Below are 70,186 nucleotides of genomic sequence, written 5' to 3' on the forward strand. Positions count from 1 at the left end.
TGCGTGTGCTGCGTGTGTGTGTGCTGCGTGTGTGTGTGTGCTGCGTGTGCGCTCAGGGTGGGGGTCAGGGAGGGGGGAGTCGCGGCGCTTGCGGAGTTTCTCCGCGGCCGTGGCACACCACCGCCTCGCCGACAGCGTCGCAGGTCGTCGTCGTCGTCGTCGTTGCTGCTGCTGCTACTTGACCATACTTGACGCTGGTCTGTGCCTGTTGGCGAAGGCGGGGGACAGTCCGACTATGGATGTTGCTGCACTGCTGCTCTCTGCTGTCCGTCACGTAAGCCCAAGCCTATATCACCTGTTACGCATGCTGGGCGCACATCCGAAGCGCTATCCAGGCTCAAGCTATACTCAAAACTGCTCTAGAGGAGTTGTACACCCCTAGCTGCCAGTGCTATTCAGTGGCCTAAAATAAAATGTTTCGCTCCGGATGATCGCTGCAAAGTATGACCTGTGTTTTGATTTAGTGTGCTGATCTTTAAGGTGCATTTAAAAATGTTGATACTCCGACTGATGTTCCTGCTGTTGTGGAGTGACTCATGCAGCCAGCTATGGTCGAAGGGTTTGGTGGTACATGGTGTTTATGTCGTTTATTGTGAAAATTCGGTCACAGTCCCTATGATCACTGTTACATTGCTTTTATGGCCTTATTTTGGTGATTTAGAAAAGTGTTTTGGTTTGGGATTTTTGCACACAGCGTTGGTGTACGGTGCTTTTTCTGCAATATTTTGCTGTCTTTCCTTGGATTTATGTTTGCACTCAGTCACATATTCACTTTAAGATGTTTTCTTGTTCATGTTTTAGTTTTTTGTTTGTTGCGGTTGCACCCGATTCAAGAGCCGAATGGCTCACAGGGCTCTATACCTAATCAATGAACTTGAACTTGGCTTCTAGAACGAGCGCGTTCCGGGGTGGTCAGATACTAAAACGAAAAACAAACTCTAAGCAATTTAAAACTTCTATTCAAATTATAGCGCCAGTATCAAGTTAATACTTGTAACGCTGAACCAATTAGGATTAAATAGTGTTCGTAACCGAGGCTTTAATGCTATTGAAAGCTGCAGTTGATCGATCCATCAATCGATTCATGTTCGTAGATTACTAATCGTCCATAGCATAACATGGGGAATCGATTCTCTGTGAAAATAACGATTCCTCTTGATACGCTGCATGGAGCCCGTCCAATGGTTGGGATCGGAATCGTTTCAATGTTTGTGTTGAATCGAAGGCGGAAAATGTTGTTCATGGCAAGTGGGCGTTGTTGAGGGCATCGATTCCAATGCAGTGGTGGAATCGCGAGGCGATTCGATTAGTTGGTCGCTGCCCGGCAGACGGAGATGTCTGCGACTCACAGAGCCAGGTGAGGGGACCTCGGGGACCAGGGGATAGGGACCAGGGGATAGGGACCAGGGGTTGGGGACCACGGGGACCAGTACTGAGGGATAGACTGTGGGATAGAGACCACAGGGATCAGGACTTGGGGGATAGAAGATGAGGACCCACAGAGCCTGGAACCGGGACTTGGAGTAACATGGACCAGGCACTGGAGGGAGAGATCGGGAACGAGAGGAAGGGAGCAAGGCTCAGCCGCTTTAGTGTTAGGGACCAGGGGATAGGGACCATAGACCAGCGAGTGGGACCAGGTGTTGTGGGCAGTGGCGGGTGTGCCAGGGTCACGTGCTGAAGGGGCCAGGATCCCTGGGCGAGAGCGCCCTGGCGGGGTGGCTTTGGAGAGGATCAGCGGGGACGAGGAACCCCGCGGACGGGGTCGGGGCACGCCAGGGGTCTCGGACCCAGGCGGTTTCGTGAACTCTTTCACGGGACCTCAGCGGTAGAGCTTGCGCCTCGCAATTGCGAGGTTGCGAGTTGAGAACATCGTTGGGGGTGAGTCAGCCCATCGGCCCTCCGAGGTCAATAAAATAGGTACCGCTTGTCCAAGATGTCCCAGACCCACGCCCATCACGAGAATCTGAGTTACCCCCCTGATTGAGGGCTGATGAGAGGAGATGGGTACTGCGTCATTGCTCATTTGATGAGGAAATTACTTCGGCTCATCTGGACCTTGGCTAAGGCTCCACGTGTCATGTCCCGTGATTCGTTTTGCTTGTTAATGTGTGATTGTGTCTGTTAATTGTTACAACTGATTTTGTGGGGAGTGCAGGTGGTGTATTTACCAGTCGTCGTGTCGGGTTTTATTTTATATTACACCGCTTCATCAGTCCGACATTACATATCGTTAGGGGCCATCCGTATAGTGCGCATGTAGCGGAGTAACGCGCAAGCGGTGTGAGTTGTGGAGAGAGACGTCAGGGCACTCAGGTGCGGAGAGCGGCAGCGACCAGAGGAAGTGACCAATTAAGATGATTGGCTGGCTGCACATGCAGACGCGGCGTCGGCGTCTCGGGGTCTGGAGATTGAGGCATAGTAAATAGAGGGGTAGAAAAAGCTTAATAATACTACTTGCACTGCTGGTGGAAAGCCGACTCATGCTGTATTGGTTATGGGGATTGCTTATCCATACTTCACCAGGTGGTCAGTGTATGTTGGTAAAGCGGGCTGCCCAGGCCAAGTTCAGATATGAAAGTTTAAATAAATGTATTTGTTTAACCGGGCGAGAGCTCAAGAGACTCAAGAGAGCAGGTCTCACATGCAATAGTGACCTGGGTCAGCAAACTTAAAGAAGCAAAACAAATAAAATACAGCAATGAAGTACAGCAATATTACCTGCCGCTGATGTCACTCCTGGCTGGGTTCACTCACAGCACAGTGTGCGGCCACTATGCTACTGCCCATTTAACCCATAACACCTGGGTCTGAGCTACCAGCGAGAAACAGACAACTATGGAGGCATGTAAACACATGGGTCGTTTGATAGGTTGGTTTGAAGGTCAGGGTAAGCATTCAACCTTCGTTGAATGGAGATTAACCAATGATTTATGTGGTTTAATTGATGCAATACCAACTGTGCTCTGTGGCACATGCTACGTATAAATCATGTCTTTATCCAGCAATAGATCGTGAATGATCGGGACTCATCTGGGTCATCATCCACATGAGATTATTAAGTTAAAACTGTCGCGTTCTTTGCTCAAGTTATTAAATTATGTTTTATTTTTTTGCTTTTTCACTAAATATTTCGTTTTATTGCGTGCAGTGTCTTGATATGTTTAAGTATATAATTGTAGGGTATTGTGTACTGATGTTGCATGAAACATTTCGTAAATATTTCAAATAATTTGCCATCGCAAAGCAATCTGGAATGTTTTATGGGCCAATTGCCAAAGAGCCAATCTTTGTCTTACTGGATCTCACTGTGTTATATATAGTTATGTCTTATTAGTAATACTGAAAGCAATTAACGGGAACATGTGAGTCACCGCTCGCTCGGTGCCTCTTGAAGTACATAACCACTCATTGTAGATTTCCTTCGTGCATTTGTACTCGGATAGTGCAATTTGTGGATGTTCTTCACTGATGCATCAAAGGTCCCTCCACATTGAGCTTTGAGACCTCACTATTTGGATCCTTGACCCTATACTTCTCCCAAACATTGATATTCAATGCAATATAGCATATTTGACCGTTAAATACCTCGTTTGTTAATTGTGCAACATTCATTAAGAATCATATACACCTCTGCAGTATTGATGTTTTTGTATTTTAATGTTATTGCTACTGTAATCAAGCACAGCAGATCCCCCATGTAAAATATCCTGGCAACTGGCTAAAAGGCACCATCTGTGTGACAAATTAAATAAATTCAACCTTAAACATAGCCACTCTGACCAATTAACCGCCAACACCCAGTGTAGTATTTCTTCATGGTGTAACTGTTCTTTTATATATAAATTCTCACATATCTGATATATTCAAATATCCACCTATACCTCAGTCCCCTGTGAGGTATACCACCTATTTATTATATTTGGATTGGTGCTGGTCTGTGAACTACGTGGTGGCACACACCTGAAATCCAGAGTTTTGGAAGCAAGGGTTAGCGGCTCACGTACATTTGTGAACTCAAATCTGGTGGCATGTGCCTTTACCAATAAGTGGCAGTACAGCAAGTGGAGGCCCTTCTGTCAGGAAGCAGTTGCAAGGCTGTGTTGTATCATTGGCAAAGCTGGCATATGTGGGTCTGCTTGGTGCTCATTGAGCCTCACCCTGGTTTGTCACCATCAGGATTGCTGAGTTCGAGGATCTCCTGGCTGAGGACCACATCAGCCTGGAGGAGCTGCGGAAACTCTGCTTCAATGGTAATTGTGGGCATGTGCCATAGACTTACGTGCATGTGTGCGTGCCTATCTGCCTTCGCATGTGTACATGTGTGTGTGTGTGCTTAACAAGGTCAAGATTTTTTGTACCAGTCTTGGGACTCCCCTAGGTCGACTCGGCTTCAAATGAGTGCCTGGTGTGGTGTGTAAATATCGCCACGTGGGTAACAGGTGTGGTGCTGGCGATCCACCTCCTCGTGTGCCATGCCGGCTTTCATAGGTGCTCGCTAACAGCACTTGCCCCAAAAATATAATAATGAACACATTTGGTAATAATCATTTACTTATTTATCCAGGAAAGCCATATTGGACATAGGACTTTTTCAGGAGGGTCCTGCATTGGGTTTTTGATTTTCAGATATTTTCAATCAATTAATGAGTGTTCAAATAAGTTGGAGGAAAACGGAGCACCTGGAAAAATAATCCATGCATGAGAGGGGGCAACACTCCATTCCCGTATAGATGGAAACAGGTGGCAATTAGACCACTTGCTGAACTGCCTTCTGGAAAGCCAGGGTATGGCACCTCGATACCCATGGAAAAGGAATTTCTCAACATATGTGCGATCCACCAAACCTCGCCTCCACAGTGCAGGATTACAGGCATGTGTCACCACCAGGAGGCTATAACAAAGACGCTGTGTTTCACAGATGGAGCGTGCAGTAGTTTCATAGTAGGGGGTGATGTTGCAGGTATTTTTTCAAATTTGGACCATGACGGCAGCACACAATGGCATACACTTTTTGAATTCACACTGTAAAGCCGATGGTGTATTCTCTAAGGGGACTACACCTGCAGTATTAACCAGGGCGCCCTGCCGGAATGGAACTGTAAACCTCTGCAACATGTGGCGAATGCACTACCGCTGGGCCATGTCACTACCCCATAATCATTAAAGCTATAAAGATGGAGGTAATCATTCGTGTAATACTGCTAAGTAGGTTTTCATGGATCTGATATACAGCTCTCTGATGTGCTTTAGGGTTGTACCGCGTGTTGTTTGGCGCGATGTCCAAGTGTCAAGCACACTCAGGTCAAACAACTCTTCCATGCTGAGATAGTGATGATGCATTCAGACCAAATCACCCAGAATGTGTCCAGTCTCGTCACATCTCAGAAGCTAAACAGTTTGAGCCCGTTTAGTATTTGGATCGGTGACCAGCATGCACACCACGTTGTCATCGGCAAGCGGGGCTGTGGATCGCGGTGGTCCGCCAAGCTTTGTGTAGAAGAATCCATTGTTGTACTGTAATTTCTATGCTCTCCGCCTTCAATCCACACTGACCAGCATGGTGGAAGTACAGTCCACAACCCCCACTACCTTCATTCATTCAATATATGTTTTCGTGTAAAAACTTGGCCCCACGAAAGAGGGCATCGCAAATACTTTATTACAGTATACATTTAACGAAGGTAGTCCTACCTATAAAATCAAGACACGTATACAAATATTAAATGAGGAGACATACTCAAAGAAAAGATAAAAGGAAAAACATAGTCTTGAAGAGTTTCCTGAACTGTTGGTGCTCGGAGCCAATCTGAGGGGCCGGCGGCAGGGAGTTCCAGATCTTAGACGCCACACTCGAGAAGGCCCCTGCTACCGCCCAGCGTAGAATGGAAGATTCTAGGTTGAGCTAGCAGGGCCTGGCCTGAGGAGCGCAAGGTATATCTACCTGACATCTGGGTTGCCATACGGGGCTGCAGGTACTGAGGACCAATGACGTTTTGAGCTTTGTAAGTCATTTCAACAAACTTGAATTGTATGTGATACCTGACTGGTCGCCGGTGCAGATCACGGAGGATTGGTTGTATGTGCTCAAAACGGCTAGCACATCTAAGCATGCGGGCAGCCGCATTCTGCACCGGCTGCAGTTTCCGAACCAGTCCACGGGGCAGCTGATCCTACAAAGCATTTCCATAATCCAGACGCGTTGACACAAAGGCGTGAACCAGTGTTTCGGTGTTCCGAGGTCACGAGCGGATAAGAGGGGTCACAGCCCTCGGAGCACACTTAGATGATAAAACTCCGCTTTGGCCACAGCTGTAAGCTGAGGGTGCATGGTAAACCTACGATTGAACAGCAGCACACCGAAGTTGTGCCCCACTGTTACAGTGAGAGGGTGTACTCCATTAATTAATGGAGGCTCAAGCTCCCCCTGTCCCATCGTCAGCCGACTCTATGGCACGGTGATACCTTTATCCAGCAGTGGATTGACATGTAAATTATGTAGTGATGTTGAATCTGAGCAGCTCTTGTTTTTGCTTTGACAGGTGTTCCTTATGAGTCGGGCATACGGCCACTCTGCTGGAAGGTGAGTTTGCGTGAGGTAATTTAGTTATAAAAATTAATGAAATTCCGCAACTAAAATAAACTACTGTAATCTTGCATTTAGATAATAATAATAAAAAAACACATTTGTCGATAAACCGTGGCCTAAATAATTTATATGAAATACACAACGTTTTGAGCAATGTGTTGTCCTTCCCCCGCACCTCCGATTAGCACGGTTGGCTGCATACGGTGTGAAAGAAGTTCAACGTACATGCATACAATGGCCCTCCTTCATGGCACATACATAGAGAGGCCAGGGAGAGTGGATAATAAGAGTTGGAATTGTACTTCACATCATGGGGCCTGATGAGAATTACATTTTGAAAATATTTTATGACGACCAGTTTTTAAATTGACATATGAATAGTAACACTCAAATTAGCTATTGAGTAACAGACAAACCATTCAATATTGAAGTGTTACAAGTTCATTGTCTTCAGGTCCCATGATGTAAAGTCCAGGCTTAAATTAATCTGAACATTTTTTAAATAAGTTGCTCATTACATTACATTGTTCCAAAACATCCCTAGATCAACGACAGAGAGAGCCTTAATACATGACGAAAACAACTGGATTGAGTTCCTACTGATGTTAGTGGACTATGCTAGTTTTGCGCTCACTACTGCTATGGGTAAACTATCCTCACATTAGGAACGTGGATCTCTCACCGCTGGTTCGTGGCCACCATTGAACATGAGTGCTGTTTCATTGATCGCTTGAGCACGGTCAAGATCAACTTCAGGTCAACATCACATTTTCTTTCTCTTGACAGATCCTGTTGAATTACCTGCCCTGCAAACGGTTAGAATGGCCTGTGTTCCTGCAGAAACAAAGGTAAGAATGTGCTCAATAATTGGGTAATTTGCACAAATTTTGTGATTTCCCCGTGACCAAATCACTTGGAATGTGTGTTGTCCTTTCAATTCTAAGCTAAGCAGTTGTTAGCCTGGCTAGTGCTTGGATGGGTGACCAGCTAGCACAAACAGACCTGGACAGCTGCGGGGCTACGTGATCAGCAATAGATGGCAGTGCCGCAAACTCCATTGTTGTTCTGTACCTCTATGCTTCCACATCTGTGCTCACCTCCATCAGCTACACTGAAAAGCGTGGTGAGGTATGTAAAATTTTCTCATAACGCCGCAAGGCATGGGAAGGCCCTCACCCAGCAGTGGATTGACAAAAGGGTTGTACATGGCATTGGAGAGCTGTGTGTTGAGATGTATAGGTTGTTGCTTTGCCCTCACTGTTTTACAAGAGCTTGCATGTTTGTTAATGATAAATGAAACTTAAAAGTAGTCAGGCGTATCTCTATGACACTCCATCAATGTTTCATGTAAATTTAAACTGGCTTAGTGGAGAATGTTTCGGCGTCCAAGTCGGTCATAACATTCTTTAGTGTTAAGATTCTCCTTAAGTCCTGAAGCATTACCAATAGCCAAGATCAATCGACTGCTGGAAGAGAGATTTTCTAAACTATCGCCATATCTCAAACTCTCGATGCAACAATCCATCTAGCGCCAAAACACGAGCGGATTTCATCCCTCCATCCCCGCAGTGTGTGTCCTTACGTGCGCATTCCCTCCTTTGGCTGCCGTTCTGTCATTAGTCTTGAGAAGCAGTCAAATGTCCTGCACAAGCCCACTTACTTTTATTAAGAGTCAACATGGCTTGTGTATGTTCTCTCATTCATGTGTTCCTCTTCTTGTCGCTCAGTGTAAATCCAAGCATGCACATTTCCATTTTGTCAGTCATCCACGTTTCTGTTCTGTATGCCATAATTGATAATTATATACACTAATTAATAGTCCTGAATAAGTTAATATTTTTTTCACCATTTGTATGTGCTTTTGTGTGTGTCCGTACATATTAGTATACAGCTCAATCACAAAACAGAATAGAGTTTCGCTTCATAGACTGGTTTGCCTGCTTGTTTTCTTTATGCGGCTCCTTACAGGCACACTGGGAGGAAACCAGGAGATTAAAACGAGAGGCTTTCACTCAACATCTTTCAAGGGTCTGTCATGCTGCAGCCAGTGTGCATTTACTATTAACTTTTGGCCTGCTGACGTGCGTGTATTTGGCAGAAATTTGTACCGGCAATTTTTGCGGGAAATGATTCTACAACCTGGAGCAGCCAAAGTGAAGCATGGAATCATTCGGGAAGACGTCACGTTCGAGGATCACGTACGTTGTCTCCAAATATCTGCCAAGAATAACTCATTCACTCTGATGGTGGTGGCAACACATGCCTGTAATCCAGCACTGTGGAGGCGAGAGTTGGTGGCTCGCACAAATGTTGTGAAACTCTCTTCCCATAAGCGTTGAGGTGCCATACCCTTGGCTTGCCAGGAGAATGCAGTGCAGCACAAACGTGGACTCCATCTGTTCCGTCTGTATTAGAAAGTGTTTACCGCTCCACACGCATGGGTTTTCTCTGGGTGCTGTCGTTTCCTCCCACATGTAAACATAACACCTTAATATATAGAGGTCCGCAGAGTGTGGGAAATTGTTGGTGCTGACTCATCGTGCGACTGCCTTCCAGTTTGTCTGTGGGTCCTCCACACGCCTCTAAATCGTTTTGTGTACGATAATGAGTGAATACTGAGCGGCAAGTTGGAATGTATGATATTAGTCATATGTATGTATGTTCAGTTCATGTTTTTGTCTACAGCTTTGACCTCTAGAATTGCTTTTATTCTTCACTTTATCTGCTATTTGCTTAAGAGGCTTATCTTGCCAAACAAACAGAATGGCACCATTGTTTTTATTTGTTTTGCAACTTGTTATTTGAGGTACACTTTTTGGTTGGTAAAATGTGGGACTGCAAGACAACTTCTCCTTGCGAATGACATTCCCCGGGTGCTCAGCACAAACTGTACTCAGTTCCTGTTATGCCTTTTAAAATAGAGAGCTTGTGACTATGGAAACAAGTTCCCAGCTGTTATCTACAAAGGAATACAGTTTTCTGATGGATGTGTGAAGCGCACAGTGACTGTACTGATGTTTATCAGTCATATGTTCATGTTGTAGTACCAGAGTAATGTTTAAAAATTTCTAATTATTTTTTAAATAATGTTTCTTTACGGAATCAACTACAGCGTGTCTTCTCAAAGTTACATCTCACCACACATGCATCACGGGTCAGACATTCTTGATGACAGCAAAACATACTTTTACATGTGTGATACATAACGCCTTGTTCAGAAACTTGAAAAGACCAGTAAACCTGCTGGCTACGCATGCATCTAATCCAGCACTGTGGAGGCGAGGGTTGATGGACCACATGAATGCTGTGAAACGTCCTTCCTGTGCATGGAAAGGTGCCTTACCCTAGTTTGCCAAAACAGCAAGATGTGAATCCACCTTTTCCATCTCTGTGGGATAGAGTGTTGCCCTTTCGCACAAGTCGATTTTCTCTGGGCGCCCTGGTTTCCATCCACATGTAAACACAAATTAATTGGGCGATAACTTAATATGTAGAGGACCGCAGAGCTTGTGGAGGGGGAATTGGCGGCGGTTCACTGCTTGGCTGCCTTCCCGCTCATCTGGGGTTTCTCACGATTCCGAGTCGTTCTCCGTCTTTGAGAGCGAGCGAATACTGTGCGGCGCATTAAAATGTGCAGCCAACCGGTTAGTTATGTACGGTGCGAAAGAAAGTCATCACACATACGTTACTAAAAGGTGGATTGTGATGCGAGGCATGCGTACTGGAGTGTAACATCAAATTGTACCTGCTTCGATGTCCTCTCATCTCCATGATCTAACTGGTGTATCTCTGCCATTACAGCCGCTGAACCCGAACCCGGACAGCCAATGGGCAAGCTACTTCAGAGACAATGAGGTTCTGCTGCAGATTGACAAAGACGTCAGGTAACGCCGCCTTCCCACTGGTGAAACATGCGGGCGTGGAGTTCACGGTTAGCGCACTGCAATGCAGAGGTGACCGGTTCAATTTGATCCTCTGGCACAGCATTTAAAACAATGGTGCAAATTACTTAAATCTCCCCCACCCCCCTCTTCAATCTCAGTACTCGACTATAAATGGGTTCATCACAGTTTATCGGCTTGGTGGGGTGAAGTTAGGGTATTCCTACCTCTTCCAAGGTGTCTAGTCAGCATGGAAGAGTAGGCCAAATACCTTATACAGGGTTCTATAGAACTATCTCTAGTGAAGGCCCGACTGTCAGCAGTGGTGGCGTTAGCAGGAAATTGCAGGGCTGCACTTGTTTCTTTACCTTGGGCCCATAGTTGTGCCTAATTATATCTCCCTTCACCTGTACGTGTGCAGGCGGCTATACCCGGACATGGCGTTCTTCCAGCGCGCCACGGACTTCCCGTGCCAGCTGCTGCGTGATCCGCAGCACAAGTCGGAGACGCTGCGCAAGCGCGTGGAGCAGACAACGCTGCAGGCGCTCAGCGTGGGACGCACGCGCATTGGCGTCACCAACGTGAGCGGGCGCGGCGCCACAACCGCCACCACTTCGAGATGCTGCAAAGAAAGCGCGCACCCACAGGGCAATGGAAACCAGCAGCATTGTTGTATCATGCTCCCGCAGAGATGCCAGTACCCGTACCATTATCGTAGCGTGCACCGCTAGAGCTGCCAGCACTAGCTACGGTATCATCATAGTGTGCACCGACAGGAACGAGACACGCCAGCAACAACAGCTGCCATTCGTCATTAAGTGGTGGTGACGTCACCATGGTGCTTCTGCCAGGCCAGGTGCACTTTGAGGCCACGTGAAGTGTCGTAGGCTCACTGGCAGGAGTTCACAGGACAGACCCCAGTGATGGGTTGATGGACTGAGATGACTGGCAGATGTACCAGCTGTGCCCACCTACCGTGTCAACTGTGACACGCCAGCACCACCACCATTACCAGCACCAACGTTACAGATCCCATCAGCACCATCATCAGCACCATCATCAGCAGAAGTATCGTCGACAACATCATTACCTCCATTATTATCAGCGCTAACACCAGAAGCAGTACAACTATTACCGCTGCTAGCACCACCATCACAGGCAGCATCACCGGCAACAGCAGTGCAATTGCCACCACTGCTGTCACTAGAAGCAGTAGTCCCGCCAGCAGCAGCAGCACCACCTCAGTTCACTGCCATGCTCAGGCACTCAGGCATAGACTGTAAATACCAGCATTTGGTTTCACTGGTGTCAGTGTTGTTGGCACGACCAGGTGAATCGGCTGAAGAAAGCGGCACGCTCATCAGTGGAGTAGCACGCCAGGTGATTTCATCGTAGGATTTCGATTGCCGTCTGAGCATGCTAATTGTGTTTGCGAACAACTGAAGCAGTCTCATGGTAACTGAGCATGGTGGTGCACGCTTCCAATCCAGATATTTTGAGGCCGGAGGTTAGTGATTCACACGCAGATCTGTTAAATTGCCAAACCCACTGCTCGGCTGTAAGTGCGGCCAGGTTATTGGCATTCAGCCATGTTGTGGTGTGCCAAACACTGTCTAAGGCATAGCATGCACACACGACCGCCTATTTCCTTCCCCCACACCTCTGATTAGCACTGTTGGCTACATATGGTGCGAAATAAATTCAACATATGTACATAAGCGCTGCGGTGGCTAGATGTTATCTACCTCACCTGGTGTACAGGAGGTTGTGGGTTTGATCCCGACCCTGACGCCTGTATATTTGGAGTTTTCGTGTCTCTCTCCCCGTAGTCGCAGGGATTTTTCTCTGGATCCTCCGGTTTTTCCCTCCACATTTAGGATCAAAATGCATTTAGAGCATTTGTCTGCTATAAATTTCCACGTGATAAGCCAGTTTGTTGAGCTATCACTTGTGATAGCTAGATCGCTTCTGAAAGAGCTGTAGACCTCAGTGGTCCTTACCTGTTAAAATTAAAGTGTCAGTTATTATAGTAGTTTACATATGTACATCTGATGCCACGTGGTGTTTGTCGGCGGCACTGCCAGGTGATGCGGCCCTAAGAAGGTGGTGCGCTCGTCGATGGAGGAGTATGCCGTACTGCCCGATGGGCAGGAGGCGCACTGGGAGGTGGTGGAGCGCATCCTGTTCATCTTTGCCAAGCTCAACCCGGGCATCGCCTACGTGCAGGGCATGAACGAGATCGTGGGGCCCATCTACTACTCATTCGCCACGGACAGCAGCCCCGAGTGGAGGGGTGAGGGAGGACACATTCTTTCGGCGAAACTCGGCGCGCACAGAGCAACGCCAGCACAAGCGGTTCTTTTTATCTGTACATTTGCAAAAGTATTTTGCTCCGACAGCTACCCTTTGGCTTCTGTACCGAATTTAAATACTTTTGGCGACATGTGCATGTTAGAAAGCATTACAGAATCCATTTCATTCGTGCAATTTTTCGTAACTTTTTTATTTTGCCATTGGCTGCGCTGGCGTTGGCGGCGGTCACGCGCGTGAATGAATGCAGAGCACGCCGAGGCCGACACGTTCTTCTGCTTCACGAACCTCATGTCGGAGATCCGCGACAACTTCATCAAGAGCCTAGATGATTCACAGTGTGGGATCGGGCACAACATGCAGCTCGTGTACAGCACGCTCAAAGAGCGAGACCTGGAGCTCTACATGCGTCTGGTCGGGACACCCACCCGCTCACGCACGCACGCGCACCGTGTCACTCGCGCACGTGCATTCAATCGCGCACGCATTAATGCAATATAAGTAATTGAGCGCTCAAAAAAATGGTTGGAAGCTGTTATAAAAACGCATCTACTGGGGGGGCGGCTTACCCCTTGAGTGAGCCCAGTATTTTGCGGACGCACTGCAATTGACGCGCGTGCGGCACGTGACCCTGCAGCAGGAGCAGAACATCAAGCCGCAGTTCTTCGCGTTCCGCTGGCTCACGCTGCTGCTGTCGCAGGAGTTTCTGCTGCCCGACGTGCTGCGCATCTGGGACTCGCTCTTCTCCGACACACGCCGCTTCGACTTCCTCATCCTCGTCTGCTCCGCCATGCTGATGTGAGAACATGAAAGAAGATCAAAAAACATACATACATACGTACATATAGAACGCTTCGCCGCAGCAGTGTCTCCTGCACCGTTCACATCGGCAGGACAGCGCCAAGGCTGTCTGCAATGCCGAAGACTAATTATTAAGTTTAACATGTAGGCTTTCGTGACCAATATCCATAATACAGGTTTCTTTGGGTTAGATTGCGTAAATTGAAATGTGTCGTTAAACCCGCCACCACCAGATGCAGCCAATTAGTAAGGTTTGCCACGTCAACAAAACATGCCAATTCGTTACTAGAGAGTAAATCCACAATATTTACAATCTTAAGTACGACGTTTTGCCAGTAATTACAACCGGCATCATCAGGCGGACAGCCAGATTTGTGGAAAAATCCTCTTGTTTCATTCCTTAAATAGAGGGATAGATGTGATGACGTCGCTTGGGAGCCTTTCACGTGCGAAGGGGAGGGATGAATGAATGCATATAAAAGGCTCATTTTTTCATTTTAGCTTTTCCTTGAGTATGTCCTCTCATTTTGATATTTTTTATATGTGTCTTGATTTTATAGGTTGGACTACCTTCGTTTAATGTATACTGTAAAGTATTGTGATACCCTCTTCAGTGGGGAAGAGTTACTACTAAAACTAAATTGAATTAATAAATGAACACTACATCGCTCGCTTTCAGATGCACTTCTGCGGCCGTCTGGAACACTCTTCCTTTCTGATATTAGGAAGCCACTGGAGCTATGCACTTATAAATCTGGATTAACAACTAATTTCTTCATAACTGCTTTTTGTGTTTAGTTTGTTATCCTTCCCCCGCACCTCCGATTCGCTTGGTTGACCATATACGGTGCGAAAGAAATTCAATATACATTCATGCAGATGTAAGAAGTTGTTGTGAGATACAGAAGGCGAGGCCGGTGATCTCCATGCATCCTACCCCCTCACCAGTGAGGAAGCCTCCAGCGGACAGGAGTGAGCTGTTCACTTGTGGAGCGGAAACATGGAGACTGACAAATACAATTGAAAGAAAACTGAAGAGTGTGCAAAGATGCTTGTTTAGAATTAATCTGAGAGAGAAAGAGGAACACGTTGATTAGAGAGCAAACACAAGACACGTCACTCAAAGGAATAGTGGCCGGAGGTTTAGACTAATGATGGAGTGGCAGCCAAATGACCTGGATGGATTGCTGCTTTGAAAAATCGTGAGAAGTGGTTCCTGTTTGGGAAAGCCTACATACAGCAGTGATGTGATCATGACTGCTGTCGCTGCTGCTGATGAATGGATCGGTGAGTGATTATTCGTGCTGTACCGTGAGCAGGCTCATTCGAGACCGGATGCTGCAGGGCGACTTTGCTGTGAACATGAGGCTTCTGCAGGTAAAGTACACAATTGTTTAGACAAACTCACACAGCTGCTTGTTCGGCAAGTATCCATTCATGAGTCGTAGAAATACAGGATCGCAGTTTTTTATTGTTTTTGTCTCATTTATTACCTTACTCTCATTTTTGTGCGTTTCATCTTGATTAGCATATCATTGGCCTACAATTTACATACATTATAAATAGACGATTCTCGCATGCGTGATTCGCTGCGTGTATCTTGAGCGTAATAATGTTGATTGATAAGTCGAAGCATCGCATGCCTATACGATAATATCTTGAGAGGCAGCACCATTTACATTCTATATGTGTAGTAAAGGCTACAGAAGCCGGACTCAACTAAGCTGGAATTCGGGGTAAGCCTGAAGGCAAACTCCAATGACTTCATCAATATTAAAACAATAAAACTCGACCATGCCAATAATGACTTGTTAGCAGGTGACGTATATATATGAAGATTCTGAGGCCTCGCCAGGCAGTGCTCGTCTTAATCAACGTTAGTGGAATGATGACGATGATGAGTAAAAGTTGACCCTGCCCAGCGTTTTGACTTGCAAACTTCATATTTGGAGAGCCCTTAAAATCTATGAGCGGAGCAACTGGAAATGTTTGTGCTGAAAACCATGGTGCAAGTGACAGTGCTGTTGGTTTGTTGGTGGTCAGCTGTTTTGTGGTGTGATATTAACGTGGGCGGGCAGGTGCATGCATGAGGACGTGTGAACCGTGATTGGTTTGCCAACGTCGCCATCGTGGAGCAACCCTTCAGCAGTGACCTGTGCTCTGCACCAAACTCGAACATCATGTTGCTATGCTCCACTTGCAGGACTACCCCATTCCAGATGTCCAGCCCATCCTGAAGAAGGCAACAGAGCTAAGGGAGTCCTCTTGACAGCCGCTCCTTTTGCCACGCGCTCCTAACGTTCGACGCCCAAAGGACTGCCGCTCCTACCCTGACGCAACAGCGCTGGGGGCGCTACTGAGAAAGCGGCCGGTGATTTCTCCCCATCACAAGCTGAGCGGAGCGTGCCATCGGACGGCCCATCCTAGTTTAAATTATGGCGTTATTTCTGGAGTCCATGTGCATTACTTTGTTTTCTTTTTCCATCTCTTTCCAAAAATCCGAATTGAATTTGATATCAGCATCGTGGCGTGATATGAAAAATACTTTCAGATATCTCATAACAGTGCAAACCTTTGTGTTAGAGAACAGATCATGAAAGCAGATATCACAGAGCTACATCTAAGATCCCTTCAAGTGACCTCCGTTCGACAAAGTAGGCGGCAGCATTTTTCCACCTGCTCTTACATCCTGAGAAAGATATTCATTGTGTGACAGTCAAACCGATTGACAGTCAAACCGATATTTTAAATTTCTCAGCACAAATTGAATGTGATGTTCTATTTGTGCAGTCATTTGTGACGGTGCAAAGACTTATCAACTCACCGCACTGGAAAACTTGGTTTGTTTAATCACAGGCAGTTGTCTGAATTGGAACCCGGGGTCTTGGCAGGTAAGCTCTGATCCACTCAGTCATCTCATCCTTGTGCATTACTTTCCTTATCGTTAATTAATTGTATTTGTTCGAAGAGAAATATGTTAAGTCATTTAATATTCCCGTCTCCGGAAATAATTCATATTGATAGATGGCGTCACTGATGTAGCTTTTATTCAAATTGCAGATGAGAAGTTTAAGCAATGGTTTTACGGTGCTTTTAATGTGACGACGTTGCATTGAGCGGCCACTAATTAAGCCTCATCGATCTATTGCTGGAAACTGGAAGAGAGTGTAGTGCAATTGAAGTGTATAACCACTGCTGGATAATAATCCAGCTTTAATTATTTTGATACAAAACAAAAAGCATAGAATTCATTTTCTCCTTTGGAGAGCTGATGTTAAGTCATGGATGTGAGTACCATCGGGACATGATTATGAAAATGAAACTCTCAATGAAGTGCTTATCCACTCGTCATAAATGCACTCCATCTCATCCAATCTACAGAGCTGAGCAGGCTTGAGTGGTTAGCACTCGTCCGGGTGACCACCAGGGCTTTCCAGGTGTTGTAGGTGTGTGGCTGCCACGTGGCCAGGGGATAGGAGCGCTAAGTGTTACTCCCTCGTGTGCGTGGGTATTCCACGCGTTCTCCTTGTTCCTCCCAAATGAAGCCAAACACTTAGTAATGGCATTGGCCCAACATACCAATGCACGGCCCTCCTGAAAAATAGTCTTGAGGCTCACATTGAAAACTTATTTCTGAAGAACTAATTTTCGTGTTTAGTTTGTTGTCCTTCCCTGCACCTCTGATTAGCACAATTGGCTACGTACGGTGCAAAAAAAGTTCAACATACATACATACATTGAAGCTTCACTGAGTTAATTCATTTAAATCTCAGCAAATCAGTACTAGAGTTCTGCATAAGCTCTAATGCATTACAATTGTACAGTGATTGTTTATTACAGAGGTAGCACTCCTGGTTCTTGGCAACTTAATATAGTTTGTAATCACCAAATTTCTCCTACGTCATGGAAATCAATTCGGATGTCTCGCAGAGCAGTAAGTCCCTTAATGTTAGAGAATAGCCACAGAAGTGGATACAACAGAACTACCTCTGAGACCCCCTAAGGTGACCTCTGGTTTATACAGTTGGGGTAGTACTTTTCCACCCACTGCCACTGAGAGTAATGTTCATCATAACAGTCAAAAGAAAAGTTAAAGTGCTGCCAAGTGGAGCCAGGAGTTGGCCAATAACAGCATCGTTGATCATGTGGGCCTTTTCCACCAATCAGAAGTATGGCTCGGCTGTCCTGCTTTTCGGTTTTAGTTGTAATTCAGCAAAGGACGTCCCCCGGATGATGAACACTTGCACGTGATTGGTGGCTGATGCGCCGTTGCACTTTGACAATTCCTCTTGACAGTCTTAGAGTCTCTGCCTTTATGGAGAGCTTATTTTGCTGCGTGGTATTTCACAATTAGGGCAAATGCATAAAAGGCAAAAGTATCTGGGATTGGGGTACATTGAACCACGCCCTCAGAATCTAAGACTTAAGCTGCTTTTAGAAATGTGAACCTACATTGAAGCCACTTATTTGAGACTGATTATTTGGTAGATTAATTAAATGTTATTATTTTATTACTGATACCTGGAATAGTTAACTGAACATCTGTTGCACCTCTCTGTAAGTGAGAATTGATTACATAGTTAATTACAAATGTGAAAACTACAAAACATATTAACGTGTTGGCAAATCTGCTCCTTTTGCATCTGATTTTGTGTAAAAATGTGATCCTCTGTCAGTTACCAACGAAAGGGCAGATCAACAAGATTCGTTTTGTAAAATTGTGAATTAGTCTCAAGATGCCGTGTCTGGAGTCGGAACATAACATGTCTCTTGTGTTCCCTATGTATACTGCAACCCGTCTCTTGAAAATTGTGTTGAAAGACAACAATCAACTGTATATCTGCACACGTGGTGTATAGTTTGTATCCAATGTTACATTTACAGGATTTCCAGTCTCATCTGCTACATCTTTATTTGTTGATAATTCCTGAGTCTGCGATAGACAAATGTTAACTAAGGAGCTGGTGTTAACATGTTTACCCATTCTAAATGCACTCCGAAATATTAATAAGGGAAATAATTTCCTTGCCAATTTGCTGCATAGCACAGTAGCCATAGATTATCATTCATAGGCAGTGATAGAATGAGTTCGTATCCCACCCAGGGTGTAGCGATTAGCGAGTTTACTGCTGAGCCGATTGTTCTGTGTCAACACTTTGGTTCCCCTGCGGATGCCCAGTCGTTTATGCGTGGAACTACTTGCCTAGGTTAAGCTTTGAGGTCGACATTGACGACCGTTTGTCATAATTCACCCGTAACCTCTTTTCCACTGGCACATCCGGGCCTAGCCAGCACCCTCAAGGTACGGGTGGTTTTTCACTGGCTTGCCATGCCGAGCTGAGACCAAACCTTGTACATACGTATGTATGTTGAACTTCTGCACCGTACCTAGCCAACCGCGCTAATCGGACGTGCGGGGGAAGGACGAGGAAACCTTGATATGCGAGCCTCAAAAGAAAGTCGAACGAGGCTCGGGCCAAGCAGGGCCAGTGTCGGAGTGTGTTCGTTGCATGCAACGCATCGGGTTAGGACGTACACCAGGAGGATACAGCGCAACCGTACGTGTGCATCTTGCGCTAGCGGCATGGCTCGGTTTCTGCAGTGGAAAAATAAACTGACGGGAGCTGAGCCGTGCCGGGCTGGCTTAACACGACTTGTTTGTGCAGTGGAAATGAGGTATATAGTCGGTCACCGTGTGCTATTGATGATGGTCGTGATTCTGAATAGCCTCGAATAGAATCGCACAAAATGTCTACATTTTGCGTGGTGTTTGTGTACGCACTGCTTGGCGACGGTTCGCACCGAGGTAAACGGAACGATCGCACACAGGTGTCAATGCTCTCATCTTGACTTGGTGGCGAGATGTTATATCCCTCGCCTGGTATGCAGGAGGTCGTGGGTTCGATCCCGGCCCTGACGCCTGCTGTATAGTTGGAGTTTGCATGTTCTCCCTGTAATTGCGTGAATTTTTCTCTAGGTCCTCCAGTTTTTCCCTCCACATTTAGAAACATGTGTTTAGAGTATTTGACTGCTATAGGTTTCCACATGATAAGCCACTTCGTTGAGCTATCATTTGTGGCCAGGTCGCTTCTGAAAAGAGCTATCTAGCCCAGTGGGCCTTACCTGGTAAAATAAGAAATAGTTTAAGTTTTATAGTTTGTTCACTCAGCAGCAATTTGTATGAAAAATGGAAAGTATTTTTGTTCTGAGTTAATAATTTACAGGAGAGTATAAACCTGGGATTACCTGCTGCTTCTGAGAGATTGTGTTATTTTATAGCACATTTTGTTACTTTTGTAAACGTTTTTCTACGTTTGTGAAGTACCAAGTGATCTGTCAGTATATATAGATGGACGCACACAGACGGTTACTGCTCCCGACTTGAAATCGATTTTATCTTCACGTTTTTTTTGTTTGAAATGCAATCTCGACTTTTTTTCAATCTGTTACTGATTAAAAATAACTGACGTGAAATATTACACTCGTTATTAATGTTAGCATGCCAAATGATGTGCAAGTCTTGCCTTTTGCTATTGTGACGCAAGTTGTCGATTCGCCGACCTCAGCATCATGCCCAATGTGACTACCTAGGCGTCCGTGGATCTCATCCGCTTTGAAACGAATGAGATTAGGGAAAAGGTCGCATATACATTACAAACTAGGCATGTACCAATTTTTATTTAACATGCTAAAACATTCTTAAGCTCATGGTCATCATGATCATCATGAGCCCTACTCTTGCATTGCTGAATGGAGACCTCCCCCCAAGCTGTCGTAAATTTTCACGATCCTGCAATGCAACAATCCATGAAGCACTTGTACACGAGCTGGTTTCATCGCTCCATCTCCACGGTGAACGCCCTCTCGGGCGTGTTCCCTCACTTTTGAGGCCATATTGTTGTATTCTGGATTATCGAACATTGTTCGTTCTAGAAGTTTGTTCTTTCCAAGTTTACATGTGTTAACAGTCGATATGATGTCTCACATGTGATGTCTAACATGTGTTAACAGTTGATATGTCTAACATGTGCAGATTGTGTGTGCCATCTGTTCTCGCTCGGTGCAATTCATAGCATGAACCTCTTCATGCTTTTTCATGCACTTTTTATTTCCATTCTCTTTGTCAACGTCGGTGTTTCTGATCCATGTCATAGTCGCTAATATCTACTGATGTATCAAAGCTGACCATGATGAAGAGACGAGGTATGTGTCTGAAAGACATCATTTTTGGGGGGTTGTAGCCTCCTATGAGTCAGTCAATTTATCAAGAGTGTCTGTATGGGGAGCGTGCAAAGCATGCATGTGGGTGACGTATCAGCGACCGAGAACCAATTTGAACGCTATTAGTAAATGATGATAAACTCATCGGACAGAAGCGTGCACGCTGTAAACAATAACACTAACGCAAGTCAAAGGAGATCACTCAACGGCAAAAGATGCAATTTTAACCATATGATCAGTCCTTCCATCATACCTTGCATGTATGTTACGTTATGATCATGCCATGTGGACAAGGATAAGGGTTCGCATTGGGCACTTAAATGCCCCACTAATTTGCGAGTGTTTTTCAAGTTTGAACCATCACACCAGCACACATGACGAGCTTTTTTTCGAATAATGTGGGTGGTTCGTATTTTGTGGATCTTCTTTCGTACGGCTGATGTAGATGAAGAGTGACGATTACATTTTGTGATAATCTACGTGGCAGTATTAGCCAAGGTGGCTGAGGCCTTGCTTTGCAAACCTATGCTGCAAATGGTAAACGTTCTACAGACCGCTCAGCAATGTACACCGCAAGGCATCGTGTGGTCACAATTTACACTTTTCCATCTACAGATCGATCACCCTTTGATTATTGGAGAGGCAGAGGTATGAGTGGCTACACAAATGCCATTCCCCTCTAGACATCGCCACGGGTGTCGCTGTATCAGTGAACATACATTGCTGTCATGATGTCCATCCTAACAAGAGGTTGTTGTTTCCAGAATTGGTGAAATGGGGTCAACACGCTGACATTGCTGAATTACCACTCGTGGACGTTGTTGACTGACAAGACGAGTGTTGATCCCTCGTGTGTTCGATTCCAGGATTGCAGGTGCCCTAACCGAGGTGTTTAGGCCCGTCCACATCTGACTGATCAGTTGCGAAACATGTTGATTTCAGTAGAGAGTCCACATTTGGGAATTATGTTACTATCCTGACGTGGTGGGGGGTTGAGTTAGCCAGGAAAGGAGTGAAGCTGTGCTGTAATGCGCGTGGCCTTATGCTTTAGTCAACATCCTCGTTGCGCAACCACTCGCCGAGGCGTGGACAAAGCAGTTGTCGGCAACTAAGTGACGCGATTTGGTTGCGTAACAGATCGCTGACGTGTGGACTCGGCGTTAGGTGGACTATTCCACAAGGTCGAGTCTAAGGCTGACATCGTCTAGCACTGTCTGTGTAGCGGGCAGCCTGGATCCTGACACAATCATGCGAGGCGCACATTCATATTTTGCCTATCGCGGTTGAGCCCTACATTGGCTGCGTTGGCATTGAACCCTAGGATGCAACTCTGGGTCCCAGAGACCTGGCATGGTGTCTTTGGTATGCACTCAACTCTCGTTTATCCGGGGTAATGGGGGGAAAGGATAAACCCGCAGACTCGACCATTAGAACTGGATAGTATTCCAGAACTCCATTCTATTGATACAATAACATCTCTCTCTGCTGCTGGTGTAAAGGGAATGTAATACATTATCAGAAATAACACTCGGCTAAATTTCTATTTAAAGCTTTCGTGACTGCAGGGATTCATATTCTTCGTTCTTTCGGTAAAGTCACGTAGAAGGGGGAAAAAAGTGCCAGTTCCAGTATACTCACAGACATGTTTATAATCGCTATGCTGCACCGTACAGCGATATTTTATTATGTTTTAATTGTATTATTTTATTATTTCCCTTCTACGTGACTACCGAAAGAACCAAGAATATGAACACCCGGCTAGGTTAAAATTGTTGCATCAAATTGCGTTACGTCATAGCATTCCAAGCCTGCAGTGGTTCTAAGTATAGTTGGCATGCACCCTGGTGGAAGGATACAATGCCCCAACACCATCCTATGTCGCCCCTCTTTGTAGCTCAGCGCCTGGGCTCAACAGTGCCACTGCGACTTCATTCGTTTGCTCACCTTGACGTTAAATTAGTACACGGGATAAAGGCAATGCTTGGGACTTTGCGTGGCTAAACATTTCAACTGGTTGAAGCCATTCACCTTGTGCAATGGAGATCCAGTGGCTAACAAAATAATATCCGTTGCAAGGCATCAAGTCTGCATTAAGCATAAGTACTTGTGGCAAAACACACACATGTTGTGATCAAACAGTCTTTAAAGTTGATTGTCTCATAACAGATACAGGCTGCTCTGTGGCATTGTCTCACCAGTGTTAGACCAGAGAACGCCAACAGGCGAACAGTAGTACAATAGCAATACAAGTATGGACTTACTGATAGCTGGGGTTGAGCAGTTATTTGAATAGCTATTTTTTTGCCAGAAAGGGCCAAAGCCTCTTATTTTTCCATCATTTTGAAACTGGCAAAAAGGTCCCAGAGACAACAAAAACAAGACCCGCTTCACTTGTATCGCGATGGACTCGGGAAACTGCGTGCAGCTCATTGTCTCTCCGCGTGTCGCCGCCCACAGCGGGACGTTCGGATGTCACGCAATGAGCTTGGCAGTGTGCGGCGTTCGGATGCAAATGAATGGTTACTGCTGCGTAGTTTCTTTTTGTCGGCTGCCTTGTTGCTGTTCGTTAAACAAAGGCACACATAGAGGAGGTCAAAATAAAGTGGAGTCTGAGTAAGTCCGTCTGCCGCGTGCATTGTTTACTTCAGCCGCAGAGAGGCGGTGGCAGTTTCGGTGATGTCGGTTTGCCACCTGTCCGGGTTTGACTGAAGCCAAGATGCTAAATACGTGGATTGGCGTTATCAGCATGACACCTTTCAGTACTGGTCTTCGCATAGCACACCCGGTACAGTATTCGTTTAAGGCCGAGTTGCCCTAGGCGAGCCCATGACCATTCAGATTCCTCATGCCACACCACGCTGTGCCCACGAGATGGCATCAGCTGCTCGCATTCACGCGCGCGTGCGTGTTCCTGGGATGTTCTCGCGAACAGCGCTTACCTCATTTCGCAGGGGGCGGGGGGCAATCTTTGTTCTGGTGATCATCTTAACCGGTCCTGGGGCTCCCTTAGATCGACTCCGCATTAAATGAGTACCGTGTGCGATGTGTAAACAGCACACTGGGACCACCCACCGCCGCGTGTGCTGTGCCTGCCTTCTTCATAGGCGCCCGCGAACAGCACTTGCCCCAGCAGCCTATGTGGACCACACAGGGGGAACCTTTGTCTTTGTGAGCAGTGGGGAGCGGTGGTGCACTGGTGTGGCGCACTCCACTTCGACCTGGCGGCTTGTGTTGTTTGTCCGCCAGGGCTGACACCAGTGGCAAGTGGAATCTGAATCTGTTCTGGGGTTCGCCAAGGTGAACTCAGCCTTAAATGAGTACCGTATCTGGTGAGCTGTGCGAACCTCCGTACTGAAGACAAAGGGGGCCGGGCGTCTTGCTGATAACACCAACCCACTTACAGTGTTTACCGTGGTGGCTTCAACTGGTGCTCACTGACAGTGAATGGTCGTACGGGGGATCTTTGTTTTGGTGTTGTGTGTGTGCACATCTGCTGAATGTGGGTTTCAACCCCGGTTAATGTCTGCAGGACCATTCCTGAAAGTCTCCAGACTTGGTGTGGCTCTTCTGGTAAAATAATACATTATTTAAAAAAAAATCATGACCGTGTCAAAGGTTGTGCTTTGTGCACAGAAAACACGAATTACTCCTCCCGCATGGAGTAAAGAGAGGAAAGGACCTGGCTACATCTGACAAACCAACAGAGTCTATCAAAACAAATTTCGTTTGATGCTGCTGCTGCTGCGTTGGCATTGATCCAGAAGTACAACTAAAAAAAACTCGACACTCGCCAACAACACTGGTGCCTTAAAATAAATATATATGTTATTGATGACGTTTCAAGCACCAGCCCTTATATGCTACGACGAAGGGACATTGCCCAAAACGTCGCAGGTTATCTACGTGTTGTTTTAAGGCCGTGTTATGGATGAGTATGATGAGTCTGGACAGTCAATTGTCAATTGCAATGGGGAAATCGATTTGCAATAATGAATTGCCTGTAGATGTTTGCTGATACAGACAAAACATTGGTTGAAGAATGTAGCATCCTATTTGATTGTTAAAATAATTTGTATTCCCCAAATGGGAAAGAGCCTGTGCCAGAATTTGGAGAAAGAGCAAACAAATCCATACAGATGCAGTATTGAATTGATGGCAGTAAACAAGTATAACCCGTAAAAACAAAGTTTTTCACTATAAATCCTTTATATGCGTGGCGGCTAGAGTCCTCTCGTCCTCTGGCTTGAGATAGCTGCCACCTATGGGTCAGATGATTGTCTGCCAGTATTAAGCAATTGGTAATTAAATATTTAATTTGTTTTCCCTAAACAGCGTAAAATTTTGGAAAAAATTTTTCACGAACATTAATTGTCTCGCACAACGAGTCTGTGTGCAAAATGTCAGCTCGATTGGATCACGGGAAGTGGGTTAAAAAACGACCGAAAGATTTGCACGGTCGTAAGCAAGCACGCAAGCAAGCAAGTGAACTTAATATAAAGAATTTTAAAAATGCATGGTCCTCTTGGGTAATTTCTGGGCCGTGTGTAACTGTGGCCTGTTCAATAATCATTCCATGTTCATAGCCATAGGCTAATATCTATAAACCTGCGCATTAAACAAATATAAGTAAATTACCTCACTGATTACCAGAGCCCATATTTCAGCGGTGGCTGTGCTTCACTTCGAGCAGTGGTCCGCACACCGCATTGTGAACTTCGTGACTCGAGTTTGATTCCCGCCCATGGGTAACATCAGTGGTAGTTGATATCTAAAAGGGCCTTGGGGCACCCCTTCACCAACTTGCAGTGACCAGTGTGGTGAAGTGTCGTTAATAACCGTCACGAACGACTTGACTGTGGGGAGGACTTCATCCAGCAGAGGATTGATCATGGAAGTAATTGTTTATTATTTATCATTATTAGAGTTGATTATAATCGGCAATGGGCTCTTGAAGACTTCAGGCCTACAGCAATCTTAGATCCAGCTGAATGGCTAATACAAAAAAAGTTTATCTTTTTAAATGTTTTGATGAATATTGCGAAACACCAATGCAACAATGGAAACAAGATGATTTTACTGTGCCCGTGGGCTGTTTAATTTCACGAATATTAAAAACGTTCACAATTCTTCCTTCTTTAAATCATCCGTTTTGTTTGAAGGTTCTTCCATCTTCCCATCCTGAAAAATAAAACAAGAGCTCCAACCGATGATTATACGCAACGCAATCTCCCTTGAAGATGATAATGAGCTGACAAGTGTCGTCTCACAAAGGCACGTGGTTATTGATTCTCAGTAGGCTGGCTTTGCATTATTCAATGTAACTGACATTGATCCAGCCGTTGTCCCTAAAACAGATACTTTATCGTGTAATTAAAAGTTGTATTGATATATCACAAGAGGCGAGATTAAATTGCTTTGATTAACAAAAAACTCGCACTAACTGTAAAATTGGCTCAAATTTAAGCCTCATGTTTTAGGACAGTTCATGAACGAAGTGCACTAATGAAAGAGTGATTGTATAGACCACAATATTAATGGTTCTTTTATAGCCCATGTTATATACACTGTCCATTATGTGATATATGTAACCGAGTTTAAGGGTTGAGGTTCGAATCAGGTTTAGAACAAAATGTAGAATTCAGGAATACCCGGGTCAGGGCTGGGGATGGGTTTAATATCAGGGGTTAGAGTTAAGGTCATAGTTAAGGTTAGGGCTAAAGTTTGGTCACATATTTACGGTTAGGGTCAGGGTTAAGGGTTGAAGTGAAAGTTAGGCTGACTGTGTTAAGTTTATAATTAGGGTTAGTGTACAGGTTAGAGTGACAGGGTGATTTTAAGTCCTAAGTTTCATGTAAAGGTTAATATCCAGGTGAAAATAAGGGTTATGGTCAGGGTTATTGTCAAGGTTAGTGCTAAGCTTATGATTCCGCTTGGCGTAGTAAGGGCTTTGGCTAGGGTCAGCATTAGCATTAAGCTAAGAGGGCTCGGTCCAGGGTTCGGGTGGGGTCAGGTCCAGGCTGTCGCAGCGCGTTAGTGCTCACCGTGTCACCGCTGCTCTGGACTTGGCCTCCACTCTCCAGGAAGCTCGTGAAAGCCTCCAGAGTCCTCGCCCCCGTGTAGTTGATTATCTACACCCAAGCGCAGCAGCAGCAGAAGAGGAGGAGGAGGCACACACGAGTGGCTGGGCACGAGGCTGAGAAGCATGAACCGGGATCTGCTGTAGGTGTTGGTGCCGCTGTTTTTATTTTGACTGCATTGTATGTCTGTTTAACTTCTTTCGCACCATACGTAGCCAATCGTGCTAATCGGAGGTGCGGGGAAGGGCAACAAACTAAACACATTTCATTTATCCTAAGATAAAATCACCTGGAATGCACCCAATCTCATCAGATCGCGGAAGCTAAGCAGAGCTGCGCTTGGACTGTGCTTGGGGCCACCATGACAGGTTGCCACAGAGTTTGCAGGGCTTCATGGTTGGCAGCAGAGGGCAGTGCAGCAGCTTGCATCGTCCTGTACTTCTATGCTACCTACCATCAGCAACCCTCACTGACCAGCATGGTGAAGTATGGTAAAATAACCCCCACAACCCTCAGGGTAAATATGATCTTCAGATAAAATTGTAACTGCCACTGGCCAAAAAATTCCAATACAGAAAAATGACCTGCAAATTACGCTGTTAGGATGACACATTGCAAGCATTGCCCCCTACTGAGAAAACGTGGCAAGACCCTCCCAAAAATGAGTCGTGAGACTTGTGAGGCTTTCCTGGGTAAACAAGCAAAGCCATAATAATAATAATAGCGTATACACGTCTCAAATAAAGTGGGCAAAAAGGAGAGTAGTCTCGAGCACAGTTTAGCTTTTCAATTTTGTTACTCTCATTTGTTGTAGATATAGAACAAAGTAAAGGTGCAGCCCTGCAATTGCTTGCTCATGCCACTGCTGACAGGATACCCTCAACTCGTTGGAGCTCTATAGAGCCCCTCCAGAAGGTGTGGTTGTACTACTTTTTCAGGTTCGCCATATGTCTTGGAAGAGGTGGGAGACCCACACTTTACCCCACCGCACTCGACTTGCCAATTAACTGCGGCGCATCGATTTCGAATGTTGGGTGGCCAGTGATGGGGGGATTTCAGAAACTTGTCCCAGGTGATCGAATCGGTGACCTCTGGATTGCAACTTAAGTATGCTTACCAACAGACCACGACCACATCCCTCCTTACTAAGTAATTCATCTTGGCGACAGTGGTGCACACCTGTAATCTTGCAATGTGGAGGCAACGGTTAATGTATCACATACGTTGTTGCAAAGCGCCCTTCCCATGGGTGTCGAGGTACCCTACCCTCTGGCTTTCCAGGAGGTGCAGCAAAATGTAGACTAATCTCCAACTATGCCATCTATGTGGGGTAGAGTTGCCCCCTCGCACATGTCGGTTGCCTCTGGGTGGTCCAGTGCCCTCCCACAAGTATAAACTCTCATTGCTTGGAAGAACTTGAGCATAGATTAAGAACCGCAGACTTTGGATAATTGTTGGGCACCTGTCTGCTTGCTGCCTTCCCGCTCGTCTGCAATCCTTTATTATCTCTTCAAAAGTGTGCGCGGTTAAAGCTGACTGTCACATTTCAAATACCGCTTTGCGTTGGCACCTCGGGATGTAATGCCTGATCACTGTTACATTGTTTTTATAGCTTTATTTTGGTGATTTTGAAAAGTTTTGGTTTAGCCATGTTTGTTTGTTGTAGTACAGAGTTAGCCTGATAACTTTTATCTAAATTGTCTTATGGTTGTTATTGTTTGACTTGCATCCCACTGGGATTTTTGCACACAGCGTTGAAATACGGTGCTTTTTCTGGAAGACTTTGCAGTTTTTTCCTGGATTTTTCTGTTGCGTGTAGTCACTTTAAGATGTTTCTTGTTCATGTTTTTGTTTGTTGCAGTTGCACCCGAGTCAAGAGCCGCATGGCTCACAGGGCTATACCTAATAAATGAAATGAAAAAAAATAATAGAGACGAGGATGATCTCACCTTCTTGCCGGGCCCAGCAGGGAAGTATTTGATTTTCGGGTAGCCCGGGATGTGCACGGCCGCCACTTCGTTTTTCTCGGCGTCCATCTTGGCGATGACGATGTTGTCGTGGTCCTTGTACTGGACTCCGAGCTGCTCCCACACGGGCGCCAGCTTCTTGCAGTGGTCGCACCACGAGGCGTCTACGGCACGGGCAGCACCAGCGCCGTGGCGGCGTGACGTGAACTCCCTCGCTTCGAATGAGGGCATGGGTTCGAACCCGACCCCAACACCTGCTTTATATTTGGAGTTTGCGTGTCTCTCTCCCCGTGCGTTTTGAGTATTTGGCTGCTATAACTTTCTACGTGATAAGCCACTTCGTTGAGCTATCACTTATAGTCAGGTAACCGCTGAAAAAGCGCTATATAACTCAGTGAGCCTTACCTGATAAAAATAAAAAAGAGTTCAGTTTTGGTGAGAGCCGGCCCCACAACTCCGAGGTCAACATCTCTCTCGAGTAAACATTGTTGCCAATTTATTTTAGACAGCAGCAGTACAATGAGACGACTGTGTTATACTGGTTGCATCGTTGTTAGGTATCATCAGCACGGTATAGCCATGTTCTATAGCTGCTGCTTTGTCCATGTGAACAAGCCCTCCATGGTCACTGTGGGGACAGTTTGGCACTGCCAAACTATATGGACACCCTTACAAACAAAAATGTATATATCAAGGAATTTTCCAGGTGAAATGTTTTAAGGAGATAAATAAAACAAAAGCAACTTTTGCTATAAATAGGCTTTTTGTGCAAATAATTATTCCTATTTTTTTTCCAGCCTCCATGCACTTTATTCTGCCCGATGAGTTTCTTATCATTTACAGAAAGGATTGGAATTGATTGAAACAGTAGGGCGTTATGATCCGAGATGCCCATGTAGCTTAAGTGCTGATGCTGGTGTTTCCACCTATGATGTTATAAATACATAAATATATTGATTAATTTAATATAGTGACGTTCATGCAAATTTTATCTAACAGTTCCTGAGGAACCACAGACAAGCTGGAAGGCTTGTCCGATCATCTTTGCAGCAGCAGCTTTAGCTAACCATTGAACAAAGACGTTCACTGCATCGCGTGCTTTCAGATGCACTTCTGCGGCCGTCTGGAAAGCTCTTCCTTACAATATTAGAAAGCTACTGGAGATAGGCACTTTTAAAGCATATAAATTGGAAACTCAATTCTGCTGCTCAGCACGGCTTTGGGAGGTCTTCATTCATCAGTGGATAGTCATACGGCTGTACATTGTACAACTTTTTGCATATTAAAAAGAGTAACTTTTATTGCCCATGAAGCTGCTGGTACTGTGCACTATTTTCCTTCTTTATTGGCATACACAATCTATTTTGTTCAAGCAGCCATAATAAATGATATCATTAAGTTATTACTTAATCCAAAAGTGCCATTTCTTGTGACTTAGAAAATGTGTATATAGACATCACGTGTAAAAGCAGTTGATGAGGTGAATGCGCTTTGGACTCACAGAATTCAACAAACACGTTTTTCGTTTCGTCAAACACCAATTCGTCGAAGTTTTTCCCAACCAGCACCTTGACCGGCCGCTTGTCCCAGTCCTTGGGGATTTCCTGCGATTTCGAGAAGGGCTGCACGACGGCAGCAACACAACAGACGCACGCCGAGCACGTTCCGAGGTTCGTTTGGGCGATCGCTACACCGCCACACCGTTCCCACAGCCCGTAAGCCTGCCTTAGAGGCTCTTCCCGCGCCTGCCATCAGTGATTGACAATATCCCAGTGGCAGGCCTAGAACACCTCGGCCCAATTACTTAGGGCGGACGCGTGAGCGAGCCAACGCGCGACCGGAACGCGCTTCTGTGTAGGTCACCTATGACGCGTTCGGTGTGTCAGCTGTCGGGGGATAAAAATACGGGGATGAGCGGGAGCCCCTGGTGAGATGTAAACGTGGGGAAAAGGTCGACAGTCTCCAAAGCACCAGAGCTAGACGGCTTAAATCGATCATCTTCAGACCTTTGAACTCTTTGTGCTCGGTTTGGTCAAATATTTCTGAAAGTCCTCAGCTGGCAATCATGATGAATGGCATCTGAAATGTTGAGAAGAAAAGGTGCAGCCCTGCAAGTGCTTACTCACGCCACTCTTTCAAGTATCTTAAATCCCTCCTCCCTCCGATTCTCTCCACCCAGCGGTCTAAACGGGTGCACCGCCGTTAGTCGATCGGCAGGTCGTGTACATTACGATAAGCCACTTCGTTGAGCTATCATTTGTGGCCAGGTCGCTTCTGAAAGAGACACTAATAGCTCAGTGGGTTTTGCCTGTTGTTGTAACTTTCTGACCCGCCCCTCCCGACATCTGTGAAAAAGAGCTTTATAGCTCATCGGATTCCTCCAGTATAAATAAAGATTCTGATTCTGAAAGTGTGAGTACTGCCACCTCTTCACGACGTCTGACCAACGTGAAACATTTGACCAAACACCCTCTGGAAGGAGCCTCTCGATAACCGACTCTAATGGAGGCCCGTCTGCCAGCACTACAGTGAACGAGCAATTGCAGGGCTTCGCCTTTACCCTTGTGAATACACTCCAAGTCAGTGGTTCCCAACCTTTTTTGTTGACTGTACCCCCTTGTTGAATTTAGTTTCAACCGAGTACCCCCCTGCCTGACCCAACATGGTTCTGAGAAATAAAAGTATGATTAATGTACATAAATATTTTATCCAATTGTTCATTTTGTGAGGTATCCTAACTAGCTCGTAACTGCTAGTAACTGCTAGTAACTGCAAGTGAATACAACAAAATTCAATGGATGCTCTGCACACATGACGTCATTTGTTCGCGCTCGCTGGTTACTCTTGGAAACCACATTGTGTACGTTCAATGAGTTTATAAAGGTATTTGATATCGTCCTAGGTCACTATATGGATTTAAATCGCCTCACGTACCCCATGAGACATTGCCACGTATCCCCAGGGGTCCACGTACTCCCAGCGGTACGCAGACACCCCAGGGCTGTCCGCCTACTCCCAGCGGTCCGCCTCGTAACGCCCGAGAGGCTGGGCGGCACCGGCGCGGACTCACCTTGCTGTGCTCGTCCAAGTAGTCCTGGCAGAACGAGGTGATGTTGGCGGTGGTGAAGTCGCTGAAGGACGGCACGCGCTTCACCATGTCCTTGTTCACCTTGAGCAGGCGGATCGCAGGCAGCTGCGCCCCGTCCGTCAGCTCGAACAGATCCAGCACGTTGTCGTTCTCCGGCACCGCGCTGTTCAGCAGCACAAACAGGATCTGTCCACAACACAAACCGGGAGGGGACTCTTAGAGCCGGCTGGGGACATCCACATAGGTAAAGCAGGGGGGGGGGCGGGGATATCTAATTATTCACAAAATCGATTAGTCCTACCAATTATCGGTTCCATTACAAGACTAATGATGAAAATAAACAATTAGCATTTATTTGGCATCTAAATGCATTACAAGATGATGTATAGAACGATGGGATGTGGATATCCTGGGGAGAGGAGGCATATCTAATGAATAGAGGGAACGCGACAGACAGGTGAAATAGAGGAAGTCCTTGAGGCTGGACTTGGACAGGAGCAGGGAGTCGAAAGCACGGGTCGCTGCGGGGTGCAGTGTCTTAGAAGACGTGGCTGTCCAGGCACGGGCGTGCTTGCTGCTTCTCAACCAAATTAAAACTAAACTTTTTGTTTGTATTTTACCAGGTAAGGCCCCACTGAGCTCTAAAGTTATTTTTCAGAAGCGACCTGGCCACAAATGATAGCCCAACGAAGTGGTTTATCACGTGAAAATTTGTTGCAGCCAAATACTCTAAAGGCACGTTTCTAAATGTGGAGGGAAAAACTGGAGGACCCGGAGAAAAATCCACGCGACCACGGGGAGACATGTAAACTCTAAATATACAGACCTCAGGGTCGGTATCAAACCAGGCAAGGTAGTTAACATCTCACCACCGTGGCACCAAGGTGGAGAGATGGGTTTCACGTTTCTTCACTTTGAATACCCTCACGTGTATCCGGTGCGTGTGACACAGCAATGCAGTTGTTTTTTGCTGACTTTTGAGTCCGTGCCTGGCAGTATTTCAATCAATCTGTCGATCTTGATTTTACGTGCCAACATCGCCCTCAATAAAGTAGGCATCAAGTGCCTACTTTATTGTATTCGGTGGCTCTGTTGAGAAAGAGCGAACTGACGAGGAGCGGAGGCTGACGTGCCACGCTTCCACGCGGCTATGGACTTGCCTTGCCTCTGAAGGGAGGAGCAGCCGCCTTGAACTCCTCAAAGAGCTCAGGGAATCCGTCTGAGGAAGCGTTGGCGAACAGCAGGATGTGCACATCCACCAGCCCGCTGAAGAGCAGCGGGAACGCCTGCACCGTGCACCCACACAAGCCGACTGGTGAGCATTCACACCCATGGACTATTCTAGATTTGGAGTTTTCGTGACTGCAAGGATCCATACTCTTTGGTTCTTTTGGTAAAGTCACGTAGGTGAGAAAATAAAAAAATAAAAAAATAGAAATAACTAAATTAAATTAAATCACGACGTTTCGATTGCAACACAAGCAATTATCATCAGGTGTGGAGTTTATATAAACTCCTTAGCCCCGGCATTTCTCCCACTTTAGCAAAAATGTTCTGGCTGTGATTTCCACACCTGATGACGATTGCTTGTGTTGCAATCGAAACGTCGTGATTTAATTTAGTTATTTCTATTATTTTTTACATTTTATTCTTATTTTTTTATTTTTTGCTTTCTCACCTAAGTGACTTTACCGAAAGAACCAAAGAGTACCCATGGACTACTGCAGTATGGGACTTAAACATAGATAAGGGTGCAGCTCTGAAATGTCTTGCTCGTGCCACTGCTGGCAGAAGGACCTCCGCTAGCGAGTGTCTACCACGCACGGTGGCCAGATGTCTTGGAAGAGGTACCCACACTTTACCTCACCACACGCGACCGATTGGTCGACTAACTGGTGTACCCATCTCTACTGTACTGCTGGGTGGACATTGGGCAGAGATTGGTGGGGGGGGGGGGGGGGCTAGGCAAGACAGCGGATTTAATAATCCTGCTTTTTGTTTCAACTGCCACGACGGTTACCTCTGGATTGCAAGTGCAGTGTGCGAACCGTTGTACCACAGCAGCATCCATCCCATGTAAAACTGTTTTTGTCTATTTCTCAAGATTGGAATTTATCCTAATGAAGCGCAGAGCCAAATTTGATAGGATGAGTTGTCGTGTAGTTATTGGTGCCTGGACTGAGACCATTAACTTCCTATACCTGAGCACCCAGTTTCATCATAGGTAGCTGCCCGAATTCCAACTTGTGATATCAGCAGTACTGGCTCAGTGCTATGACCCCTGAGTCACCAGGCCTTCTTGGATAATATCATTAATTTGTGGTAAAATAAAGAAAAAACATCTTCAGTAAAGTGAAATTAACAAAATAATTATCCCCCCCCCCCCCCCTTAGCAAAGAAACACAGTGGGCCCACGCCTGTGAGGGACATGTTTGTATTCTTTTTTCTTGGCGCCAACCGACGAAACTCAAGTGCTTGTGACGCGACGGACGCGGATGCCGGGCAGTCACGGCACCTCGTCCGAGTAGGTGACGACGGACGGGAGCTCCTGCAGCTGAACAAAGCGCAACAGCTTCTCCCGCTCCACCTGATCCGTGAAGACCACCTGGCCCTCGTCAAACTGTCGGCAAACCGACCACGGGGGGCGGGGGGTCAGGGAGTCGCTCAACAACAACAACAACAGCAACAACAACAACAACAGCAACAACAGGAAACAACAGTCGTGGGGAGCGGGAGGGGGGCACCACGGCTACCCACAACGCATTGCGCTGTCACCAGAGCAGCCGGAAAGCGAGACGCGAACGGGCGGTGAGGGTTAAACCGCGGAGGAGAAGATGCGGTTCACACCTCACCGAGGGCCGAACATCATCATCATCATGACCTCACCGAGGGCCGAACATCATCATCATCATGACCTCACCGAGGGCCGAACATCATCATCATCATGACCTCACCGAGGGCCGAACATCATCATCATCATGACCTCACTGAGGGCCGAACATCATCATCATCATGACCTCACCGAGGGCCGAACAGCGCTTTCAAATACCCAGTGCTGAATTTCGGAGCGGGAAGGTCCGGAACGCTGACCTGGGCATTATTTTGGCACGCCACATCCATCTCGCCTAAGTCCGTGCATCTAGTTTGTATCATTCTGTTCATAGGATGATAGGTAACTATGGATAGGCGCACATTGTACTGGAGTGGTATTACCTTATGACAATAATCGCTGCTCACAGCAGTGTTCCAGAAAGTATCGAGTGAGATATATTCTTAGGTTTTTTCGGTAAAGTCACGTAGGTAAAACATCAAAAATTAATAAAAAATAAAATAAAACAAAAATCACGACGTTTCGGAGGCAACACAAGTCTCCGTCATCAGGTGGGACCGTCACAGCCGGGTTAGCTGCATCAAGTGAGGCAATGATTCAAGATGTAATCCCTTAAAAAGGCAAGTTGAGGGGGAGGAGAGGGGGGGGGGCTCATCAGAATGTGGTAGCCAATGAATGGAACGCATTGGGAGGGGGAGGGGGGGGCGGGGCCAAAAGAATGCGCGTCGGCGTGGACGCTGTTGGTGTTGCACAACGCCAACGCAAATCTATAATTATCGAGTGAGACATTAAGCCCTGCAAATACCTTTTGGCGTGCAACCACAAATTCATACTCACCTCATGCTGAGCATCCCTTCCTTCCAAGTCTTCGCCATGCACTACTAGAGGCATCGTGAGGAGAAGATGCCTACTGCTCGACTGTTACTGGCTTCTGCCTTGCCCTATGTATGTATGTATCACTTATTCTTTGGGTCTTTCGGTAAAGTCTCGTAGATAGTAAAATAATAAAAATAAAACATAATAAAATAATTCTCACGACGTTTCGGCCACAACGCAAGCAGCCGTCCTCAGGTGGAGAACAGGTCTGTCGAGGAGACAGTCTGAATGACACGCCCCAGGCTTGGAGCGTCTATTTAAGCTGGGATGGAGGGGGGAAGAGCGCCTTGACAAAATAATTTGCATATCAAGAGGAATTTAGCATATTTATGGGAAGTGCAGATATGCGATTAGTACTACTTGTGAAATGCGTAGGAGGTTTTGCGAGGGGCTTAAAGTCATTATGCCCGTGCATTATGCAGGATTAGCAGCATCAAAGGGAGGGGAAAGGGGTAACATTAATAATGGGAAAGAATGTTAATAGTATGTATCTACAGTAACTAAACCACCACGTAAACAACTAAAGTATAAACTACACCTAATAAATGAAACTTGAAACTACATCGAAACTAGCGAGCAAATCACCTGGAGATAGTGAGATGTCCTTAATTGACGATACCAAGTGAGCTGAGTAAAGTACAGCTGATGTGGTCTTACCAATGAATGGTTGTAAGGTCTCAGACAGAAATCGGGCCAGTTTGTAGGTGGGTGAGTCAATGGGTGGTCTAGCAGCAGAGGGTTTTAAGGAAAACCGCTTGGTTGGTTCGATTAAAGATGTCGAATCGGTGATGATATTGTTGGTTTTCGTAGCGAGGCTGTTGGTGGAATCTATTTTAATTTTTGTATAGCTACCATCATTAAGCAGGTCCTGAATTTTGTTATTGTATGTGGTTTTGTCCATGGTGACTGTGGCATTGCTCTTGTCGGCTGAGAGGATGACGATGTCATGTTGCTAATAGGTGTCTTAGCGTTTTTGAGGATTGCAGTGAATTCCGATCTTGCCACGTCTGCAGTAATGTGTCCTAACCCCTTAAGGGCTACGTCAACCTGGGCAATGATATCATCCACTGGGATGTGTTTAGGGGTGACTGCGAAATTCAACCCTTAAGCTAGAACCCATTTTAGGCTGTCGGAAATTAGACTGTTACTCTGATTGATAACAATCTTGTCAACGTCTAACTTTTTAACGTGGGGATCTGGCTTCTTCTTGGAAAAGAGGTTGAACTTGGAAATCGGGTTATCTTTGCATTTAACTGACATTGAGGCGGCTGGACTTCCTATGTAGAACTTCTTTCGCACCGTACGTAGCCAACTGTGCTAATCGGAGGTGCTTCTGTCGTTTCCTAAAATATTCCATTGCTCACCTTCTTGAAGAGCACAATAGAGTCACTTGAGACGCCATATTTCGCGAAAACCTCTTCGCTTGATGTGACGCCAAATGGCGCCTCATCATATGTGTCGGCGACCTCCATGAAGGTCTTCAGGTCGCGGCTCTCCGTGTCCTGCACAGGGAGGGGACGTGAGTTAATAGCCCGCTCCTCCGATTAAGATGGTTGGCTACGTATGGTGCAAAAGAAGTTCAACATACACACATACAAGTGGCACCCTCGGTGGTATCACCACCACTCACGATTCAGGCTTTGATGAGAGCCGGGATCTCCAATTATTTGCAAAATCGATTACTCAACAGATTGTCGGATCTATTACCCAGCTAATAAGACAATACAAAAATAATCGGGGGGAAAAAATCAAGTTTCAACTTCTTTTCTATGTGTGCCGCTGGACGGGAGGTGATGGGCGTGACTTGATGATGTCATTTGCATTAACATCCGTGTCACGGCAGGCGTGGCTTTTAGGGGTGTCCCGCCTTGGGGATGGGCCCAAGCAATCGACCACCAAAATAAGTCATCCATTATAATTTTTTATCACTAAATCGACTTCATTGTCCAAATGCAAATTTCGAGTAATTTGATTGGTCACTTGTCCTTTAGTTAACAAACAGAGAAACCATTGGGATGCATTACGTCTTTTCCAATCGCGTTTTTGTAAATTGTATTGACAAAGGAAGAGAGCTCTTAATTTGTCAATAGATTTTTGGGGCAACCTTTAGAGACAGGGATGTGCAGTGGCTGCAGGCCAGGCAAGGCAATGGAGATCCACCTCAGGTTTTCCAGCCAAGAAATCCATGCAGCTTCGTGGGAGCACAGACTTTATGTGTGGGTTGCTGTGTCATGCACTGTGTATTGTGAGCGGTATACTCTGTGTTGTGTACTATGCGCTGTGTACTGTGTGTTGCGTGCTGTGCACTGTGACAGGTGCCGTGTGCCGCTCGCTGTGCATGATCCGTCCTCCTCCTGCTGCTCGCCTTGAAGAACCCCAGAAGCACGAGGCTGTCGGAGTCGATGAAGGCCTGGGCCTCCGCCGCGGTGGCCACGGTCACGGCTGGGGGCCCCGCTCGCCTCGCCGCCCACTTGGCCAGGGCCTCCGCTTCCCACAGGCCTGGCCCAGCGCATCCACCACACGCGGCGTGCACACCACAAGTTGCTCACCCCAAACCACGCTCGCAAGACAGGAGTTTAGTCTCGGTGCTCCCAACCTGCTTCTAAAAAAATCGACATTCAAAGCTTGCAATCGAGTGGTCAAGAATGTTGTGTTGAACATTTTATATCCCCTGACATGATTCGTAGTAGTAAGCCCTTATTTGCAGGCATTAAGGTCAAATTATTGCCAAATAAAAAAAACTGCACCGCAAATTACTCGATTAGCTGGTACATAGAAATCATTGCCCGCACTGTCATTCTTGCAAATGAGACGATCCTAGCCTCTTGAGGTCTCAGCTGGTTAAGCAAATGAACGTGGAGTCCACCAGGCTGAGACTACCATCATCTCGCTACACTCGAGACGCCGGTTTAAACGATTACCGGCAAAATAACAATAGCGGCAGCTCAGTGCCCTCACACTGGAGCCACCCAGCCATCCCTAAAGGTTATATTTTTTATACCCAAAAAGATTACAAAAAATAGTTTTGTTTTCTCTGGCAGGTTGCCAAGAGTCGAGCGAAGTCTGTCATCACTATTTTCATTGTCATTATGGGGCCCATTTGTAATCCAGCAATTTGAAGGCAAAGGTTGGTGGCTCACGCAGAATCCGTTGGGCTGTGAGGTGGGCAGAAAATTGCAGTGCAGCCTGAGGGTTCATGACCCCATGCGTGCGAGCCTCTTGAGTGTTATTCTCTCGTGCGAACCTGGGTTTCCTTGATCAACTCGACTTTTCTTCCACATAAAAACCACTGCTTAAAATGAATTGGCCGCAGATCCCAATGCAGGGCATACATCTTGAAATCAAGTAGAGGCTTTTCTGGATAAGCAAAGGACAGTGATATTATTCATCTTGATTTGAAGCTTTCTTGACTCTTTGGTTCTTTCGGTGAAGTCACGTAAGTAGAAAAAACAATAGATCATGACGTTTCGATCGCAACGCAATCAACCGTCATCAGGCGGAAGAAAGAGGAGGGAAGCTGCTGAGGCTGGCTGCTGCTTGTGAAGGTCAGAGATGGGCGTAGCCCCAGAGTCATAAACGAAGTGGGGGGGGGGCAGCGCTAGTCATGTTAAAGTGAGAAATTTGCAGGTAATATATACCGTGTACATGTACTGTGTAAGTGTACTGTGTAAATGTACCGTGTAAATGTGATTAGCAAGTAAATGAAGGCGCGCTGCGAGCCTACATTGACTTGCTAATCACATTTACACAGTACACTTACACAGTACACGTACACAGTACATTTCCACAGTACATTTACCTGCAAATTTCTCACTTAACCATCACTAGCCCCCCCCCCCCCCCCCACTTCGTTTATGACTCTGGGGCGACGCCCATCTCTAACCTTTAAGCATTTTTTATTTCGTTTGTGAAGACATGTCCACTTTTCTAATAACAGCATCCAGAATGCAATCCGTTGGTACACGCTGATACAGTAATATGATTACAAAACCGAGAACGAAGGGATGTAGTACAACCATAGTGAGTCGTTACTGCATTCAGCAATATGGTTACATTAATTGTGCTGTGCGTGTAACTCACTCCCCAACGCTGCCTGTGGGTGGCTGCATGAAATGTGAGTGCAGTGAGAAGTGACGATGACATTTATGAAGTGTTTATTCAGGTAGTAGTTTCACAGAAAATAGGTTAAATATATTGTTTTTATATAAGGAAAGTAATTCAGTATTAAGACTTATTTATTTTCAATTATGATTAAATAATCCATTTATTTAATTATTGATATATCCAAATTTCGTTTGGGAAACCCTCCACCACCCGACATAGCCAACACTAATTAAATAGTCACATTTACTAGCAATTAATGCTCCATCTATGATTGCTTCAGCGTGAAGTCTTTTTCCACGTGGGAAGAAGCAGGATTTCTTGGAGAAACTCTACACCAGTGAGGGGAGAATCCTGACACTTTATATCGGCAGGCCACAAGTAACAAAGTCTGAACATGTTCAGCCATAAGACGGTTCTACATAGGAAACCAAATAAACATTTTTATAGTAGAAACATGCATTTAGAGTATTTTGGCCGCTATACATTTCCATGTTATAATCCACTTGTTGAGCTATCATTTGTGGCCAGGTCGCTTCTGAAAAAGAGCCTCCGAGTTCAGTGGGCCTTACCTGCTAAGATACAAAAATAGTATTTAAAAAAAGTTCTAATAGGCAACGTTTAAGACAATCGTTTTTCTTCACAGTCCTCAGAGGCTGAGTGGCGACTGGGCTTACACACCATGGGCTCCTGAGCCCCCTCCTAAAGGCACCGCCTCTGTTTTCCAGTCCCTTCATGCATCATCCCTGCATGGTCCACCAGTCCCACTGTGCGCATCATCGTGGTCACCACACCCGACATTTGGAAATGGGATATGAACACCTCGTGGGCGGCGAGGTCTATTTGATTGCATCAAGAAAAACACGGTAAAAAGGTCGTTGCGGCGTATCGATGAACCCCACCTGCCCTTAAGCATGAGACGCGCGCTGTGAAGGTCTGTGGAGACGAGGTAGCAGACGAAACGAAGAAAATTATACATCGCAAATTTTGTCATCTTCTTTGGGCTTTTGTTGTGAGATGTGAGATAGTCGATCTGAGAGCGGAGTTTGTGCGGAGATGAGAAGCGCGCACTCCCAGATCGAGTTACGCGTGACGCCAGCTCTGCTCGGCATCACGTGACGTTCGCGTCCTAATCTGCTGTTGTGCTGGTAGCGTGCTTACGGTCGCGGTGGCGTGGCTACTGGAGCTGATGTGCCTGTGATCTGGAGTGTTCATGCCGCCACACACGCACGCATGTCGTGACGCACGAACTGTGAACGTCGGACGTGACTCGGACGAAAACGCCCAGAAATTGTTCTCGTGTTATTATTTTTTATATAAAATGTTCCCCCTTGTACGACACAAAGTCGCTCGTAAAAATAGGGGCAGATAAATAATTGCATTGTCAATAGGTAGTCAAATGAAAAGGATATTGTCCAGAATTGTAAAACCCACAGTGGTAATCTTTACATTTATACATCGCTTGCTTAAATGCCTAAGCATCTCAAAACGCCTCACATCAAATGTCATCTCCAACAATTGACGGAAACCCCCAGTGGCAGCTGTCCCTGCGTGGCAGACGGTGACTCAGCACGTGCCTGCAAGTGGCCATTAGTCTGCAAGTAAGAGGTCCACGATTGCTATAAATGAGACCATTTAATTTGTGTTATCATCACGATCATCAACCATGATCTATCCATTGCAGGATGAAGGCCTGCCGCCAGTGTCTTTCACAGGCCCTGCAATACAACAATCCACCTAACCCTTAATACAGAGCTTTATTGCAAGAAATGTGAACCAAATTCATCACTCTGAGGGTTAACCAGCATGCCACAGTCATTTGCGTGATTGCCAAAGTGTCCAAATATGCCCTGAATATTCTGTTCGCACGGTGCAGCGTCCTTGTATGTAAGGACGTTGAACTTCTTTCGCACTGTACATAGAAAACCGTGCAAATTGCAAGTGCGGGGGAAGAACAACAAACTAGACATAAACATCAATTCTAAAGAAATTAGTTTTCAATATAGGTGATTTAAAAGTGCATAGCTCCAGTGGCTTCCTAATATCAGAAGAAAGAGCGTTCCAGACGGCCGCAGAAGCGCATCTGAAAGCGCCGCAATGCAGTGGCCACCGCCTTTGTTCAACGGCTATCCAAAGCCGCCACTGCGAGGATAACCAGAGTGGTGATGGTTTATGCTCTTTGACGAGTTACTATTTTACTATTTATTATTTTACCTGTTCAGGCCCACTGAGCTATATAGTTATTTTTCAGATGCGGCCTGGCCACAAATGATAGCCTAATGAAGTGGGTTTCGTGTGGAAATTTATAGTAGCAGCCAACACTCTAAATGCGTGTTTCTAATTGTGGAGGGAAAACCCGGAGGACCTCGACAAAAATCTACGTGACCATGGCGAGAACATGCCAACTCCAAATATACAGCAGGTCCTAGGGTTGGGATCAAACCCACGACCTCCTGCATACTTGGCGAGGTAGTTAACTGCCACCGAGGTGCCCGGCTCACGACGACCCATCCTGCCATGGAAAAAACGAGGACAATCGTTGCATCGCTCCCTCTCGATCGTCGCTCCCTCGCGAGCGAGCGATAGTGGCCCATTGTGTGCCTGCTCGAGATCTGACGGCGAATTCAAAGTGCCCGCAGTGCGCTTCCAGCTTGCGCCGCCTCTATCGCCGATGGACAAGTCTCGGCTGTCAGTCATCGCCGGCGAGTGCAGGCTCCGACGAGAAATAACAATAAGAGAAAATCAAGGAGGTGCCATGTTTCACATTTATCAATGTCAGCCTTGTACGAAAGTTTAAAAATGTTATCGTGCTGGTCTTGTTTTCACGATCGTTTTCGCGATTGAATAGTTGGTTATCTTTAGCTCGGAACTTCAATTCGCACTGAATATTTTCCTGGCCGCTGGTAGACTGGAGTAGAAATTAATTCGTGATCCACACTCATGGTAAATGGTACACTGGATGTGGTGTGCCAGTTTGCCAAATATTATCCAGGCCACGAACCCAGATAGACGCAGCTGAAATGAAGCATGTCCCTGGCCATTTAGTGAAGCCTCGTTGTGGGGGTGACGGTAGCTGACTCTTGACTTAATTGGAGATCCAATGGGGGGCATGGAGCATGAGAGTTTTTTTCCCAAAAGGAGTTTGTGAGGAACTTTATTATTTAGCGACGTTTGGCTAAGTACGGTGCGAAGGAAGTGCAACATACATACATGCATACACCACCAGATTTAGAAATCTTGCGTACGTGAGTTTTATATTATAGATGTTATGTTTTAGCCATTACTAAGGTTCAAAGTTATCCTTTTTAATTAGTGCGCTATGAATCTAGCAATCTGAGTCGTGGCTAACATCAGTCGCAAATGATATATGAACCGGTTCTGGGTCCCCCTCGCTGCACCAACTGTCACTGACCAGTGCGGTGACGAATGGTCAAGCAACCCACAAGACAGAGTCGTGTGGAGGAGGCCTTGAGAGGCAGGGTCGACGGCTTCAGAGCACAGCGCGCTACCCACCGCACTACAATTCCACCCAAGAAACCTAAGATAACGCCACATCGGTTTGGCCCCTGTGTGTGCCCTGTGCGCCTTGCGCGCAGCGCACAAGGACGAGGCACGGAGTGACCAGGCGCCCTCGCGTCGTGCGCATGGGAAGCCGCGGCGGTGGCGGAGTGGCGGTGCTCACCGTGGTAGTGCCGGGGCTTGGCGCGGGAGCCTGGATCGAAGAGCAGGAAGTCGGGGTAGTGGGAGACGTCGAACTCGGTGGCGAGGATTGCGTGCGTCTCCCCGTCCAGCGAGCCGAGCCGCACCGGAGCGCCGCGCTCCCGGAGGAGCTCGACGGTCCGGGCAAGCTTGGGCGGCAACTCGGAGCACTTCTCGCAAGAGCCGGACACTGCTCGTGCCGAGACAGGGGTGGGACAGCAGGGGTTCAGATGCAACTGTTGTGTTACTCAAGTCCGGCAAGGTACACATGGGTGAAGACGGGTGTGTGTGCATGTATGGACCGTACGTAGCCAACCGCGCTGATCGGAGGTGTGAGGGGAAGGACAATAAACTAAACACAAAGCAGTTCTGAAGAAAGTAGTTTTCAATCTAGATGTTAGTGCAGAGCTCCAGTGGCTTCCTAATATTGGAAGGGAGAGCGTAACGCATCTGAAAGCGCGCGATGCGGTCACCGTATTTGTTCGATGGCCAGCCAAAAGCAGCTGCGAGGATGACCGTGCTTCACGTGGTCATGGTGTATGCTCCTTGACGACATCCCAGTGTGTCATCCTGTCCTGGTTTTACCAGGATTGGCCTTGTTTTGAGGCAGCTGTCCAGGCGAAATCTAAAAGTTCTCCTTGATCATTAAATATTAGCAGTTCAGGCTTTTGCCAGTTACATGTAGTTCTCCCATCTTCTGTTAACGTGAGATATTCTTCCCGTGACATGTCCCAGTTTTTTTTTATGCATCTCAGAGGTGGTAGCCCTACATGCATATCAATGGGCACCGGTGCTGTTTTCCTGCTGATAGATGAGGCGGGGTGAGACGCATCAGTCGTGTTACTCGTGTCCAGAGTTGACACGTGGACACGACATTTACACAGAGGCACGTCCGTGGAGAGGGGGGGGGGGTAATGTCACTTTCAAGGTCTTCTTCGGACGGCTGTGGAAGCAGTTGTAGTTTGATGTCGAGGTTTAGCGATCCATTCAACGGCTTCAGGTGAGGCCGAGTGAGAGTGGTCGCGATGCCACAAGGGAAGGATCTCGCAGGGCATGAGTTCAGCACGTGGGGCAATCATCGTCTGGCTTGGGTGGCCACAGTCTCCATTTGGGCTGCTCCTCACGCTCCACTTGTGGGGCAAGGGGCCGTACCTTCCCTCGCCTGTCCTCAAGTTATATATATGCTCCAAGCTTGTGTGCTGTTTCATTCAGACTCTGTCAGCCTCGACGGACCTGGTTTTCACCTGAGGACGGCTGCTTGCGTTGTGGCCGAAACGTCGTGAGAATTAATTTATTGTGTTTTATTTTTATTATTTTATTACTTCCCTTCTACGTGACTTTACCGAAAGAACCAAGAAGATGAATCCCTGCAGTCACGAAAGCTTTAAATCGAAAAATGTCCTCAAGTGTTCGAGGGTTGTCCAAGTTTCCCATGGAAGGTTGAACCCTGGGACTTTACCGCTCGGGTCAGTTACCAGGTTGCGATTGGTGGTGGTTGCAGCGAGTACGACTTATCTACTTAGATATATTGATAAGTGAATCTTAATAGTCACGTTAGAGCCAATTGACACTTGAATTTAAACTCAAACAGCACGGCTGAAATACAGCAAACCAGCACAGTGTATAACAAAACATTGTATAAAACACCATTTGAAACAACAGCAAAGTTAAGTGTACATATTTTACATAATGCGAATAATTAAACGTTAAATATTTAAGTGGGTAAAAGCCCATTGTGGGAACAGTGGCACGGTTGTTAGCGCACTGTGTTACAATCCTAGCAAGTGATAGCGAAAAGCCCCCACTTCACCACTGCGCACTGACCAGCGTGGTGAAGTAAACACCCCCACGATGGAAACAGTGCAGTGGATTGAAGAATGTCTGTATCTATATCTCTACATCAACCCAAGCCTCCCCTAAATCACGTGACTTCTGTGTAGCCACCCCCACTGGATCCCTCCCCTCTCGACACCCGCTGTGAAAACAGACGCGAATCTACGCAGCTCACTGCTGCTCGCTCCTCCTCTCCCCTCTCTTTCCTCCCCCGTCTCCCGTCGCCACCGACACCGCGTGGCCCGGTGGTTCCTTCTCCCCTTCCTGCACCCGGCGCTCCTTCCTGCTGCTCGTCTCGAGCCGTGCCCTCCGTGTCCGTCTTGGGAAATTTCATTCCGGCATCATTTCCCGTGTTTTTCTCATTTTCCATCCGTTATATCCTTATTTATAATTCTCTCATCGTGGTATTTCACACGTAGTTTTATATACATTTAATTAAGAGCCCAATAAGATAAGAAGCGTATTTTTTCAAAGGAGATAGTGATTTATCCCAGTGTCTGAAAGGAAATCAATCAACCCAACATATTCATGATTACAGATTGTGCTGTCGGATCCACCATTCAGACGATACGAATATAAACGCCGTCAACATCACGTTACTGTCGTTCGCATCACGTGTTTATGTTCTGCACGAAGGAATATGTTTGGCTTTTCCAGGTCTCCCTTGGGTGAAAGGCATTCAATCAAGAAATATCAAATACGTTCAGAGTAAACATTGAACAGAAAATGTATTGCTAATAATTACCTAAAATACTAATGAAACACAATACAACTGTACCTGTAAATTTGTATCACTTGTGCAAACGTTTAAGCCACGTTGCACAGAATCAGTGGTTAGATTCCTACCACAGTTGGACGGCGATTTTACGAAGAATTTCCTAAGCGTGCAGTTTGTCGTAAAATAAATGTTTAAGATCTTGTGGCGTAATTGACAAGAGTGAGTCCTTGTGTGCCAGGGGAGCACCATTCCCAGCTCAGACATGTCTCGAGCGAATTACTAAAAGGGTTGAGGGGTGGAGCGGTAGCACAGTATGTAGCACACCACGCTCGAACCTGGCTGACCCGAGTTTGATTCCTGTAAATGACGAATGTCGGTGACGAGCGTTATGTGAACCGGGTCTGAGCCCCCCACTTCTCCCAACCAGCACTGACCAGTGGAGTGAAGTATGGTCAATCAACCGCCCTCTCCACGACCCACACGGTGCAGGGAGGCTGTCATCTGGCAGGGGATTCACCAAGGGCTGGACGAAGATTAACACTTTCATAAATGTTGCCGTGGGACGATACCTTCGGGGGCTTCATCTCTCACTAGATATTTTCCATAACGCTGCAAGGCTGGATTGGAGTAGGGATTACTGGCATACGGCACTACCACTAGAATACAAAGTATGCCAATCCATGATAACGACAGTAACATTGTACATGAGTGTCGTGGTGGAGAACGTAAATATTCGGTTCTATATTAATCTATGTAATATATTCTACGTGATTGTATCCTGTGTTGCTATGTGTAATCTCCTAAACAAGTTTTAAAATATATATTATTAAAAATAAATATTATATATATAATTTAGAAATAACACGCGAAATAATTGCAAAGCACAGCGTTCCAGACTGTTCCAGCTGAAATTAAGCACTTGCGATCTCTGAGCGTGTTCACCTTGGTAATAGCTGCAGGTAAACGGAGTTTAACACGGGCATGTCTACTGAAGGTGTGTAAAGTTCACTCGTGTTTTTCAGCGCAAAAAAAATTACATCGTACTTTTGTACATTTCTGTACGAAGGCCGCAGGAACGCTCTGAACTTTAAAAAAATGATAGTGCGTAACAAAATCACGAGTGGCATATTTTACATTCTGGCAAAAAGATTTCCACAACAATGCATCGCCTTGAATAATCTGCAGGCCTCCATTTGACATTCTCACGTGTCATTGTTTTGGCAACACCTTGAAACAAAATTGCATAATAACACTGCTTAACAATTTGACTTATTCTATTAAACACACCGTGTTGTTATCAAAGTGTCCAAATGTGTGAAAACACACGTGTTTGTGTGTGAACACATAGAAACGTGCCACCTCAACGTAGAATAAACCGACGGATGTTCATCGAGCACATATAAATTCAACGCACAATGTCAGGCACACGTGGAGCCCTTTGTCAATCCACTGCTGGATGAGCGCAAGTCTGTACCATAACCTCGTTTAATGGGTTGCGGGTTGGGGGGGGGGCGTGCAATAACCCATGGGGGGCAGGGGCGGGGGGCACAATGCAGTCAACATGAAGAAAACTAGATTTGAAGCTTTCGTGACTGCAAGGATTCACACTCTTAGGTTCTTTCGGTAAAGTCACGTAGGTAAAATAATAATAATAAAATAATAATACATGAAAATAACTCAATTAAATAACGACGTTTCGGAAGCAACACAAGCCTCCGTCATCAGGTGTATTTATAATAATTTTATTTTATTATTATTATTTTACCTACGTGACTTTACCGAAAGAACCTAAGAGTATGAAGGAAACTTTAAACAAACGTTGCAACACTGACCAGAATGAGTCACGATACGATCTGCTTGTGTCTATCCTGCATTTTAGTTGTCCTTGCATGGTCGGCTACGTACGGTGCGAAATAAATTCAGCTTACATAACATTCGGCTCCAGCTCCCCTCCCACTGTGTGTATGACGAACGCATGTCGACTATGAGAACGAACGGATTAAAATACGAGATCATTGGGGCAAAAGAGAGAGGGGGGGACTTCAGAGTGGAACAAGGGCACCCATAGGGGAAGGGACAAGCGAGGAGCAGAGCTCATTCACACAACCGCCAACCAAAACCCAAGTCTCAGAAAAAGTCCAAATTCATCTGGAACAGATATACCGTGATGTGACCACAACATCACGCTTCACCATTCGACTTGATGATCATCGTGATATTGGTTTTCCATAACCTTTCATTTGTACCCGCATTTTAAATGTATAGTTTTATTATTTTTGCTGCATTTCCACTTTGAATAAAGAGTTCATTTACAACTACAGTTCACTCAACACGAGTTTGCCTTAAGTCTTTATGAACATTGCAACCGAGCATGCTTATAACGCACGTTCTGTCAGTTATAAAGCCCTTTTATCATCTGCGCACACCTTGTGCCGCACAGGGACAGCTGCCAACTAGGGGGTTCTCTGGGCTAAACTGCAGTGGGGCATTGGAATATTTGAGATGAGATGTAAGGTGTTGGAGTTGCGACAAAGAGGCCGACACAGCTCAGCGATGAGGGTCACTGGCGCGGCATTTCTTTTGGAGCCGGTTCGGAGGTGCCACGTCTGGCTGTGAGAAGTCAGCCAGGTGTTGTCCCGGTGGTGACGAGCTGAGGTGTGTGTTGTGTGTGTGTGCCTGTAACCGGCTGCGCAATGCTGTGTGGAAGCTACCTGGTCTGTCGCACAGCACGAAGCTTCGGGTCTTCTGGGCCAGTTATGCCCTCCTTTATCTATGCTTGTGAAACGTGAACCCCTCTAATGAATATCTGCGCCGGTGAGAAACATTCAGGCTGGCATGCCTACGGTCGATCCTAGGTTTAACCAGGTTGGATTGTGTGAGGAGCTCACAAATCCTTGAAAGATCTGGACACATTCCCATCAGTGAGCTCCTCCGGCAGGCAAGGCAGCGTTGGCTGGGTGATGTAGCCCGCATGCCCAGTCGGCTTCTGTTTGGCCGCATAGAGGGGGCTAAACGGGCACGAAATGGGCTGGAGAAGAGATGGACTGATGCGGTACGGGAGGATGTGGAAATGAGTGGATCTTCCGACGACTGGTACCAGCAGTGTCAGGATCGGCCTCTGTGGAGGAGGCTCGTGAAGGACGCTACTGGGCAGGCAATTGGAGGCAGACGCTCACAACAACGAGCGGAGAACCGGGCGGCTAAAATACAGAAAGTTGGCACAGTAGGGGGTACAGCTGGTGCATTTACCAGTCATCTCAGTCAGCCTAACCATGGTACCTGAGTCTGTCCCGAGGCCTCCTGTCAGCGAGCTTTTGACACTTCATGTGGCCTCAAAGTGCACCTGGCCTGGCACAGGCGCCGTGGTGACGTCACCGTCACTTTGTGGCGAATGGCGGGGTTGTAGGTGTTGGCAGTAGGGAGTGGTAGTGTAGCGCTTAGGGCACTGCCCTCCGAACTGGCCACCTGAGTTCGAATCCTGCTCACGGCCAACACCGGTGAGGATTATCTCAATCAGTCATGGGCCTCCCGTAGGTCGACTCAGCCTCAAATGAGTACCTGGTGCGGTATATATATCCACTAGGGAGACAAAGGCGGCCGAGCGTGGTGCTGGCCAGCCACCCCCTCGTATGCCATGCCGGCTTCATTATGTCGTCGCTAACTGCTTGCCCCAACGGTCTATCAAGGTGACACGGGGCATCTTTGTCTGGTGTACCCACGCCCCTGCCCGCTTCATGGCCATGGCGTCACCGATAAGCCATCGCTGCCGCTGTCGTTTCAGTCACCGTCGATCGTGGGCAGGAAGGTGTCACTCGTGAGCCCGAAAGGGGCTAAACCGGTGGCTTAAACCACCTTCATGCTATGGCGTGGTCCCGTGCCCTCCCTCCTCCAGCCCCCCACAGCACAACGAAGGTCACAAAGGCCACAGCATCCTCTATACTCCACTTGTTGTTCACTCAAAGAAGCCTCATCGAGTCTCAAGACTCTTGTTCAGGAGGAGGGTCCTGCCAAGATTTCGCAGGAGGAGATGTTGAAATTGTGCGATCCCAATTGAGTAATCTGGAGGTAATCGTTCCGCATTGGGAAGTGGCATCGTGTGCTTGAGGTTTCTTTGTTTGGCTTTCATCGAGTCAATGCGGCGTTAGGGTTGGGCAGGCGAGGGTTGATGCATCCAAAGTAAAAAAAAAGTTATTAATTCGCCAGCACTTTGTCAATGCAGCCGCATAAAAGCCTATCCACACCTTGTCGGTCACGGTGTCAGTCACGTCCATTGTGAACCCGTAATATTTTGGCACAGCATGGTGTCCTAAGATGTTTTGAAAGGTTGAAGGCTTTGTTTTAATGGTGCTGACATTAGCCTGCCTCGAATGTTCGTGCACTGGCGGAATGGGTGACTGCACAACCCCTCAAAACCCCACACGCCCAGGCCAGCACTCATCAGCAACCCCGAATGCAACCTGTGGATCCATTTCACGAGATATCTCCTTACCGTCAGCACTCAGCCCTCCGATCAGTACGCTTGGCTACGTGCGGTGCGAAAGAAGTTCAACATACAGCCGCAGATGTTGCAAGAGCGGGTCGGGTGACAGACATCCTCCTCGCGAAACCGTGCAGTGTTTTTTGACATCTATAGCAACATCAGCAACTGAAATTATACTTTACAAGTTTCATTTCCCATAGCAAGGGGTGGGGGTGGGTGAGAGGGAGGGAAGCGGATATTGGCGATCGTGTCGTGGGAAAAAGGCGACATCTGTCTCAGTTTGACTTTAATGAAGTCTGTGTAAGTTTCACATTTCACTTGAAATCTGTCACGATGCCAGCCCCATCCTCCCCCCTGGAACAATACCAAGCAGCGATTGAGCCTGCACAGAGCTGCTTAGATGGTGACCACGGGGGAGGGGGAGGGCACACAGCAGGAGTTGATGTGCAGCTGTGAGCATGCATGGTGCGTGAGCAGGCAATGGAGCAACACCCATCGACTTGTATATATGTTGAATTTCGTTAAACTATCATTTGTGGTCAGGTCGCTTCTAAAAAAATAAGCTAATAGCTTAGTGGTTTTTACCTGGTAAGAAATAAAATAGTTTTATTTGTATATGTGTTTTAAGCGATTTGTTTACATTTCCTATACTTTGCACTCCTATTATGTTGTTGTATTGTTTGTTGTAACGTCATGACCTGCCCCTACTGGACATCTGTGGAAAAGAGCTTTATAGCTCATCGGATTCCTCCTCCAGTATAAATCAAGATTTTTATTCTTAAGTTAAGTGACACGGAATACGTCCGTGGGCATGGTGCTATGCTAAGTGCGGCGAGATACACGAATACGACTTCCCAGCGACGTGACATTCATGAGATGATGTCTGATTGAAAAGCTACTCTGCGATCAAGGAGCCTGGAGGCAGCACAATGGGAACCTGGAGTCAATCCAAGTGTGAACATCTCCAGCTGCTGCCTGCATTCACCCTTCAACTGCCAACAGTACAACTCTCGTCGCACGCGGTCTATTGATTTTAGCAGGTGGAGTGGTGGGGTAGTGGTTAGCGCACTGAATTTTATTCCGGCCACGTCTAACATCGTCAGTGGTGAATTATATCTCAACCAGCCCTGCCCACCCCCGTCTCATCGCCAACCTGCACTGACCAACGCGGTGAGGTATCGTCAAACAGTACCTCGACACGGACTTGGGGAGGCCTCCATCCAACAATGGATTGACAAGGGGTAGCAGCACACATTGCCCGCTGATTTGACCAGGTCCCCCTTGTGAAACGTGCGTTGTCTCAGTGGGCTGCAACCTTTTACTCTGACAGATTGATCGATGGAAAACAAATCAAGATATAAATATGGACTGCCCCAGGGTCCTTCTTGAGGTATTTGGCCAGCTTCATATCGTATTTTTATCTCACTTTATCTCCTGGGTATATTTCAATTGCGCTATCGGTGTCATACCTTGAGAAGGTAGACATTTCAATTCGGGAATTGTCTGCGACAGAATCGCAGCCGAAGGAGCAACGTGGCATGGAGACGGAGCGATGAGATCAGTTTATGCGGAATATTGAGATGGTTTGTGACATTGCACTTGGTGAATGGGATAACGTACAGAAGTGGGTATATAATACCCAATGATAAAGATCATTATGACGGTACCGGTATTGGTGGTGGTTGTGATAATGATGATAATGATGGTGGTCGTGGTGATGATGATTGCAATGGTTGTGGTGGCGGTAGTGGTGATTATCATAACAGTGTACTGATAATGATAAATTAATCTATGGCACAAAGCACTCACCAAACGCGACGAGGAGGTAATTGCCATCCCTCTCCAGCGCTTCGGAGAAGTTGTCTTGCGAGAGGATGAGGACGCCCTCCACCTCGGGGACGTGGGCCTTCACGTTCGCTGCGGCCGCCAGCAGCAGCAGGAGCAGCGACGCGAGTGACTGAGGCGGTCATCTCTCAGTCTCTCTCTCTCTCTCTGCAAGGGAAGGCTGCTGTCGCGAGTCTCGTGGTCGATCGATCCTCCCGGTGCCTCCTGGTGCCGCAGGTGAAGGGTGACGTGGGCGAAGCGCGCGGAATAAATACTCATGGCCGGGCCGTTGTTTGCTCACCTTGGGGCTTCGTGGTGAGACGCCACTGGCTGAGAGGGGGCAATTCACGAAACCTGGGTATGGTGACACGTGTCAGCAGCGGCAGCAGCAGCCCAGTGTTTGTTTTAATATGTTCTCGAATTGTTTAGCGACAAGGGCCTGGGAACTTGCGCTGCATGGGCTTTCCGTTGAGGTGTGTGAGCGTGCACATCAAAATGTATGTGGGCATAAAACGAATGTCTCTTATTTACACAGAAAAAGCCTCCGAGGCTCAAGACTTTTTGTCCAATTTCCCATTCTTTTTTTGCCTTTTCTCCACAATTCAAATATTTATATCGGTATGGTGTCATCAGATGAAGAAAATTGTATTGCACATTTTGCAGCTTTGTTTAAACGTGCATTTAGAGTATTTGGCTGCTATAAATGTCCACAAGATAAGCCACTTGGTTGAGCTATGTAGCTCAGTGGGATTTACCTTTTGAAATAAAAAATGGTTTATAGTTCAAATGTATAGCCAGCGGCACACCATCCTGTGTCAGTTAACAGCCCAAGAATGATGTCACAGAACTACTTCTGAGGTATCTTCAATCGGAATCTTTATCCATACTAGAGGCAGTTCAGGTCACACAAAGGTCTGAGAACTGGAATCTGGCCAAGTCAAGTGTAAAAAATTTATTAAATTATGGGGTTTTTGTTGAGTGCTGTCATTGATGGCCAGGCTATAATCATGAACTCACCACACTTGAGAACCCCGTATAATCACGGGCGGCTGAAGCCTGGGGTTTTAACTCAGGATCTCAGTGGTGCCCGATCAATGTTGAACCAACGTTGGTCTAACGGTTACAACCACAATGGCAACACTGGCTGGATGTTGGCATGTTCACTGGGCTGCGCGATGTTGGGTGAGAGAGGCTCATTGTGTTGATTGTGGATATAGATCTGCAGTGTCATCTTCAGGGCTTTCCCCTGAAACCGTTTCACGTCCCGCGAACTCAATAATAACGCAATAAGGTAGTCTCACAAAATCACAATTTACTGCCCTCGGTCGATCCACCATTGGATGAAGGCCTCCACACGCCGCGTCGGTCGTGTGCTGTTGTTGGCCAGACTTCTCCACGCCGGTCAGTGCAGGTTGGTGAAGTCATCGCTAGCCACTGACTTTATGATGGCTGGGAGTGGAAATCAGACTTCAGGGTTTATAGAGCAGTGCGCTAACCACTCTGCCACTCTTCCTACCCACCCTCTACTCCCCTCACCTAATTCCGATATAATTGGTGACAAAGTTAATTTGTTATCAATATCTTTAAAAAAACTAGTAAATTTCCCAGGTAAATAACAGAATATTGTGAAATTATGTTTTTGTTTACTATCAGGTAAAGCATTTAATAATGTTTAAAAATATTTTCAATATTAGCGTGATGTTAAAAACTTACCGGTGTATTTACAGGAAAGAAGGGAGCTGCCTCTTGCATTAAGCATTGCGGGGGAGCGGTGGCACAGTGGTTAGCGTTCTGCGCGACGAACCTGGCGACCAGAGATCGACTCCCAGCCACGGGCATCATCAGTGGCGAGGAGCGACATTCAAACCGATCGTGGCCCCCTGCACGCACCCGCCACTGTGATTAAGTTATTAAGTATGGTCAAACAAACACGGAGACCACTTCATCCAGCAGTGGTTTCACAAAGGGCTGTGAAATGTTCTTTAACTTAATTGCCTTGCCGTGGTGAAGTGCCGTGGCAATGCACCTGCAGTGCTGGCATTGTGCTGAAGCCTTAGTCTGAGGCTGTTATTTGACTTAAATCCATTTCCCCCAAAACTGACAGCTCAGTGGCCCTGCCTGCAGGCGTAGTTGTGGCACAGGAATGTGGAAGATGAACGTTTAAACACAGCGTCTAAAGTTCTCCCAGTCAAGGATGTTTTTGTCTTCTTTTTTCCATACTTTTTATTTTTACCTTTCTGTTCACTTTGTTTGATGTAAGGGGGACTTGTCAGGGAGACACGTGCGTGTCGGTGTGTGTGTGTCGGTAGGTGTGTGCAGTAAAAAATAACAAAAATACCCAGCTTCAGTCCGAGATAGAGCGCTTGGTGGAAAGACTAGAAGTTTCAACAATGAACTTCTGAACTGTATATTGCCAAATGGGCAGAAGGTTTCTAGACAGTGGCTACTGTACTCAACAGGTTGTGTGCACTGTTTTGCATGCAAACTGTTCTCCAGCAAGCTCGGTGGCTTTAGTCAGGGGTTTAGCGACTGGAATCACTCTGAAAGAATAGGGGAACACGCAAAGACAAATCACGCATGCTTGCCTTGCACCAGCGGACAAAGGGCAGCGCTATAGATGCAGATCTCGTGCAGCAACTTGATGGGGAACGTAAATACCGGAGGGACATTTTGACAAGAGTTGTAGCAGTGATCAAGTTATTGGGTGAAATAGGACTTGCGTTTAGGGTAATTGATGAACGGTTTGGGTCAACCCATAACGGTTATTTCCTTAGTATCTTAGAATTGCTATCACAATTTGACCCATTCTTAGCTGAACATATTAAAAAGTTTAGCGGAAAAGGAAGAGGCACAGTGTCCTATTTGTCATCGACAATATGTGGAGATCTTGATTTGAAGCTTTCGTGACTGCAGGAATCCATACGCTTTGCTTCTTTCGGTGAAGTCACGTAGGTAGAAAAATAATAGATCACGACGTTTCGATCGCAACACAAGCAATCATCATCAAGTGGCAGAGTCAACCAAAGCACTGTGGAGAAATTACACCCACATTAGAGAAGCCTTAGGTGGTATGTGCAATGATGGTCATGAGAAAAGAGATACTCGAATTGAGGCCGCTGGACTACGTGCTAAATTGCACACCTTAGAGATGGTGTTCATGGCACATTTCTGGGACGTCATACTTGACCGGTTCCACGCTACAAGCATGCACCTATAGAAAAGTGACATTGACATCTCTGTAGCAGCACAACTTTTGTCTACGTTGAGGGATTTTGTGGCGGGACAGCGAGACCAGTTTGAGGCTTTTGAAAGGGCAGCGTGTCTCTCAGTCATATAAGCACGATCTTCAGCGATGTGACGTCACATTTCTCACCCCCCCCCCCCCCCCATCGTCACGCATCGTCACAAATGTCTGACCCCCCCCCCCCTTGGTGCGTGACGTCATTTATGGACGGCCCCTTATCTCTTGTATGCATGTATCTGGTGTGGTCAAGGTCAGCATTGGGGAGACAAAGGTGGTCCCGTGTGCATATTGCTGGTCATGTCACAATGTTTTATGTCATTCCAATCTTCAACTGGTGCTCCCTCAACATATTTGCCCCAACTGTGCGGAAGGCTAAATAGGGGATCGTTGTCTGTGTGTCTGTGTCCTGTGCGGATGTGCGGGCACACGTGTGTGTGTGTGTGGATATACGAGGTTCTCGCTAACACCACTTGCCCCAACAGTCTGTTAAGCCTATATGGGGGATCTTTGTCTTTTACGTATGTGGGGAGCGGTAGTGTTGCGGTTAGCGCGCTGCGCTACGAACCCGGCGGTGTATATATTTTCACTAGGGAGACAAAGGCGGTCAGGCGTGGTGCTGGCTACCCACCCCCTCGTGTGCAGTGCCGGCATTCAAAGGTACTACTCGCTGTTAAGGCTTTGATGGGGGGGACCTTTGTCTTGTTGAGGCAAGTGCTGTCAGCGTGCGCGCGGGAGTTAGCGCGTGTTGACCGCTCACGGTCAACACCAGTGGTGAATATCTGAACCGATCTCGAACCTCCCTTAGGTCAACTCAGCCTTAAATTAGTATCTGGTGCGGTGTGTAACTATGAGCAATGGCGAGGCAAAGGTGCGGTGTTTAACCACACCACCCCATATTGTGCCTTGTTGGCCTTCAAAGATGCTCACTTAATGCACCTGCCCCAAATAGCCTGTTAAGAGGCTGTAGGGGAATCCTTGTCCTTTGTGTTGGTGCACTCGTGTGCACGTGCGTGCCGCAGGTATGGGGGTCACACTGAACCCCCAACAAGGTCGAATGGTTTTAAACCCCAGGGAGTGGCATTTAAAGCATTCCCAGCTCCGACAGAGGCTGCAGTTGGCTGAGACCCTGGACGGTGTGAGTCGAGCCATAAGCATGGATACGGCGACACGTACTTTATTGTTGTATGGACACCTCTCAGAATTTCTAACCCGTCTCAGTTCGACGAAATAGCCGAAGATGTGAAGTCCACGTGGAATATTTTCTCTTTTAAAAAAAATGATTCGAGCTTTGATTGAGTCTTCCTCCTCTTCTCTTTTCCTGTAAGGTTGGTCGAATATTCAGTAAAATATCTGGATATTAAGTTAAATATCTACGATATCAAGTTAAATATCTCGGATATTAAGTTAAATATCTACGATATCAAGTTAAATATCTCGGATATTAAGTTAAATCTCTAGGATATCAAGTGAAATATCGAGGTTGCACGCGTAGATTCAGTCATCGAAAATCAAGAAATAAAAAACCGCCACACACTTGTCAACAACAACTGCCTTAAAATAAGAATATACAGCTACAGTATCATCGGCAACGTTTAAGGCAATGGACCTTTTTGTGCTTAGAAAACATGTTTTATGTTCACTGTGCCTGTGCACCACTGCCTGCACAGCTCAATCTTAAATTGAATCATCTTAGTAATGTCCACACATCAAGATGAATATGAGAGGCTCCTGTACGAGTTTAGTTTATTTGTGTTTGCCAGACTGGGTGGTGTTGTGCTAAACCCTTTGTGAAGGTGACGACCCCAGGGAGTGAGAGGCAGGAGGTGGGCGGGGTCAAAGCGGCATCGAGAACAGTGGGACACTGGGAAGTAAAAATGCAGCGGTGATCAATTTGAAGATGTGAATGGACAGCAACAGCAGCAGCAGCATCGTAACACTTGGACAGAGACATTCAGACGACTGAGGTGCGAATCCACAAACACGATGAAGGGCAGCCGGAAAGCAGCGGTCGCCTGGCTGCTCAGCCTGCACGCAGTTGTGAAAGTTATCTTTTGACCTACAGAGTTGTCCCCACTCTAGGGCCTGTTGGCAAAAGCTTTTATATTAGGTGTTTTAAGGCAAAACTGTACCGTGTAACATAAATATACATACGAAAAATAATTACAACTTGGTGTTAATACAGTGAAATGTAAAACTCAAACATTATTTTCATGTTTGTTGACGGTAGAGTTGGAGATCTCCATTTCCCGAACCACGATATATCCCTGGCCTGACAACGCTGTTGGGTTTGCAGCGTGCCTGGCACCTTTGTACACCATGGGTGCACCACGGCAAGGGGAGAGTCATCCAGGATGTCATGAATGGGGAAAGGAAAAGGAACGGGGAAGGTAAAAGAGCAGAGAATAGAATCCGGAATTTAGAGGAAATTGAGGGAAAAGTAACGGAGAAACGGGAGCAGAGAGTCGGGAGACGTGAGGATCGGGAGGAGGAGGAGGCTGCATCAATCCCTCCAAGGTGTGTGACGCGCGCCATATGCAGCAACAAACTGAGATGGATGTGTGGACGACACAGAGGCAGATGAGAGTAGAGTAGCTATTGGCAGAGCGCCGTGTGCCTCAACGGGCTTTGCTCGGCCCATCCACTGCTCACTGACTTCTTCTACCTCTTTGTATTTTTCCGCGCACGCATCTCGCCGTGATTGCTTTGTGCACTTTTCAACTTTTGTTCCATTTTCTGTGCCAGAGTTCACGTTTGGGATCCGTACGTGACGCAGCCTTCAGCGCGCGCTGACCAAATGAAGCATTCCTCTTCAGACGCAGCCGACCTCTGCCTTTGTATTCCCAAACCCATTCCTCGGCGCATTGTGAAAGCAACTGGGAAGAACGAGTTATGCCGAGAGCTCTCTGCAAATATTTCCTTTCTCCGTGTATTCATCAACTTGCAAACCTTCGCTGCCATTGTCAGGAGGGCTAAACAGCGCGATGCGACGAGTGAGCTTTGGGCTTTTATACGCAAACAAAAGGTCGTGCGGGAAGCGATGGTGAAGGAGAGAAGAGGTCACCTTGTCGCTGCACCTGTGTCAGCCGGTGCAGCAGCAGCAGCAAGGCCGCTGCGGTGGCCGTCTCGCGCCCTGTTTGGAGAACGCTGAGCCAGGAGCGTCACGCAACAACGCGGCTCGGCCGTGGCCTCTTGCCGCGGCCACGGTGACCTCCTCCACGCACCAACGCCGCAGAGTAAATATGAGCGGGCGCGATGGGTTACGTTCGCAGCAGTCGACAGGTACAGATTGCGCTCAAGTTTCGCCATTGTTGTTCACTCTTGTCATTGTCGTGACGGACACTGACCGTGTCCGTCCAGTACTCGCAGAGCTGCCATTGGATTCCCTTTTGTGAACGAGTACATTCTAAGGTCGCACTCATTACACACAAAGTGCTTGCCGCTAAAAGAACCGCAATACCTCGCTGATATCGTCAAGTAGCATAAACCATCATCACGCAAACTCTCCCGGTGGTCATCCTCGCAGCGGCTTTTGGCTGGCCATCGAACAAATTCGCTTTCAGATGCGCTTCTGCGGCTGTCTGTAACGCTCTTCCTTCTGATATTAGGAAGCCACTGGAGCTATTGCACTGTTAAGTTTAGATTTACAACTTTTTAAAACTACTTTTTGTATTCACTTATGTGTTTAGTTTGTTGTCATTCCCTCGCATCTCCGATTAGCATGGTAAGCTACATACGGTGTGAAAGAAATTCAACATACGTACATACAAGGTTAGACCCAGGTCGCTTTTGCACACAAGACTATTCTGGTCTCACGATTCCCCACCTGGTTAAACAAAATACACTTAAGTGTTCAGAAAAGTACGTGCGCTTCGGCAGGACGCGTCGTTAGAATGGCTGTCACGCTGTGATCAATGCAGCCAAATGAGGGAATGCACGTCCACTGTGTAGATTGAAACAGCAAATAAGCAGCTGATGAATGTATCGTTGCATCGCAGAGGTTGTTGATGACTCAGCGAGGCTTTCATCCAGCAGTGGATTGATCATGGCTGATGATGAATGATTCAGGTGATGGTCCTTCTTCGCTGCAGAGATGAATATCACGTGGAACATGTTGACTGCTGGCTTGTACTGTGGTTGCACGAGACATTGTGTTTTGAATTAGAGGTACACATTCATGTATGAATCCTTCTGATTCGCTGCATCCAAAATGCACGTGAACAGTCTGGATGTGTAAATATGCCTGCCTGCCTTCAGTGGGATACATTTCATGAATGAAGTATTTTTTGTAATCCATCTTGCTGGTATTTTTTTTACTGTACTCGCTTGCAAAAAACAAATTTGCCGGTAAAGCCAGTGTTTGTAGTTTGGGGGCTTTGGAACGACTCTGAAATGTGAGATTGTTTAACGTTTGCAGGACAGCCAGTGCTGCCTGATTTGTTCAGGGAATTATTTTGGCTCCCGGCCTCATCCATCTCACCTCGCCCGGCCCTCATGCCGCTGCGGTGGTGTGCGTGGCGTTCCACAGAATGAAGAGCTTTATAGCTCGTCGGATTTCTCCAGTATAAATAAATATTCTGATTTTTATACCGAGTGAGAAATGTCGCCCTCGCGGTAGTCAGCAAGCAGAGTGATGTGGGACATAGTTGATGTAAAGAACAATAACAATAATAACTATGATTACTCTTTGGTTTTTAATAACTATAATGTGTATTATTTTACCTGTAAAAGTCCCTTCTTTAGGAGGGTCCGAATTTACAAATGTTCATAGCAAACAAAACATTAAGTGGGATAGAATGACAAATAGACCTGAATTATGGTTATTAATTTCACATCTAGGCATCAACTCTACGTCCGTCCTTGTGGAAGAGGTATGTAGATGACACGTTCGTCATCTGGCCACATGGCCGGCCAGCTCTGAACCAATTCCTCAACCACATCAATTCCATACACCCAAGCCATCAAATTCACTATGGAGGTGGAAAAGGATGGCAAGTTACCATTCTTGGACGTCTTAATCGAAAAGAGACCAGATGGCTCAATGGGACACTGTCTACAGGAAAGCCACCCATACGGATGCCTACCTATCTCAGAAGAATTCCCTCATCAAAACTCTACACCGCAGAGCTCGATGTATTTCCGACCATCACCACCTAGCCAGTGAACTGGAACACGTACACTAAGCCCTCAAGATTAATGGATATTCAGACTACACAATCCGTAAAGCTATCACCCCAACCAGTGGCAAATAACCATCTGAGGACCCAATCAAAACCATCACCTTGCCATACAGAGCAAGGGTCAACAAAAACATTCAAGATCATGAGCAAACACAAGATCCAGGTTCGATTTAACACAGTACATACAATTCGTGATCTGTGCGCGTGGCTCGGGGCGGAACGAGCCCGCCACCGATAATATAATCTGGAGCCCTGACCGGGGCCGGCTGCTGTTGTTTGAATGAAGACACGAAGTCGTCGCCTGGAAGAGAAGCCCCGAAGACAAGACCCGGACCCGAGTCGGGGTCCGCTCTCATACCGCCTCCCCAGCGCGTGTGAGGGTTTGGCTCGCCCGGAGGGGCGACCTCCCTAGGTTATCTGTGGAAGGGGAGACACCCCTTTGTGTTCAGGGCTGAATTGTTAAGTAAACGTGTTGCCTCCAAAGAAGCCTTCGTCTCCCTTTGTGTGAACCGCTACACATATACACTTGCAGTGTATGTACAACACGGCATAGGAACTAAACTTATGTCAGGTATAGTGTACTTAATGCCGTCAATAAGAACTGCATCAATGGCTTGCAAAATACTTGTGAATATTTGTCATATTAAATCAATAGTATCAGACAACAAATAAACACATATAGACACAAGAAATTAACATTGTTAAAGAGCTCTGAAAAAGGGTCAGTGTTCAACAGGCCAGCATAATTCTAGATTTGAAACTTTCGTAACTGCAAGGGTCCATACTCTTTGGTTTTATCGGTAAAGTCACGAAGGCCAGCATAACATTTTATTGTTTCTTCTTTAAGAATAATTTACACATCTTTGTCAATCCACTGCTCGATAAGAAACGCCTTCCCAATCCATTGTCAACAATGCGGGGTTTTTTTTACCATACTTCACCACACTGGTCAGTGCAGGTTGGCGAAATAAAGGTGGGTGGCCCAGGACCATCGGTTCTGATATCTATTCACCACCGATGTTAGCCGTGGTCCGGAATCGAACTCCGTCCGGTCACCAGGATCATAGCTCGTGGCGCTAACTGCTGCCCCACTACTCCCTCCACACCTGTTGAGCTATACGCTTGGAATAACGTGAATTATTGAAAGTCGACGTGATACAAAGTACGGTGTGAAGAATGTGCCGCCCAACGCTTGTGAAGCGTCTGCGTCAACGCCCTGCTGCTATTGTGGCGCTGAATAAAGGGTGCTAAGCACATTCATCATCGTGAGGAAATGGTGCCTCCTGGCTCTTGTGGACAGACACAAAGACATGTTTGTGTAAGTGGACACAGACAGTTTAGAATGTACAGACGCTACCGTTGCAGCTCTGTCATCAGCCACGCCAAGGGGAAGAGCTTGTTGCTGAGAGAAGAGCTCACATTGACGGCGTCAGATCTCCGTGACATTTTGATGTTAATTTTGATAAAAAGCCATCCCTTGGGCTGGTACCTAAAGCGCATGGGGACTTGTGTGTTCACTGTCATAAGTCACACATACCCTTGTCTATTTTACTTCATCTGTTTAACGTATATTGCCAATTGTGAATTATTGAGTGGGGTTGATCATTTGAATTATGTACGTCAAACTTCTTTCCCACCATACGTAGCTAACCGTGCTAATCTGAGGTGCGGGGGAAGGACAACAAGCTAAACACAACAATAAGTTAGAACGCAATGAGATTTAAATCTAGATTTAAAAGTGCATAGCTCCAGCGGCTTCCCTAATATCGAAAGGAAGAGCATTCCAGACGGCCACAGAAGCGCATCTGAAAGCTCCCGATGTAGTGCCCATCTTTGTTCGATGGTCAGCCAAAAGCCGCTGCGAGGATGGCCAGACCTAGCATGGTGGTTTATGCTCCTTGATGAGATCAGCAAGATATTGTGGTTCATTTGCTGAGAAGCTAAATAATTCAACTATCGTGCAAACATCAAGATCAAGGTCGTGCGCAAGGCCTTAGATGCCACCACATCTCGCCAACGAACGTTGTAAGTACGTTGGACTGATTTCGCACCGTACGTCGCCAACTAATCGGAGGTGCGGGAGAAGGACAACAATTCTAAAGATTCTGCAGCCAGTTGCGAATAACGTCCGGTGCGCTTACAGTCACAATATTTAGATATGCATTGTGTACATAGATCCTCCCATCGGCTTCCGCGGGAGGGCTTGAAGTGCATGGCGCATCGTGTGTGTACTGCCATAAATCACTTAACCCTCGTCTGGTTGACTTCGTAGATCATATCTAAAATAAATAGCCAGACGTGAGTTATTGCGTGAGTGAGTGATGCAGACACAGACAGCACGCTAAGCACTACACTACCGTTCCCCCTACACAACACACGCGCGCGCGTCCATAGGTACACATACACGCGCTTGCTGCAGACACACACGACTTTCAGGGTGCGTAAGGCAGTAAACGACTGAAATAATAAAGCGGCAATGCTGTGCGAGGAACGCCTTAGACCAGCAACATATTTGTGTAATGCGAGCGTAAACACACAAACACATACAAACACATACACACACATACATACACAGACATACACACAAACACATACACACAGACATACACATACACAATACACACACACATACATGCAGACACAGACAGACACATAACACACATACATACACACACATACACACACACAAACACATGCACACACGTACATACACACATACATAGAGACACGCAGACATACACATAAAGACATAAAAAAAAACCCACATACATACACACACACATACACACAAACACATAAACACATACATACACATACATACACACATACATAGAGACACACAGACATACACATAAACACAAACACACATACACATGACCCGGCTTGGCCCGGGACTTGGATCCACGATGCCCCGCCGCCTTTGTCTCCCCAGTGACGATGTTCACACACGACAGCAGTTACGCTTTTGAGGCTGAGTGGACCTAGGGGAGGGCCAGGTCCGTTTCAAATAATCGTCAGCGGTGGTGGGCGTGAGTTGGAATCGAACTGGGGTCGCTCAAGCAGCTTAATGACTGTTTGTACAAAGAACATATAAAGAATCGATTATAATAACCAGGCAAGAGTCCACATTATAGACTGCCAGTACACGCACTCAGCTTCATAAGCAGGCTAGAGTGTACATGATAGAGTGGCAGTACGCTCACCGAGCTTAATAAGCAGGCTACAGTGTACATGATAGACTGGCAGTACGCTCACCCAGCTTAATGAGTATTTGTACAGTGAACATTAAAGTAATCGATTGTTGGCGCGTTGGGTTTAAAAGTAATATTAATAGCACACATTGTGGTGGGGGTGTAGTGAAGAGTAGGAAAAACTTTGATGAATTTACCTCAGAGTGGCGTGGTGGGTGTCGAGGCCTAGTAGCGTGCAAAGCCTGCGGCCTCGCCTAAAATTGTCGGCTTGGAAGAGGCAGGGTACGGGTGGCGTTCCTTCCCCCCCCCTAGCGCTCCAACAATACTGTGTAATGGCTATTATTTAATTAAATACGGAGCTTATGAAAGTGGCGAAGGCGTGGCTAGCCGTTGGCAGGGGCAACCGCCGTCCAATGAAACTGCAGCCCTTGGCGAAGGCGTGGCTAGCCGTTGCCAGGTCCAATGAAAGCGGCGAAGGCGTGGCTAGCCGTTGCCAGGGGCAACCGCCGTCCAATGAAAGTGCGTATGGGCCAAAGTCCACACAAACACACACAGACAGACAGACATGAACGATTTTATATATATAGATACTTTATAAATCTGGATTTCGAATGATTCAATAATGCAATGTTTTATATGCACACACATATGTATATAGTTGTGAGGAGGTGTTAATTGATGAAAGTGGTAAGGTTTTGCTGGCCTACGTTTGAACGTCGCACGTTTTGCATGGGAATTGCGTGGAAACTAGGCGCACATCATAAGTAAACCCGAATGAAAAATGTAAAGAAATCTACTTTAGTTCCATGCCTCCACAAAAAATCGGTCGTCCAGACTTATGTGAAACAGGCAGCATTATAAATACACAACTCTCAGCCAGTTTCACCTTCCTGCTTTAAGATATGTTCTTGGTAAATGCCGTTTCTCTACATTATGCGCGCCAGTGCAAATCCATGCGTTGTAGTGGCACATTCTGGGGAATTAAATGAGTTGCCTTCCTACGATTTTAATGTGATTATTCCTCGTGTATTTATTATGTAAATTTGTGTCTACAAATCTAATCAGTCTCTTAATTTGTACACGTTAGTGCGCTAGCTACCAGATGCGTCAATTTCTTACATTGCTGTTTGTAATTTTCTCGACCTTTATTACATTTGTGTTGGAGTTTACCAAACACACGGCATTAGTCATACGTTATTGTACTCGCGTACCGAACGTAAGGCGCACGTCGATAGCAGAAGGTGTCCGTGACAGTGGCATGAGGGGCCCGTGCAAGACGTTGACGCGGCCGGCACCTTGCGACTCAAAGCGGCCGCGTGTTTGGTCTCGCCCTGACGGGGAACAAAAGAGCCGAGACGCCATCGGCCTGAACGAAGGTTCTTGTCGCAGGCTGTCAGGAATGGGGCCGAGTCAGCATTTTTTAAACTATTTTGTGTTTGTGAGTTGTTCTTTTTTTTTTTTGGGGGGGGGGGGGGGGTAGCCGTATTTATGTATTTGTCGCGTGCGTAACGTTTGAGTGTTTTCATACGTTTTGCTTCATCGCACGTGCTTTAAAAAGAAATGTGTAGAGACATACAAAAATGCTGACAAAAATGCTAACAAAAAGGCTAACGCGAGAAATATTGTGGAATTAGCAATCTCTGGGAATGGATGGGAGGTGCCTGAGCACAAACACGGACAAAAGATCCTCCACGGTGAGAGACGCAGACACCAGCTGACATTTAGAAGGTATTCGGCACACGATTGATGGTGGTGTCAGGTTGGACTTATCTGGATCTTGCGAGAACACTTTAAGTCACGCATGCGTAGGTGTGTATGTTTGCAATGCCCCCTTCTATGAGAACGCTATTCTGGCTGACACCACCCAGACATGCTGGTATATTTAGATACTGTTGCTAAAACAATAATCTGACGCTCAACTGGGCTTTGTGGTTGCTCGCGAGGTTGGAGACTTGTAGCAAGTGTCATCTGACGACCGGAGCAGGTTCCGGCTGGGGTGTATAAAAGGGCCCCTGCAAGAGTTTGAGACCCACACACCAAACAGAGGAGCTCAGCTTTTGAAGGGAAGACTTTGCAAGGCCTTGCTGAACTGACAACATGTTGAGGTGAGCCACCTGCCTCCTAAACTCCGATCTCTGCACGTGGCCGAGTGGCTCAGGGCTCATAGCAACGAGCTGCCACCACCACTGAGATTCTGCTTTCGAATCCGGACAGCCACCTGTGATTAAGCTGAATTGTTAAGTACTAAAACTGTTCGTTTTAGTCCGAGTCGCCAATAACGGGACCAAAATTAACTAAATATTTCAAGTAAAACATTTTTTTGTGCAAAAAAATATTATCACCGAGAATGACAAAATTAAAAGAAGGTTTTATTGATGTGATAAAAAAAGTCCAGTAAATTTTTTGAATATTTTTTTGCTTGAGATATAATTTCCATGGAGTGGAAAAATTGGACAGAAAAAAGCATCGGTTTGAGAATAAAATGTTGGTTTAATTCCCCTGTGAAGAACATCTCTGTAGCAGTGTGCTTGTTGATACGAGGTTACTGGAAATAATCTCAGAAGTAAAGCACAAATAACAATAAACGCAACACCTTCATCAATAACACTGTAGTCTTTAAAATATTACTAGATAAAAGGTGACGTTTCTCGCAATGGCCCTTCTTCACAGCACATAAAGTGAAGTAGGTCAGTGATTCCATCGTATGCAGGACTCTCTCTAACACACAGACGGGATGAGACTACTCAGTTTGCGCTCCCATCTCATGAGATGATTGCTCATAGAATGACCAAAATTTAATTGTGGGGAAATACGTTTAAAACAAATCTAACTCGAGGGGTCAATGTGTAATGCATAGGCTTGGTACAACTGTGGAATCTTGGATACTAGTTGTATATCACACACGCTTTCAACGTCTTGACACTTATTAGAATCAGAGCTTCATTAAACAACAAATTAAAATGCATTTCAATCATTACGTTTGAACCTCACTTCCAATATCCCATAATGTTATACTCAATGCTAATAGTGGCTCCTACGTGGAAAGTACTTGTTATAATAGCTATTGTGAATTTTAACTCGTAATATGAACAATTGTTTAAATGTTTCAAAGATTTTTAAACAATGTACAGACCATGGTCAACGCACTTCTCTATCGAGGCCTTCCATTGCTTGGTCTGCCATGGGGGTTGTTTGACCATACTTCACCATGCTGGCCAGAACAAGATGGTAGAGGGTTCAGATCTAGGAGGTCAAGCCAGACAACCGAGTCAGGAGCAGCGGAGTGTTATCGATGTGAAGGGTTCAGATGTAATGTATTAATAAAGTGTGTTCACCACTGCACCTCCATTGTTATGAATACTAACCTGCAAACAGCATGTCCCCTTGTCTGAGTGATGCACGCAGGATATCTCCTTTGTGTTTGATTTAAAACAATTCCGAAGTCATCTCTTGGTATGTTTAGCACGTACTCAAATTGTAAATGTTGTGGTTTCGCGCTTCAACACACCGGTGGGCTAAAGCAGTGAACTAATTTGTCTTTTGTCAACGTGACACTTTTTTACTGATTGGCCGTGTCGGGTGGTGGAGGGTTACGACACATTTATAAATAACGCGATCTAAACCCAAAAACGTTGATTATGAATCTCTTGGTGTCCTTAATATTAATTTCATTTTATCCTTGCCTATTTACATTCGTGTTTATATTCAGTTCTTGCACAGAGAAGATGAGTAGCTTAAGTGTATTATGGATATTAGGTACAAATACAACATTAATGAGAATATACGACTTGTAATAAATGTATTGTGACTGGAAAAATTCTGGGAACACAAAGCCAAGGGAAACAGCGAATTAAGTACATATTTTTTTGTAACTAAACTCTGTTTTATTTACCAGGTAAGTCACACTCGAAGAATTGGATGCAACTGGGAGTATCCAATGCAAAGTTCTTGAGTAATATGTTTTGAGATAAATGGAAGGCCACGTGTTTAAGAAAATAGATGGCACATAGTGAGTGTGTATATCCCAGGGGAGTGGTGGCGCAGTGGTTAGAACCCTGCCAACTGAGATTGATTCACAGCCACGGCTAACATCAGTGGCAAATAATCCCTTCACTGGTTCTGCGGCACCTTCCTTCACCAACCCACACTGACCCACATGGCGAAGGGTGGTCAACCTCCATGACTGACACAGCATGAGAAGGCTTTCATTCAGCAGTGGATTGACTTTGGGCTCTACATTATTATTTAGTGTTATTATCTGGCTGTGCCTAACCTTCCTACTATTAGATATTGTGGTAATGAGCAGTGGCTACTCTTGATATGAGCAAACCGATCACAAGTGTAGGGCCCCAAGGAGCGCAAGGGGCCCTGAAGTCACGAACAAAATTGGGGTGCATCAAATATCAGCTCCAATTAAAATCCTAATAAAATTCACACGCCAATTAACATAAACAAACTAATTAATATTTATGTTCTCTATCTTTCCTGCATCTGTCTTCTTTAATCTCATGACATCTCTGGCGTGTAACTCTTCTGTCTGTACATTGAGAACGAGGCCCTCAATGGGCCATCACCACCACTGATCACGAGTCACGGCGGCAAAGTATTCCAGAGCTTCAACTGTAATAATACGCTCCTCGAATCAAATCACATTATACAAAGTTAATTGGACATTTATTCACGCAATAATTTAAGTGCGTGCTTATTGGTTGGTAGTGAATCACCTATATTGTTTATTTTTTAAATTGTATGTTATATATTTTTTATTGCTTTTGATAAATACCCTTATAAGGAGCATACATACGAATTTCCACGTTTGTCGTGGAACTGTAATGAAATGGTCATGATTGCACTATTTTATTATGTTTTATTTTTATTATTTTATTACTTCCCTTCTACGTGACTTTACCGAAAGAACCAAGAAGATGAATCCCTGCAGTCACGAAAGCTTTAAATCGAAAAATTGCACTGATGTATATGTTTTTTAATGGCTATTTGTTGCTGAATGAATACTCGATGTTCTTAATTGACAGATTGCGCGTATCTATTCAGAGATTATGTTGCCAATTGTTTATTTCATTTAACCAGGCGAGAAGAGACCGGGATAGTCTAGGTCACAAGACTGACCTGAATAAATGTCGAGATTGTAAACTTATATTTCAGACTGGGCCCATGACACTGGTGTTAATGTTTGCTCTCCCTAGGAAAAAAATATTGTAAATATTGTAAATGTTTATTTCCCTTCACAAAATATTTGCACCCCTCTATTTCATTGCAACAAATTCATCTTTAATTGCATGGCAGTAGTCTATGTCAATGTATTTTCCACTAACGCTCCTTCATTTTAAAGCCACATTCCAAACTAATTTGTGAAAAGTTTTGCTCATCTTTTGATCAAAATTAATCTGGTCAATAGCCCAAACTAACCAGAACCACATCCAAACCCTAACTGCAATCTAACACGAACCACGACTGCGAAGAAAAATTCGTTCCTTTAGGAGAAAAGATAAAATAAGGGAACCAATATTAAGTTGCATTTATCCGCAATGGCCAACCTTTGAAAATGCGAGTGTTAGTCAGAGGATCATGAAGCCACTCTGTTCAAATGTGCGTAGATTGATGCCCATCTCCACTGGCAGTCACGGGCCAGTGCTGGGACTTCCACAATCCCACTGGTGTGGGCCAGTCATTCCGTAGAATAACCTCTGTCGACTTTCCACAAAGTGGTAATTGTTTTATCAACCCCAGCGATATGATGTGCTGAAACGACTACAGCCTGTGATTTGAAATCGCAACCTTGCGATTGCGAGCCGTGCCCTGTACCCAGACCACCACTGTTTCGCACCAGATGGTATGCTCCGATAAGTCTCAACAAAAGTTACTAGGCAGCCGTGATGGCAATAGAACCATTGACTTGGGCACGGCATAGACGTAGCAACCAGCACCAGCCTGGCTGCTCTTGTTAATCGTGAGAATGCAATAACAACCATCAAATTCGTGGCGTCCGCATCACAGCGTGCGTTGAAGATTCCTTGACGTCATTTGAAATGAGTAAGCCACCGTGTGCCGGGGTCATGCTCACAGATTTTAAAAATGATTTGACAATAATAAACTCAGTTCTCTGTAGCGCAAGTCGCACAAGGCCTCAAAGCGTTTTACATGAAGCTTAAGTTACGGAGAAAGCCTGTTGTAAAAACAGGTGAGTTTTAAGATAGGATTTAATAAAGTGTCACAGACTGAGATTCCCTAATAGATCAAGGAAGGGAATTCCACAATTAC

At 46.1% G+C, this 70,186-nt stretch overlaps 2 protein-coding genes across 2 annotated transcripts; one reads left to right on the forward strand and one right to left on the reverse strand.

Annotated features, from left to right (window-relative positions):
* The first annotated feature begins 1,275 nt into the window (after positions 1 to 1,275).
* TBC1D13 (TBC1 domain family member 13) lies at positions 1,276 to 23,419 on the forward strand. Its single transcript, XM_061571846.1, is given in 13 exon segments — positions 1,276 to 1,357; positions 4,180 to 4,253; positions 6,543 to 6,583; positions 7,376 to 7,437; positions 8,688 to 8,787; positions 10,391 to 10,473; positions 10,892 to 11,051; positions 12,555 to 12,563; positions 12,565 to 12,763; positions 13,031 to 13,194; positions 13,418 to 13,578; positions 14,901 to 14,958; positions 15,785 to 23,419. Coding segments are annotated over 13 exon segments (1,200 nt in total). The 5' UTR covers positions 1,276 to 1,334; the 3' UTR covers positions 15,851 to 23,419.
* Positions 23,420 to 25,870: 2,451 nt separating this feature from the next.
* On the reverse strand, positions 25,871 to 52,527 carry LOC133354757 (protein disulfide-isomerase-like). Its single transcript, XM_061571845.1, has 11 exons — positions 52,281 to 52,527; positions 43,424 to 43,630; positions 38,006 to 38,139; positions 37,005 to 37,142; positions 34,450 to 34,554; positions 33,095 to 33,220; positions 31,917 to 32,120; positions 30,348 to 30,468; positions 28,829 to 29,010; positions 26,844 to 26,930; positions 25,871 to 25,980 (listed from the first exon to the last, which is right to left on the reverse strand). Exons 4-11 carry the CDS (start codon positions 37,110 to 37,112, stop codon positions 25,921 to 25,923), a joined length of 993 nt encoding a protein of 330 aa, XP_061427829.1. The 5' UTR covers positions 37,113 to 37,142; positions 38,006 to 38,139; positions 43,424 to 43,630; positions 52,281 to 52,527; the 3' UTR covers positions 25,871 to 25,920.
* Positions 52,528 to 70,186: the final 17,659 nt, after the last annotated feature.

This window comes from Lethenteron reissneri, chromosome 48 (genome assembly GCF_015708825.2).
Source record: "Lethenteron reissneri isolate LAM-NWPU_2019-01 chromosome 48, ASM1570882v1, whole genome shotgun sequence".
Classification (NCBI taxonomy): domain Eukaryota; kingdom Metazoa; phylum Chordata; class Hyperoartia; order Petromyzontiformes; family Petromyzontidae; genus Lethenteron; species Lethenteron reissneri.

Bases quoted from the DNA above. Each gene is read 5' to 3' on its own strand.
- LOC133354757 (XM_061571845.1), bottom strand. From the start codon at position 37,112: ATGGAGGTCGCCGACACATATGATGAGGCGCCATTTGGCGTCACATCA. The intron at 32,121-33,094 runs GCAAGTCCATAG...TGTTGTGGACAG, and splicing joins CTCCTCCCTTCAGAGGCAAG to ATCCTGTTTGTGCTGCTGAA. The intron at 26,931-28,828 runs GTGAGATCATCC...GCTTGGGTGTAG, and splicing joins CTGCTGGGCCCGGCAAGAAG to ATAATCAACTACACGGGGGC.